Source organism: Nothoprocta perdicaria, unplaced genomic scaffold (genome assembly GCF_003342845.1).
Source record: "Nothoprocta perdicaria isolate Ctin4 unplaced genomic scaffold, notPer1 scaffold_343, whole genome shotgun sequence".
NCBI classification, from domain to species: domain Eukaryota; kingdom Metazoa; phylum Chordata; class Aves; order Tinamiformes; family Tinamidae; genus Nothoprocta; species Nothoprocta perdicaria.
This window is the reverse complement of record NW_020455581.1, coordinates 1-54,928: the sequence shown is the minus strand read 5'-3', so window position 1 is coordinate 54,928 and position 54,928 is coordinate 1. Positions and strand designations below refer to the sequence as shown.

Sequence of the window (54,928 nt, the reverse complement as noted above, 5' to 3'; positions counted from 1 at the left end):
GGGGCCGGGGAAGGGCGGGGGGGGCACCGTGCGGCCCGGCCCGGGCGGTTCGCGGACGCGGTAGCGGCCCCGCGGCGCCCCGTTGTTGCTGGCGGGAGTTGCCGCGAGCCCGGCCCGGCACCGGCTGCGCGGGCTCGTTTGGGGGCTCTGAGAAGTAGGGAGAGGTCCGGTTCTGGTTTGGTTACTCCCTGGTTTGCAGCAGGGAGTATCAGTGCAGTGTCAGGCCGCATGTTATGGTCCYGAAACGTTCCTTGCTTCATGTCCAATAGGTGGATCCAGTGCTTTATTGTCCCTGGCAAATACATATGTATTGTCGCAGCTGGCTGTGTTTGCCTGTGCATGCTGATGCACTCCTTAAGTGTGTGTTTTATTCCCACTCGAAGTCCAGAAGTGTGTAGCTTCCTGGCTGGCGGCCTCTGGCAGGCTCTCTTGGGTAAACTCCAAAAAGATTCTGAACTAAAGTCTGTATTATTTTTTTTTTTTTAACATACATAATAAGTGTTCTGGGTGCTCTTTGCCTTTCTAAGGCTGCTGCAACAAGTCTCCTCTTTCCTTCGCTCTACACATGCTCATGCAGTTATTTGGTGATTGTCATCTGGAAACTGATGTGGATGAAAACAAAAATCTCTTCAGTGGTTCTCCTCTGGTCAGATCCTCCACCTGGTCCGTGATGTACCTGATAAATGTTTACATCCCSTTCAGAGCTGCTCTCTGAGCTGTGCCCTGGGCGGAGGTGTCCACCAGACCTCTAGGATGGTGTCTGTGGCTGGTGTGCTGCTAACTGAAATGTTTCATTGTCATCCTGGCTTTCATTTTCACCTGGAGTCAGAGCTGAGATGCAAATTACTGAAGAAATCAATGATGTTTAGCTAAGACTTGTTGAGTACACAGAGTACTGGAGCTTCGTCTAGCAGCACAGTCAGCTTTGAGGAGAAACCTGGTTTCTCAGGGGAGCAAAGCTGATGGGCAGCATGATCTCAGTGCCTTCCACATCTGAAACTGTGAGTGGCCCACCAAAAATACATGGAAACTTGCTGCTCGTGCCCTTAGGAATGTTCCTATTTCYTCTGAATTAGAATTTAGCCCTAACTGGAGGAACGTAAAAGAAATAAGGTTGTAAGGGTACACGGCAGGAATTCTGTCAGTGCTGCATTGGAAAAACAGCAAGCTGAGTGAGGGGGAAAGCAGAGCTACAGTTCATTAGTATCACATTCCACTAGTGAAACTGTCATTTTGACATGAGTAAGGATGGAGTACACCTRAACACATGGACATATATTACACGAGGGACCAAGAATGGAGGTAGGAGAGGAGGAGGTGCCCTCCTGTAAAAGAAAGGATGGAGATAAGAGAGCAGGTGGAGAGGGTTACTCATACAGCACGAGTAGCAGCCACATGCTTATTTGTGGCCTTTAGGCTGTTAAGATTGTAACTCTTGAGTAGTTCATACTTTGCCTTATGATTGTAATTATTTTGCCTGTTTTTGGTTAGTTAACAGTTTCAGTTTGCTTACTTGAAGCTTGGGGATACTTCAGGAGGAATAGGTAAGAGGAATAGGTTCTTAATGCTTATTAGCAAAGCTTAATTACTACCATGCTCACACACACAGCATTTGTTTTTTGGTGTTAAATGTACTCATCATATAGAGCCTTCAGATGCTATTCCAAGATGTAGRTTGTTATTTTGCAAAAATCAGATAAATTTTTGTCTCTAAATACGTTGTAAATGTAATTGAAAATTCTGCTAATGAGTTGTCACTCAACTGCTGGAAAAGTGTCAGCATCTTAAGGCAGACAGCGGAGGAAGAAGGTCCCCTCATCCTAAAAGGGATGCGTTATGACTGCAGAAGGTTCAGAGCAGGACAGCAGGGTTGATCAGAGGTACCAGGTCTGCTTGAGGAACTGCTGAGCAGGTCCAAATGGAAGAGAGATGACTGGCATGGAAAGTGTGATGGAGAGCCACAAAATCACTATGTGGCAGAGAAAGAGGGGGGGTTGAATAGTCCCTGCCTCTTGTAACCCAAAGAAATGTGGGCTAAGTCTTTAGGGGCTGGATTCAAAACAGAAGGATGAGGTTCTCCATGAAACAGGCATTCCTGTGCCAAGGAGAGCTGTATAGGCAAGAAGCTGACGTTGTTTTAAGAGTCTGGACAAATATTTGGAAAAGATCCATTGGAGGGAAGGGATTTCAGTAAATACACATTTCTTCAGGCTCAGGAAGTCCTCTGAACTGAAAATAGTTGGAGGTTGGGAAAGTGCAGAGGGAGAAGCATCCTCTGTGTTTATCTTGTTCTTATTCTCCCTTAGACATTGGGGAATCTTAAGGCTGCTCTTTTCTCTGAAGAGTGAATAGGTATCTGCCTGGTTAATCAAGTTATGCTCATCTGGGCTGAATTAGGTGCTCCTGTTTTTCTCCATAGGTCCTGGTTTTGGACCTTTGATTCCTCTTGGTTTTCCTCTTCTTCATCCTTTTCACTGGCTTACGTCTTACCTGGTATGTGGTGCCAGGATGGCCATTATATTTCAGCTGAGCTCTTAGCAATGCCAAGGAAAGCAGAGAGAAGACAGGTACCACTGAAAGTCACAGAGCAGTTTATTAGATCTTTCAAGAAGGTATTCCGTAAAGCATTGCCTTCTGAAACCTTTCTTCTTGTTATGTGGGGTTTATGTCTTCAAGTGTCCCCCCTAATAGAGCAACATGCCCCAAAGTGTGTTTGTGCTGTGCATTGCAGCAACCCAGCCTGCCTGTGCCAGGCCTACAGTACGGTCTTAATGGCATATGCCTCTAATGCTTCTGGTAGTGCCAGTCTCATAATGGTGTTCAAACCAACGTTTATCACGGGAGTTGGGCTGCATGCAGCTTGTTAGGGGATGGCAGAGCAAAGAGACGGGCTTGATGCGCCTGGATCCGACTGGTCCCTGTTCGCTGCCCAAATAATGGGACTTAACAAGGAGGAAAGAGGAGAACTGCAAAATTCTTGGCGTTTTTGCGAAATTACGTTATCTGCTCTTTTCAAAGGAGGGGAGGAAAAAAAAAAAAAAAGCCCTATCTCTTAATTTCAAGTAATCTGATGGCTGTTTAAATTTCACTGGCAATAGATCAGAKAAATGTTGCCATATCGTCATTGACACTCTCTTTTACTTTTCAAAGTGACAAGGCTGATAAGATGTGCAGCTTAGTCGGAAGAGCAGCCAGTGTGATACAACTGGAAAAAGTTGTCCGTGGAAAATACCCCTGGATCACTGAGCTGTGAGAGAAAATACAGGCGTTAGGTGGTGCGTGTTGGGAAACAGTTTGGATACAGCCTCTGTTCTAGCCAAGGCAGAGAGAGGGTCTGTTTGTGTTGCTAATCGGCTGGCTCAGGCCTGTTGTGCTGTTGTTCCCAAGTGAATCCACAGCCTAGGGAAGCTGGGGCCGTGCCGGAGCCGTTGTCATCCCAGCCTGGTGGCTTGGAAGGGTCGTGCAGCGAGGGAAACAAGGTCAGACTTGGGGCTGGAGCGGCAGGGGCTCCAGCGGCGGTGTTGGGACCTGCCTCTTGGGATAATTGTTACGCCGTGAGGATAAAGCTTTTTCTGGGGAACTTACGGTTCTGCTCAGTGTGCTGAAAATACATAGGATAGATAATGTCTTTTGCAGGAGAGAGATAAAAAAAACCTTTTTGGGAGGCAGTTTCAGCTGAGCATAGTTGGTTAATAAGCCAGAGGTACTGATGTTTTTGTTTCTTCCTGCATTCTAGAAAATCAGGTTTTAAAACCTTTTAAGCCTTGCATGCCTACACAAATTTGTTTATAATTGAACTGCTGTTGATTTAGTAGAAAGTTGCTCCTGGGCTTAAATGCCAGAGAATAGCCAACAATGTTAAATAAGTATACAGCTTATCATTTTGCTCTTTCAAGGTGCTACAATACAAAATGCAATTCAGTCTGAGGTAATTTTTAATTAAAGATGTGTCTGCTGCTTCTGCTGTGACACTTTCTTCTGTGAGCTGCAGTTGCATTTGGAAATTTCTCATTGTCTGTAAGCATTAAACTCTTTGGTGCTAGATGACAATTTCAGTCTAATTATTTGAAATTGCATCAATATATAGGCACGCTATAAATCCCCTTTGAAAAGGCACCTATTCTGGAATAAAAGTATAGGAAGAAACACCAGGGTAATTCAGCAAAATAACATCCTCCTTTGTGTAGCTGAGCCCTTAAAATAAAAATGTAATTTCAGTTTAGGCTCCATCTACGGGAGCTCTTTGCTCTGTGTGACTCTCACTGAGTCGCTTTAGGAGCTACTCTTGGTTAGTCCCTCTTGTTCCTTCAACTATCAAGTTAAATTTTTGTTGTGATAGACTTGAAAACGAGTTTAGAAAATGAAACTGAATTATATTATACCTTTTAGTAAAGACTTGGAGATAAGGGTTTTTAGGACTCTGTGAACCTCAGTGTGTCATATACATATACTTGCTTTTTAAAAACTCTATTTTTTTCCAAATATCCTCCAAACCAGTTATTTTAGCTTCTGCCTCCTACTTCTTATAGGAATCTGGCTTTCGTATTTGGATATTAAATTGGTGACCATTTTAACTGATTCTTGTTTAAAAGATAGGTTTTAAAATATCCTCCAATAAAAGCTTGCCTGTAATCTTGCTGTAATTTTTCAAGTGTGTGCGTGAATCTTTACTTAAATAAAAAATATGTGCAGTATTCCATAGGCAAATTAAAACTAGTTTTAAAATAAATGTTCAAATTATTATTAGGAGTATTTTTTTTCCAAGTTACTATTCTCCTTTTCAGCCCTAAAAATAACAATTTAAAGGAGAAAAAAAAATGGTCTGAAGTGGTGTTAGTATTTAAAAGGATACGTAAAATTCTTTTTGTTAACATGCCTGTTTTGTTTTTAGGAAGATGTGGAGACAGGAGTCCACCTTGATCCTGCTATCAAGGAAGTTCAGTACAATCCCACTTATGATACCATGTTTGCTCCTGAGGTAAGATAGAGGACCAGAAATGTATTTGGCTTAAAAGGAAGAGAATCCATTAATCTAATGTCAAATTCAAATAAGATGCATCTTCTTTTGAATGTTTGCTTTATTTGTGATCATAGCTTGGGTGAACTGAGAAAAGATAACCTAGGGGTGTGCTGGCAGTACTCTTACGTGCTCCAATTTTAATATTCTGTATAAAGTGGTTCTGACAGAAGCATCTTGACTTGTTTGTCAAAATTAGAACTAAACAAACTAAAAATCAAGCTTGGAAGATAGCATAAAAGTATTCACTAAAACAGATTAACTGTATGAAAATCGTCTGCTACTATTTTCACATCTTTTGCTGCGTACTCAGCATGCTACTTGGATCAAAATGAATGGTTGTAAGATGGTTGTAGATATATGGCTTACAGAATGAGAATTTAAAATCCAAGTACTATCAATAGAATTCTATTCATGTCAATGATATGTAAGAGTTTTAGCAAACGATGTCATTCTAAATGTACGTAGTGCAAGACCATTTGCACTGAGATTGGTCATTCTGGTGCAGTGTGAACCACTTTMTGTTTTAATTTGTCAGGCTAGCTGTAGGAATGAAAATAGCTGTTAAAGCATTTAACTTTCCTCAGTATTTGACTTCTTTATCTCATGTTAGATCAGAGGTTAGTGTTTCAGATGGACAAAGGCTGGTTAGTTCCATAAATTGTTCATGCTGTCTAGGGTGACCCTGTATCATTATGAAATTCTTGCATTGATTGTGCCTTAAGAACCACCTTTTGGTTCTTAAAGCAGATTCATAGACCACATGAACWGGCCTTTTCAAAGCAAACTTAGCTTTCTGCAACTTTGGAGAGAGCGAACACTGAAACCCATGAGATCATAGAATGCCGAAGGTTGGAAGGGACCTCAGAGATCATCGAGTCCAACCCCCCTGCTCACGCAGGGTCACCTAGAGCACGTGGCACAGGGCTGCATCCAAGCGGGTTTTAAAGATCTCCAAAGAAGGAGACTCAACAACCTCTCTGGGCAGCCTGTTCCAGTGCTTTGTCACCCTCACAGTGAAGAAATGCTTCCTTAAGTTCCTGTGGAACTTCCGATGCTTCAGTTTGAAGCCATTTCCTCTAGTCCTATCCCTGCCCACCACTGAAAAGAGGCCGCCCCCCTCCTCCTCACTGCCTCCCTTGAGGTATTTATACACRCTGATCRGGTCCCCCCTCAGCCTCCTCTTCTCCAGGCTGAACAGRCCCAGCTCYCTCAGCCTTTGCTCATAGGGCAGATGTTCCAGGCCCCTGATCATCCTGGTAGCCCTGCGCTGGACTCTCTCCAGCAGCTCCACATCCCTCCTGTACTGGGGAGCCCMGAACTSGACACAGTCTCCAGATGTGGCCTCACCAGGGCTGAGTAGAGGGGGATGATCACYTCCCTCGACCTGCTGGAGACGCTYTTCTTAATGCACCCCAGGATCCCGTTGGCCTTCTTGGCCACCAGGGCACACTGCTGCCTCATGGTCAACTTGTCGTCCACCATGACACCCAGGTCCCTCTCTGCGGGRCTGCTCTCCAGCAGGTCCACCCCTAATCTGTACTGGTGTCCAGGGTTATTCCTCCCCAAGTGCAGGACCCTGCACTTGCCCCTGTTGAACCTCATGAGGTTTCTCGCCGCCCAGTCCTCCAGTCTGTCCAGGTCCCTCTRGATGTATGAGCAAAAYGTTGATTACGGACTTAGGATATGATGAGTAAACTTAGCATTCCTGTTATAAATGTTTTGGTTAGGGGTACCTAATATGGGACAGTGAGGTGTCTGAACTTGACTGACAAGCACAGTTACTGTGATTAAATTTATTTTTATATTAATCTCAACATATTGACTTTTTAATATTCATCTCRGCATATTGGCTTTGTTTGCACTCACTGTTCAGGTACCTTCTGTCCTTTATCCATGGTAAGGTCAGGAAGACTTTGGTCACTTGCCCTCTTGCAAGAAGAAAGGCAAGGCAGGGTTTCATAACTGCTTTTTCTGCAGTAATGCAGTAAGACTCCTAAGAGCTTTTTACATGCACAAAACATGTTGGCTGTGAAATTCCTGTATGGGCTATGAGATTTTTTTTRTAGGACTTGATTTTTCCCTCTCCTGCTTACAAGGAATAATACACTGTTGTCTTGTCTTCTGAATGTGCTTGTATTGATCCCATACTGAACAGGAATCTTTTGTGTCAAGTAATTGCTATTGATTTGTCCTCTCTACCAGTAATTTAGGGCTTGAAAGTTCAAACATGAAACCAGCTGTTCAAAGCAATAACAGACTTAAGAAATTTATTCCRTAGTCATACAGAAAAAGAAATATACTTTGTGTTATCTTTTCTGAACACCATTTTGTCTCTCTCTAGTAAAATAATGTCCATATGTATAGATATAAAACTAGTAAATCTGATATACTTTCTTTTAACATTATTTCTGTAGTTTGGACCAGAAAACCCATTTAAGACTCAGCAAATGGCTGCACCTAGAAATATGCTTTCCGGATATGCAGAGCCAGCTCACATMAATGATTTCATGTTTGAACAACAAAGAAGAACATTCGTAACCTATGGTAAGTTCTTAACACTGAAATTCCCCTCTGTTTTTATTATGCCCAGGTTTGACAAAATAAGGTGTTCTTTATAGAATAGTTAATGGGACTTCAAGCTCTCTAAGTGGCTCTTTAGCAGGGTTGTTAAAATGGGCAAAAGCCTTTGAGAWTCTGCACACCTGTGGTTCATAGTATTTATTTTAGAAGTCTCATTTGGTAATTCCTTCTGAAGCTAATCAAAGAGATGAGCTCCTACCAGATCATTTTTAATTAAGGCTTCTTTTAGTTGTGTCAGTGTAGAAGACAAAAAAATAATCAATCTTACAYGCAATAACTATAGGTCTATTGTGCAAATTGATTCTTAAGGTAACTTGGAAAGCTGAAAGAAAGAAAGTGCCTTTCTGAGTGTGAGGTTCTTCACAGAAGTTCCYTCTTTAGATACATGATGCAGAATGAATTAATTTAGGTACTGAATGAATGGGAATCACAGGAAGTGGAATACCTCTGCTGAAAATACTGGATTTGCAAAGTCACTGAAGGATGCAACCTCAGCAGAAGCCTTGTGAGAAGCGTTAAATGTTTGGTAGAGCTTTTTCTTTCTCTAGCAGTGTGTTTCCATAGGGCTAGTTATTAGGGTAGCTTCTTTTTTAATCTTGAATAAACTTCACTTATAAGTAGGTTCATTTGAAAAATGAAACACTTGAGTTTGATGAACAAACAATATGGATTCTAAGAAACATGCATCTTCTAAGAAAAATGGGTTTTCGTATGAGGAAAATGCGGAAAGACCATAGTTTCTAAGAATTTTTGAGGATGTATTTGAAAGAATAAAATCACCATATATTGACACGTAACTGGTTAATTTTTTTCTCATGGGTTTCACTCTAAGTCTTGCTCTCGTGCTCTCAACTGCATTGTGCATGCTTTCTTGCTCACRTTCTCATACCTTTTATTATCTTCAAATTCAGTCTGCTTTGTAAATTCTGATACTACCTGTGTGAAATTAAATTACCTCTGCACAGCAGACTTTGAGCTTTCTTTTCTTTATCTGTATTTACACTGAAAAGACCACTCCCTCACACTGTCATGCCTCCAACTCACCTCCCCATACACAAYTGCATGAATTGCACTAGGGCTGTATACATGCATGAATTCACTTGATGTTTTCTGCAGTGGAGAAGGTTGGGGCATTAGTACCAACATCTTCAGAACTGACGTGTGGGAGGCAGCTGTTACAATGAAACTTGGCAGAAAAAGTGCCTAAAATCTGAGACTTTAACACCTCAGTTTCTCTTTGGCTTTGATTACGGGTTTTGTTGTAAATACTACATTTTGAAGAGAGTTTAAGATGGGGTTTTCTTTTGCATAGTTTTAGCTAATGAGTGCTTCTTACTGAGCTGCCAGGCCATGGAATATCAGTAGCAAAATGCAGAGTTTGAAAATGGATGTTTAGTTTTATAACTAACTTATTTTTCTGCGATTTTAATATTGGAACTTGACAGACAATGAAGGTCTCTGAGCATGCTCAGGATCTGAAGATGGGTTCATTTTGTTCAGTGAAACTACATATTGAACTGTATGTGGTACACAGGTTTTTTGCTTGCTTGTTTTTCCTCTGAGGACATTAGATTTATATTGGAAAGATGAGTCTGCAGGCACATAGTCTTTGTTTTTGTTTGCAAAACTTATTTTGAGGGAAGACAGAACTACTACCCAAAGCCTACTCAAACTTTCTGCTGCTGGTTTCTATCATCGATGTGCCACAGCTGCCTTAAATAAGGTATGACAAGCAAGTATGAAAATGGAGTTTCAAGACTGAGAATACTGGTGACTGCTATTATCACATTCAGCTTTCTGGAAATGTTCAGCAGATAATGATCTGGGTACCGTGAGAGTGGAGCTATGATAAGGCTGTACKAGCCAGTTTGAACTGCAAAACTGAGCTTGGAGAAGCTGAAATTCATGCTAGATAATGCACTAGATGAGCATGATATSTTGGCTTGCTGGAAAGCCTGTTGTGAGCTGTTAAAAACAGCATTTGTTTAAGTTGTCAAAAACTTGTCTGTTAAATTCAATATTCTGTTTTGCACTTTGGAAGGAGGTGATAAAAACCTTCCTGGAAAAGACCAGCAACTATAAAAGTACAAATGTAATTGCTGGGCATGAATCTAATGCTTCCTTACCTCCTATTTTTTTTTGGTAATGACTAATTACCTTTTAGCATATTGGAAGAACAGAAAGTCCATCTCTAAATTGAAAACAACAGATCTTGAGGCCTTTGGCAACACGTAGGCAGTTTAGCCGCATTATGCTAYGGTAGGAGCTCTCAAACAAATCTGCAACACGTAGCATTTTGAGAAGCAAAAAYTATAAGTGAAAATCAAGTGTGATGCAAGAAAGGAATATTGATAACAGGGACTGTATAACCAAAATAGCTCAACTGCTGCAGAGCCTCTGCACCTTCAAATGTTTCAAAAGGAAGAAATGTTTCAAAAGAAAGAAAAAAGTTTTACATGTCATCTTAAAAATTAGTTCATTTTTGATTAGAAATCTGTGTATTAATCACAAACACAACCCAGCCATTTTTGTGGTGCAGAGTCTTTCATCTGTTTCTGWTGCAGTCTGTGTTTTCTGTCGGAAGTCTCTGCCTGTCTGATGCTTGGAGAGCTCGGAACATCGTTCTGGAGCTGACCAAGGCCTGGGCAAGTGGGCAGCCGTGCCCAAGGCCATGCACCAAAGTGGCACACACAGTGATAGCTCACAGGGTTGCTCCAGTAGGCAGCCTCTTCGCCAAAGGCAATCACTCTGTATTTATTAACTTCCATTGAATCTATTTTTTCCTTGACAAATTTTCTAGTTGCTTCTTGAACCCCATACATTTTCTGCAGCTTGCCAGCACCCTGTGTGAAGAAATACCTCTGCTTTAAATKTATTGAACTTGCAGCCTTCTAATTTCACTTTAAATTCCCAAACCTATTGTGTTGGAAGAACAGCAAGAAATCATTTCGTACTCACCCTTTCTGGGCTATTTTTATTGTATAGGTCTCAGCCATAGGTTCATTTCTGAAGTCTTTTTTTCCCCGCCTGTAAAGCTCTTGGTCAGTTTTCTTGTTTCTTTATTAAAACCTTTCCAGGCCTCGGGATGTGCTYGTCTGTGCAAGTTCTGCTCTCACGTCCTCAAGAGGAAGAGCCCAGCTGTGCACAGTGTTCAACACGAACCTCTTTTGTGGCTTGATAAAGGGGGAGGTCAGGAATTAAGTTCCTGGGGATTCATAAGCCTAGATACATTTTTCTTTAGCACCTTGAATAACTCGATATCAGCTACGTGCTCCTCTTTTCCACATCTTTTAGTCATGCTGCACTGCATGGGCCTAAGCTTGGATCCACCAAAGAATTTCCTTCTCTATTGAAACCAAACATTGTTTTATGATGCTTTTATAAACTAACCGCATGGAGACCTGTGTGTTAAACTGGGCATCTTAAGTTCTTCTTTTTGTCTTGGAGGTACTCGGCATCATCATGTGGGTTTCCATCCTCAGTGTGATTCTTGGCTCACAAATATTCTGGATTTTTTTTTTGTCATTTTAAGTTTTCTGTAGAGAAAGCTGTATAGGCTGTTCTGCTGCAGTATATATATAATAGCCTCTGAGTTTTTTAATGTTTTCTACTGCATTACCTGTGCGAATGCTGAGCGGGTTGACCTGCAGGTGCCCCGATCTCCTCTGAAGCTTCTCTTAAAAGTTGGCAGCACGTTTGGTACGTTCCCTTTGTGCCCGACTGAGGGGATATGAGGCAAGAGTTTMTGCACTGTGGTTCGGCTTTAGTTCTCCTGGGTGAATACCATCTGGTCCTGATGATTTGCTGCCRTTCATCTGTCTCTTCGTTTAGCGTCCTAGCATGTCACTGTGAGACAGATACTTGGTCGCGTTACCGCTGAAGAAAGGCTCTAGCATGGGAGCCTCCGCAGGCTCCTCGGTGATGAGCATGTTAAAAAAAAATCCCACGTCAGTGTCTCTGAGGACTCTTCTCATTCCTTGATCATTTATTGGCCTTATCGTTTTTGCTGCTGAGGTTTCTGACCAAAGGTTAATGTGTTACTCTCTGCACGTTATGTGATTTTTGTGATTTGCTCCTTTTTTTTGGACTGCTTTATTACAGATTCAGCCTGCCCGAGTTTGATTCTTGGTATTTTCCATACTTGGATGCAACTTCAGCTCTGGGAAGAATACTTCCTTATTTCCAGTAGTGTCTCTTTACATGCTGTTCAGCTGTGCTCCCTTCCTTGTKGTCTCTTTAAAGTGCTCTTTTGATACTGATTCTGGCAGGCAGTAGCTCCTTTTCTCCAACATAGTGTCTTTATTTCAAGTGTCTCTGCGTTCGGAAAAAGGCTTTGCTCTTTGCTACTTACTTTCCACTTTTTAAAAAAATCTTCATCATTTTATGGAGCCCTTCTGTATTGATGCTATGAGGACTGTAGTGGATGTTTTTGACTATCTTTACTTCTTCAGTCACACAGAATCACACAGGGATTAAGGTTGGAAGGGACTTTTGGGGATCATCTAGTCTGCTCCCCTACACAGGCTGTGTATATCAGTCAACAAACATGTTGATTCATACTACCTTATAGCCACTGTTAATGTGKGACCTGAACAGAAATATCTTAAATCAGGTTTCCCTTAGTGTTCAATTATTTCTTTTCTTGTGAATCTCTAACTAAAACGTGGCTACTATGCTCCTTTCCTTAGCACCTGCCTCATCTCCTTTACCATTCCATGGTTTTTGCTTTCCTTCTGGCTGAGCAGGAGTAACAGAGAACTCGTAACTTTACTTTCCTCTGCTTAAATTTGGGATTTCARTCCAGAGGATTCTGTAATTCTTGCCAACACTATTAACCTGCTACTCTGATTTTTCTGTAAGCTTTCTGTAGCATATTTTTCTCCATTGGTTTCACCATTCACTTCCATATGCTTTCTACCTGCTGCAGGTCTTCTTATTTCCAATTATGTCAATGTTCCCTACAAATGATGGTTTCTTAATTTAAAGCTTGATATTCAGATGTCCCTGTGTAGTATTTTTAACCTTTACCATTTTCATATGCACTTCTGGGGKTTGTGTTTCTCAGACCTCAGTTTAAAGGGGCTCTGCTTGTTGTTCTCACTGTAATCTGAGTTTTCAATTTCTCTGCTATCTTTAGCTTGAGGACGAGGCATTCTTAGGAGGGAGTATCATTGCAAGTTGCTCCTCGTTTTGCCAAGGCGGCCTTTATGTTGGAAGTTGACACGAGCACTGCAGAGCTTTTCAAGACTCTGGTTAAAGATCTGAACTCCTGTTTGCAGCAGACAGACTCTTGAGAACAAGCTGCCCTTCCAGAATGTATTTTCTTTTTTACAAATTCAAAAATACCTTAGCCTTAATTAAGTCACTGTGACTCTGCCCAAGATGAGCCAGACTTCAGCATCCTTATCAGGAATATGTTTTGTTGTTAAATTTATAGTCCTTGGAGCATGACCTAAAAGACCAGGAAACCTGGTCTTTTTGCATTCATTCTTCCCCATCATTCTCAGCAGGAGCAGCCCCTTGGATTGGAAAAGCCTTTCTGAGCTCTGCTCTGAACAAGAGCAGGAGCTCTGCGAAATAACGTGTACAGACTTCCAGTGCAAAGGGAATTGGGGATTGTTTTTGACATGCTGCACRCAAACTGCTCATGAATATGGTAGAGAAATCATTTTATATCTATTTCAGCCTTAATACTTATGCTAGAAGTGGACTACTGCTCTGCAGATGGTTCATTCATGCACCATTTAGTATTTTAAACCCTCTCCTTCAGAAGATATTAATGTCTTATTAAATAGTAAACAGTTTTCCATCCATGAATCTCAGAGCTCCTTATGAATATTCAGAAACCTGGCTCTAACAAGATTTGTTCATCTCTGAAGCTGATATTTCAGGGCTTAACATGACACTGCTGAGTTAGAAATTACACTTCTGATATTTTTTTTTCCGCCACCTACTCATGTTACGTGTAACAGCTACAGTGACTATTGCTCCTCGTGGTTATAGACATTTTATTTTGAGATTGCTTTAGTTCTCTGGAGAGGCCAGCTCAGGCAGCCTCAGCTACTGCAGCTAAATCGTTTCCCAGGCCTTGAGCTGCCTCGAGTCCCCCTACGCTGCGTTGCACCGTTCGCTGTAAACCTGTTTTAATTAGCTGTCGTTCGGAAATGTGCATCAAAGTCCTGATGATTTAACTAAACCCTTTTCAGATGCATTGAGGCTGTGCACGTAGGTGGAATTGTACCTTTCATCGCTAAGCCGTGGCGTGAAATCTCTGCCTGCTAAATGGAACCGAAGGAGCCGTAGGAGTCGGGGCGCGCTGCGTGGCATCCCAGCTGAGCAGGATAAAAGCAAGCTGTCTTTTGCAGCTGCGTTTAGGAGCCTCAGCCAGAGAAGAAAAGCTTGGCTTTCACATACCACCAGAAAGTAGAAATTGTTCCGAGGCTTCCTATGAGAACGATGCTGGAGCAAATTCAACCCCGCTATGAGAAGTCTCGGCTTCCACGGGAAGCTGTGCTTGGCCCAGGGGCCCTATTCATGGGAATACTGTCCCCCTTGTGCAGGAACCAAGCAAATAGAGTCCTAGAGACTGTGTCAATACAGTTGGAGGACAAATGAACCACTGTATTGATCTTGACATCAATCCAAAGTAATATCTCTCTGTCGTTAATGGAAAGCTTGTAGTTTGGGGAAAAAAAGAGCTCGCTGAAATTCTGGCTTAATAAAAGCAGGCAGTTAAATTAGTGAAAGCCTAATTGCAATGTCTGTCTGTTTGGTTATCTATGGAAGTAAATCTTCATCTAGAATAAGTTTTGTTGTTGTTCTTTGGTTTAAATATGCTTGTATTTCTTATATAAGAAATTTGTATTTCTTATATAAGGTATTGTTATGTATTCTGTCCTTATATTCGTGGCTGGATGTTTTACTGCGAATGGGTCTCACTTGGATTAATGGTCCAAGCAAAGATTTTGGCTCTTGATCAGAGTCGCTGCAGGTGAAGTGATCCTTCCTATGGGAATGTAAATGTTCCCATGGCCTTGCTCTTGCCATGGCTTTTCTGGTAGTTTCCGTATTTCTTTTTCCCCAGTATCTAGTTAACTATAAATGAAGTGGACCACCTACCAGGAAAGCAGCCTTTTCCGAGAAATGTTTGGGAAAATGATGGTCTCTGGCGTCTGGGATCTTGACTTTAATGGGGCAGTGGTGTCCCAGGCAAGGTGGGGAATCTCCTAAGGTTCATGATTCCCTCTGGGAATCAACTCAAGTGCAGATGTTGGGTTGTAGGTGGCTGGGTTTATTTGACCGTGTGTGTGATTACTTGGACTGGCGTCAGGCCGTCTTTGGATCTGTTTTGTTTTGGTACGGAGAAGTTCTCCCTGGTATGGAGAAGTTCTCCCTGRGCCTTGAAGGGTATTTTGTCATTTGAATGTTATTTAATAAAAATTGTTGTGTCCACCAGGGTGCACTCTTGGCTAAAATAAAGCCGTGGTGGTCAGGAGCTGCTCCGTGCGCCTGCTGTGTGGCAACTTGGTGAAATTCTTGTGAGATGCTGCTGAGCCCTTCAGCAGGAAGGGAGAGTGTCTGTGAGCCATGAATATTAAAATAAGAACCTCTGTAGCAAATATCGCAAATATCACGAGTATCTATGAAAYGTTTTATAAATTATTTATAAGATTACTCAGCACTTTTTTTTAACAAGACTCAATAGCAGTAATCAGGAAATGACAGCACAACTGCTTAATTCTTTGAAAAATYAAAGGCTATTGCAGCTTCCTCGGGTACCTTCTTGGTGAGTTTAACTAACAGAGCAGCTGCTTTCAAGCTGAGGGAAGAGGCTTTGGCAGCCTTGTCGGGAGCAGTGTAGTTTCTGCAGCGGAGGCAGAAAGTGAGCGGAGCTCTAGGCAGCCCCTTTTGCTGCTTTTTGCTGCTTTTTGCTGCTTTTTGCTGCTTTTCCCCTCTCCGTCCTGGCCTGGAGGAGGTGGTGGGACTGGGCAGGGGTCTGCAGGGCCGGAGGCTGCTGCTGAAGCCAGGGCAGTCACAACGGTCTGGTTTATGCCGACTTACTGGCTTGGCAAGGCGGGACCCAACCAGGCTRAAACGGGGCCTGTCACACACTCATCTACCATCCCGAGCGAGGCTTTTCCTTAGGCCRTGCTAGGACGAGAGTAGGTTGCTCACAACGCTTCAAAAGGTAGTGTTTGCTTTACAGCAGGCTGTGTTGAGCCCCCTTCGAGCAGGGTGTTGGGCAGGAGGCCTCCCGAGGTCCCCTGCCCACCTGCAGGGTTGTGGGATCCTGTGACGAGGAGATGGATTTTCCCCTTCCTCATCCCTAGCTTCTTGGGAGCCAACAGGGAAAAAAATCATGAAGTGCAGAGGAGAGGGTAGTAAAATACATAGAAAAGGCTTTTGTGGATTCTTGGTTTCTTGTTTCTTTTTAAGTGAAATTAAGAGTRTTTTATTTCTCCTTTTGTTCTAGGCTATGCATTAGATCCCTCTATCGATAACCCTGAAGTTGCTACCAAATATATTGGCTCTGTCGAAGAGGCTGAAAAAAATCAAGGTAAGTAATCCAGCCTCATATATGTGATTTGCAACTGGCTGCTATTTCCCTTACTTCTTCATTTCGAAACTGAGCAGGTGTTAGCAAGGGAAGGAAATACTGAAACTTCTGGCAGTTGTGCGCTTCTGAAGAGACAAGAAATAAAAATATGTTTCAATTGTTTCAATTTCAATTGGCACCCCTTGGCGGGGGGGTTGCACGTTCCTGCTCCGGGGCAGAGCGGGACTCCTTGGAAAGGCAGGACCGCGGGAAGGCTGCCAAGCGGGCAGGGCATCAGCTGCTGCTGGGAGGCTTCGCTGCCAGAGGCACTGGCTTCTGTAATTAATACTTTGATAGAAGATACTTAACACTCAAGGTGGCTTTTTTACTTTGCAAAGTTGTGCCTGTGCAAGCTTTACAGCTAGTTATGCTTTCCATAGCACATACTGGGTTTTTTTTGTAGCAGATGTATATAAAGGTTTTTTTTCTGCGTTCTTCAACAATGAACACGTACAAGGTTATTTTACTTTTTTCTTTCCTAAGTAAAGTAGACTTCTTTTCCTAGAGCAACTACATTAGAAAAAAATGACTGCAGTTAAATTATTTAAATTATGAATGTAGACTTGATATTAGGATTTTATTAATTTATTTTTAGAAAATGTTGACTTCATAATTTACCAGCCTTCTGTATAATTATTGGAACTCTTTTTGGCTCCTTTCTACTAATCAAGTATTTCTGATGCTATAGGAAAGCAGTGTTTGAACATTGCACTGAATTGTACATACAGTCAGTGCTTTACCATGCCTTAACTTGTTGATTTTTTCCTCATCTATCTTTTTTCTGTAATATTTTTTGACAAATGAAATTCTGAGAGCAGACTTTGTAGTAAGGTAGCATTATATGAAATAACAAGAGAATGTTTGGATGCAAATGACTGTGATTTCTCACTAAATTAAAATCCATGAAAGTTGTCATTGAATGTTGTTTGAGGTGTTGTTTGGGTGCATATTTTACTGTTGCTTGTTTGTTTGTCTGTTGGTGCTGTGGTTTTTTTGTTGTTTTGAAATTTGGACCAGGGGAGGGATCAGAAGTCAGCTGAATGGGCCAATATTTTATTTAGCACCATTTAGTGAATGAAATCTGATTTATTCATACACTCTGCAGCCTTTCTGTTAAAAATGTATGGGCACGTGCATGGGTAAATACTCTGGCAAGTCATGACGCAGAGTTTAAGTGGTCCCTTTTGTTGCTGTAGTTAGCTGGCAGCGTTATAATTAGACAAACGAGCAACACTCTGGTSTCTAGATGGCTTTTTTCATTTTGGTGTGTGTGTCTTGGAGGGGAATAGTGGTGGTTGCTTTTGCTTTATGCTAAATATGCTGTGCCCTGCTCCGTTGTGATCTGCGTTGGCAGCTAGGCAATACATTGTTTTTTCTTTCCTCAGGTTTAACAGTGTTTGAGACAGGACAGAGGAAAATAGAAAAAAGGAAGAAATTCAAAGAGAATGATGCGTCTAACATTGATGGCTTCTTGGGACCATGGGCAAAATACGTTGATGAAAAAGAAGTGGCAAAACCCTCAGAAGTAAGTGCTGCTTTAATGCAATAGACAATACATTGCAGTGCAATGATATATTATGTGGTAGTGGTAGAGGGTCCAGCTGTGTAACTAGCTTCTCTCTATCAGGTCTTGGCTGTGCTTTAGGGTAGTAGAACCATTTCAAGAGATATGTTTGAGTAGAGYGTTACCAATATTTTCTGTTCAGTCGTTTGCAAGCCTGCTTCAAAACTGCATGGATTCTGTGAATGTATAGCTTGTAGGTTCCCATAAGTTGCTTGTGAACAGATATACCTTGAAGTGAAATGCAAATAAAGCTTTTTATTATTATTTTAAATTATTGTTAAAAAAGCCTCCAAGCAACACATGTCCTCTTTTTGCAGYCAGTCGTGTTTTGCTGTAGTCAATGAATAAGAAGACTATGACTGTTTTTTTTTTTTATTATTTTTGGTGTATGTAGCTCTTCAAACTGTTCTGGTTTTGATAAAAATACTTCTCTGCATTGATTTGTTTTTCTTCCTAAACAGAAATATTTCTAATCCTATTTAGCAAATAAGTAAACATATTCTTAATAGTAAGTAAATGTTGTTTGGGTTCTRGATTTTATTACGTGATTTTTAAAAGCCAAGCTCATCTTTTGCTTTTCCAGGAAGAACAGAAAGAGTTGGATGAAATAACAGCTAAGAGGCAGAAGAGAGGAAAGCTAGAGGATGATAAACCTGGGGAGGAGAAGACTATATTACACGGTAACACCATCTTCCTGCCTCTGCTCACCTTCTTGCTCTCTCTTTCCTTGCCTGCTGTGTTAATTAGTAAGGATGGCAAAACCCCTCAGGGGTTTTGCTGAGGCACCTCCATGCTTCTGTATTGGAGATAATGCAGCATTCACAGCCATAAGCACAAAGGATATGGGAAGAGATAATTGGACTAATTCCACTTTATACTGTGAAGAGCACTGTGGGAATGTCATCTTTAGAAGTACTGGTTTCATTTATTTATTTTTAMTGTCACTGGACATGCTCAAATAATCCTTTGCCATTTTGCAGAACTAAAGCTTTTTAGATTATAACTTCAGCCTAGTTTCAGCTCCAGAATTAATAGTAGTACTTTATATATATATTTATATACACACACACACATGTACTTATATATACATATATATAAAAATGTATATAATTCAGAAAATTGATTAGACTTTGTTTCTTCCATGCTTAATTTAACTTCTTGCTGTCATACCATGAAAAATAGCATAGTGAAATAATAACCTGATGGAGGCCTATACCATGTGGTCCCCTTAAGGAAAAACATTTCTTGGATCTTATTTAAATAAGTAAAATCAATTCATCGAGGGGAACTTAGAGCTCTGCATGCAAAACATTTCTGCCTTGTGTTGGATGGGACAAATAGGAAGACCTTCTCTCTTGGTTAACTGCTTTCCTACAGCCAGGTTCACACAAACAAGCTGGAGTATCCTTTCTTAAAGACATTAAATAGGAATGTGAGATATGCATTGGTGACATTGGTACTTGATTCACTTAATATATAGCAGGCTGTGACAGCATTTATTGAACGGCGATGAACACAGGTTGAAATTTTGCCCATTGAGTTTTCTTGATCTCAGTAACTTTCCTCAGGTCCTCAGTAATTTCGGTCTGTTTATTTTGTATCACTATTTTCCTGGTTCTTGTCTGAAATTTCACAGTAAAAGCACTTACTGGATAAACTTTAATCAAACACCGGAGTTAGAGCTGCACGTGTTGTGATCCCTATAAAGTCACAGTGTCCTTGTAAGCAAAACCTCATTGGCCCAAGGAACTTTCCTAGCTGTTGCATGATGAGTAAGACCAAGGGGGAGGAATATGCTGAAATGACACTTAATTTGAGCCCAGCTGATACCAAGAAAAAAAATCCACATTTGCATCCTCCTAAGTGAGTTTCTTTTCGTTTTGTTGCACATCAGAGCAGAGCACTGAGAAAAATCTTAATTGCRTTGGGCAGTTCAGACTTCTTATGACCCCATGAAATGCAGTCTCTTGGATTCTTACAATTTTATCTTTACCTTTTTAGTCAAGGAAATGTATGACTATCAGGGGAGATCTTATCTTCATGTCCCTCAAGACGTCGGAGTTAATCTCCGTTCTACCGTGCCACCGGAGAAATGCTATCTTCCGAAGAAACAAATCCACGTGTGGTCTGGACATACAAAGGTAGGAAGGCTTGTCTGTGAGTATCCATCATAAAAACATTTCTCTCTGAGGATAGTAACTTTGGTAAGACTGAAGTATCRGTAGAGGGAAGAGATACCTTCTTATTCCAACATTACACATATAGTTGGTTGTGTGTATGCCTGTACAAGGTATTTGTATACTCAGTTGCAATCTTGTTTCTTTAACTGTATATACTTTTGCATGAACATACTGACTTTTTGACATCCTTTAAGTATGGAATGAATACTCTCCATTRACTTCTATGGGGTTTGGAGTTCTTTTCTAAACTACTGCATGAATAAGCATAAKTCTAGAATTCTCTGAAAATCACATTGGTGTCATAAAAGCATCTAAGGGCTTTAATTTATATCAGACTTGTGAAAAAATTTTATAGGCTTTGTGATTATAATAGAGCAGTATATTTTACAATTCTCCAAATATAGCTGTCAMCTTCAGAGGTCTGCCTTGTTATATGTTCTCGGTGATGATATTACTTACTGTTTATGATAGCTGCTTGTGACAGAGCTTATAACTATATATGTATTTTTGGTATTAGAGAAGTGTTTCACTAATCAGGCTGGTGAAGTCCTGTACTTGARTTGCTGTTCCTTTGTCTCTAAATTTCGATATTGCTACAGAGAATATGGTGGTCTTCTACAAACAGCTCCATGATGGCAACCAAAAGTTGGCTGCCCAAGGTGGATAATACAGGGAGCACTTACATGATATTAGCTGAGTTTCAACTCYAAACACTTCTTTAGAGATTGCTGCATCAAAGAACTCGTAGCTTTCYAGAATAACAGCTCCCTTCACAATGCTCTAGTCAGTTCCGTGCTTATCAACCCATTAGAACAGATTGATACAAAAAATACCTTCTTCCTTCAAACAAGCAAGATAAATAAAAATACGCCTGGGAAAAGCAAAAGGAAGACAAGCTGACAAGCCAAGAAAAGCTGGAGGAATGTAAGGAGGCAACAGCGGGGTGGGAAAAGTACTCAACTCCAACCAGTGTGGGAGGAACTGGAGGAGTCTGAATAGAGTAATTGGCATAATAGGGAATGAGGACCGTGAATCTTGGTAGCTGTCTGGACTTCCTCCTCCAAGAGTACCTGAAATATAGACGGAAAGTCCGAGTTCAGCATCTGTAACTTACTACTAATATAGGTAGGAAGTGAAGCTGTCTAGAAATATTTATCTATAGGAAGACTTTCTGACCTAGCCCATCTGAAAAAGTTTGATATGCAGAAACTTCTGGCATAGATGTCGTTGAAGGAGTTTCTTGGGTCAGGTAGGAATAGTTTAAGAAGAAAAGGAAGACCAGTCCTAAAACAATCTGACAGAAACAGGGTCCTCCACCATTTAAAACATTTGTTTTGGATTAGTTTCATTTTTTGTTTCTCTTTTAACTGCAAGGATAATGCACTCATTGATTTCAGGAATATTGCAACTCTTCTGACTAAAAAGAGATATGCTGTCATATTTTTTGATTCAGAATCTGCAAAGTTTCTGGCACTGGGGAAGTCTGAATTGGATGTGACCCCTAGGACTATTTAGATGCCCTGTAGCACCGCTGCAACATTAGAATTTATATTTGAAAAACAAACCACAAGTTATTTAGAAAGAATAGATTTATTTAGAAAGAGAGAGATTTCTGTAATGTTGGCATTTGGTCAAAGTGTCACCCTAACCCACAATTTTATTTCTTGGTGTGGTTACCACAGTAATGGTGTGGGTAATGAAGGAGGGTATATTAGAGCTGTTGGGGGGAATCAGTTCAAATGCATCACTGATTTTAAAACAGAATGTGGGTGAATTGTTTGTTTTTCAGATATGCTATCTATGCATTTTGTGAAGATAAGCTGTAGGATTTCTTTATTTAAAAGAATAAAGGAAGAGGTGAAAGGAGGAAAATCAAAGATCTGGCTGTTCCTCTCACTGTTTAATTATATTCTTATCTGCAGGGTGTCAGTGCAGTTAGATTGTTTCCTCTCTCTGGGCACATAATGCTGTCTTGCTCTATGGACTGCAAAATTAAGGTGAGTTGTTTTTGTAATTTTATGTACATTTTTAATATGATTTAATACAGATGTTGCAGTTAAAACATTTAAGTATTTAGTACTTCCACCACGTAGCTTTCTGTTTGTGTTGGGATTTATTTTCTCACTTGATTTTCTTATCTTTAGATTGCAAGCTTTTTGGAACAAGGACAGAAATAATGTCCAAGACTGTGGGTGTTAGAACAACATTAATCATTTAGTAATAGCACTTGGAAGGTCACAAGTCTCTGAGGTTATTGCCTTTGCTAGCGTAGTAATTCATTTGTTATAAAACCTGGCTTTACAGTTCAGAAATGCTTCAGTAGATGTAGATTGCTTTTATGAAGTAATGTACGTTGAATTAAAATAAGATTGTGTTATGAATATATATATATATATGTATTTATATAGAACATGTTAATTTTATATTTATTTAAAAAACAACTGTGAAGGGTAAACAAGCAAAATAAATCCCTTATGAGCCTCAGAGTTGAAATTTGGCCTGATCTTTTTATTTTTATAGGGCTTTTTATTGATAAAGTGACAGAGCGCTCATGTGAATATGCACCTTCGTTGTAGTTAATGACTGTTTAAGTGATGTTGTCGTATATGTTTGCACTTAATTTCAGCATCGTTATTTAATAATTACTGCCTCTTCTTTCCCATCATTTTTTCTTTTCTTCCTAGCTATGGGAGGTATATGGCGATCGAAGGTGTCTACGAACATTCATTGGTAATAATTTTTTTTAATAGCTGAGCTGTTAATTTATATTTAARCAACTTATATTTAAACAATTTAGATTTAAAGCAATGTCATGGATGAATATGAATTAGATTAGTTTATGTTTTTTTATCATACAGAGGCATTTGAGGCAAATCTGAGGTGGGCATCCTACAAATTTTATCCAGTATGAGAATCAAAGAAGCTTCACGGTTTTAGGGAACCTTTGTCATTATTCCAAGTAACTTAATGGTGGTATAATAGCACTTTAAGACCCTTAAAATGTTAGTGTGCTGTATTAGTCATTGCTTTATACAARGCTCCTTTCCTTTTCCCAGGTCCTTAAGAAGTCACATGTGAAATTCAATGACCTCATCTCCTGTTGGAGATAACAACATTTGTGCAGTGAGGGCAGCTCATGGTCTGTTGATCTCACTGTTCAGCTAGGTGGTCTTCTCTGGGCTAGCTGAGTTTCTAGTGCAAAGGGGTATGTTTAGGTTTAGGTACATTCTTTGTTCATATAACAGATGCCTTTTGCAGATGGGTGGGAAACATGAATATGAACTTAGGAGCTGTCACTGCAGAGCAAAAGCATCTGATTCTCCTTTTCAAATGGCAGTATATCTAGAACAGTATTCAAGAGACTCTACGTTGAGTAAACAACAAAGTCTTTTTACCTAATATTTCTAATGACAACAGTATGGCAAAAAGGATGACTTAAAAAGACCCTCTCTCAGTAGACTTCTGTTTTTCTCAGAATGTCCTTCCACTTTTTTAGTATAAAAGCTCAAGAATTTGGGGTTTAGGGTGACAAAGCTGAAAGAACTCTTTAGTATTTTCCATATTTCATACCTAGTGTTTCATTTTTAAACACATCTTAGAAATCTCCTGCAACGTCTGTTTCTCTTTTTTTCTTGCTCTCAGATGTTAACATGTAGTACAGCGTTTTAAACTTCAGTTGCTGCTTTTAATAGTGGCAGGAGCCATCTTCAAATCCAACAATACCTTCAGTTTTGCTTGTGTATCTACTAGTGCCCAAGGCACTGGGTTCTGTGCAGCGCTGCTGTTTCTCTCCCCATGCTTCAAGGGGTGGGTTGCTGATTTACCTGCTGGGTAGAGCTGCTGGAAAAAGTTCTGTAAACTCATGAAAAATTTCTGTAAACATTTTTCTGGTTCTCCAGAAATTTGCTAGGGGCTCTGGTCTATCTCTTAACTCACATCATGTTTTTCAGAAACCTTAATTCTCCACGTAAATGGGTATCATCCTGATTTTTTGTCCTGTAGGGCACAGTAAAGCCGTTCGAGACATCTCCTTTAATAACGCTGGCACGCGGTTTCTCAGCGCAGCCTACGACCGCTACCTGAAGCTCTGGGACACCGAAACAGGTAGGCTTGGCTCTGGGCACGGGTTTAAAAACCTGTTGGCACCGATTAAAACTGAGGACCAACAGCTGCTATCCGCCTGTGGAGTTGTGTCCTTAACCTCTAGTCATTCAGTGTTCAGGCTTTCATTACAGGAATACTGTGGCAGTTTGGTTTTTTACTAAATATCTATCAGTGATGCCTCCTATGATGTAGTTTGCACAGTTAGCAGTACTTTGTATTCCTGCTTATCTGAAAAGTCTCTGTTAGCTTTTGCAAGCCTAAAACAATTTTGAGTGCTAAGTAAAACTTTATGAAATTATTTAATGGCATGTTTTCACTTAAATCAGACTTTTGACCTAATTATGCATACTCTGGAAGAATAATTATTAGTCTTAATAAATCTGTTATTAAATTACACAATCCTTAAAATGTTGCATTGTTAGGGAAAAGGAGCAGGTTTGGGGGGTGCTCAAGCACACCTCTTTCCTGCAGGGGACTTGTGTAAGTTTATTAGATGCTGAGTGACTGTCAAGTGCACAAGCAGAACTGTTGAAAGCATTTTAAAATAACCCATTGGTGATTGAAATGCATTTCCTTAGTGCTGCTGTTACACCAGCTATAATAATTCAAAAGTAGAGATCACTTCGGCCTTTTTTTTGGTGTATATTTGCCATGTCTATAAAATTAGAGTCCACATTAAATTATTTTTTTACCTTTAGAATTGTCAATAAGCAGCCCTTCGCCTCATAATTTTGAGCTGTATGTTCTCTGTTTAGAGATTTGCCCAAAATTTTTTCTTCACTTAAATTTTCTTCCATGGGAAGAAATGTCTGCTCAGGTCCAAGAAGAGTCTTTTCAAAATAGCCAATACTGTAATAAGTTTTTGCTTCCTGCAGCCTTACAGACACTCCTATTAGTGCATACATAGCACTTAGCAGCAGCAGTGTGCTCATTCTGTGCTAAATGGCTTTATAATGTTCTTCATCTAAACGTTTCCTGGCTTTATCACCTTTACACAACTACCAGGAATGCATTAAGCAAAGTTTACTCATAGTTGTTGTGCATCTGTTCTGTCCTCTCCTCCAAGAGCAGAGCAGCAGACAAGGAACTAGGGGATTTCTAATTAAATAGATTCAGTCTTTATCTTGGCAAATGGATGAATGTGGAAGTTTTTCTTTCACAACATAGAAACAGTCACAGAAGACTTCTCATTACCATAAGGAGCTCAAATTCTCCAGGGAAAATAAAATAGTGGCCAAAGCCTTTAGCCTGTTATTTCCATGATCTTTCAGTCAGCGTGAACTTTGAAGAGCGCTCTGAAAAAGAAGAGATGTGGAAATTGAACTGCTGGTAGAGGGAGCAGCAGATAGAGTTGGTGTTTTCACAGAGCTACCTAAGAACATTGTCTTCCGATTATTTTTTAATAATGAAAAATAAAAGAAAAAACGATTCAGGGTAAATGTTGTCAGTATTGGTTAAGATAGGTGCATTTGAARGAAGACAAGAAGCTCCCACGTTTGGAAAAGATGTTACCAGTGGTGCCACGCACAGAAATACATAGGTCAGATGCTCCAGCCTTGAGTCAGGACTCAGTTATCTAGGTACCCGTGAAATGTGCTGAGCTTTTGGGCTAAAAGAGGCTTCTGGAAGCTTGTACAGGTTACGGAAAATAGGTAATGAGGGTATTTATGGCAGAGGCCAGGAGAGGAGGTCAGTATTTTGTTTTGCAGCTGGGTTATTGCTCCCCGTGCCTAGGCTTAGCAGTGAGGAGTTTATCTCTTGTCAGGGAGAGCTCTGGTCCTAATGAGGCGGTGCTTTATAAAGACACTGCTCAAGCTGCGTGCAGGCACGTGGGCTAAGGAGCAGTTGGTTTGCAAGGATATATGGCATGGACAAGTTTGTGTCTGCACAGATACATATGCAAACACTTGGGAGATGGGCAATTTAAGCACATTGTAAGTTTTCTGCCTTTTATTTCCATTACTTTCTGCTCCAAGGGAGCTGAACAGAAATGAACGTGGTGTCTGCAGTAATTTCCCAGCTCACAGAGGGCAGGGCTGACCCGCTCTGCGTGACTTTCTCTCTTTCAGGGCAGTGTATTTCAAGATTCACCAAYAGGAAGGTTCCCTACTGTGTCAAATTCAATCCCGATGAAGATAAACAGAATCTCTTTGTTGCAGGAATGTCAGATAAGAAGATTGTGCAGGTATGCTTCTGCCTAATATCCCCTAGCCCCAGCTTCTGTTTTCAAGCAATAAATTGTCACTATGACTTGAATTTTCTCCGCAAGTTACAGAATCTTCTCCTCCATCATTTATTTATGTTTTTTTTTAAATTTATTTTAGTAGATTCACAAAGATTGTTGCATTCCCACCAGCAATCCTTTTAAAACTTGCAATAATATAATTCTGAGATTGAGGAAAAGCCAATGTCTTGCTCTGAACTGCTTTTCCCTTGTAGTGGGATATTCGGAGTGGTGAGATTGTGCAGGAATACGACAGGCATTTGGGAGCTGTCAACACCATTGTGTTCGTGGATGAAAATAGACGGTTTGTGAGCACATCCGATGACAAGAGTTTAAGAGTCTGGGAATGGTAAGTTTAAAATTTTGAATTTTGAGTTAAAGCGTATTATGAGAAAACTGAGAGGAAAATAGCAGTTTATATATAAAAGTGTATGTAGCACATAAGAAACTGAGGAGTACTGAGTTCTAGCTTGCTGAAGAAGAGCTGAATTTAAATTTTCCAAATCTACTGCATTCATTTGCAGTAGAATTATTCTTCCACAAATGAACAGTGAACAATCACAAGTGAGGAACTAAAACAATGTTTTTGTTGCTAAAGCTGGCCATATATTCAAAAAAAAAAAAAAAAAAAAGTTTTGATCTAGTATGGTTCCTAGTTTCTAGAAGTATTTTTGTCCAGTAAAATGAGATGCCCCTTGCAAAGTCTAATTAGAATAGTTCTTAATCACTTTGAAATAAGTCTTACTGTCTAACAAGGAATTATTTTCACTGGCTTATTTCCCCACTGTGTTGCAATATTTGAAAATTGCTCTTAAAGTCTGTAAAAACTTAATTCCACTGAATGCAAAGTAAAATGCCTTAAGTAGCCCCAGGTTTATTGGTGTAAATTTTTATGGGCATCAGGCTGCATTTATTATTAACCTTAATTATTAACAACTTATCGGTATCTCGCTGCTATCTCTTCCAGAATCATTCCTCAGGAGATTTTAATTTTAAAAACTAGTTGCTTCCTATCTTGTTGCTGAAGACTAACCAACCTTCTTTGGCTTTGCCCAAGAGACTCCATACATTTCCTTTTCCTCTATGGAAGATGTAAGAGACAGCCCTGTCAGCCTGAAGCACCCAGCAGCCTATTATTGAGCTCTGTTATCTCCCCTTTCCCCACAGGTCTGCTAGCCCTTAAATTCACCTTTCAGAGCCCCATCTGGGTTGTGTTATGCTGGCGTGTGTGCACTAGTAGTTTTCAATGCTCTCAACTAGGATACGTGTGGTGTTTTGTAGGATTAGACCAGTATTTCAGAGTAGCATCATTTTTCTTTTCTGGTAGGGTGGTTTTTTGTGTGTGTTTTGGAATTTTTGGGGTTGTTTTCTTTTGAGATATTGTTGATACCCACAGTAGAAACAATAGATGACAGAAAAGTGAGAGTCTACCCAAGAAGAACTCGCAAGAAACACCATTTTAAACAGCTTCCAATTTTAACAYATTTGGGGAGAAAACAAGAATCTTCTATTTCTGAAACTTTTKTTTTCCGTGAGTATCTGGGATTTAAGGTTTTTCTGCCCTTTTTTTTGAAAGAACAGCCCCATATCTTTTAAGCTTTCATTTAATTTTGCCCTTCACATATGAAAAGCTTTTGCGCGTTACGGATGTTAGTTTCACAGCTCCGTGACTAACGAGTCCCTTCCCAGGGATTTTTCCCCTCCTTAACCTAGACAAGAGYCTCCAATCTGGTATCTGTGGTGTCTGAGCGTTACCCAAGCAGCCAGCAAACCCTCCGTGTGCCTGAGAGCTGCTGCTGTCMCTGCCGAGGTAACGGTGCAGGACTGGGGACCTGCCCTGCTGGCCCCACACAGCACAGGATGGTTGAGGTTGGCAGGGACCTCYRGAGACCATCCAGTCCAACSCCCTGCTCCAGCAGGGACACCCAGAGCACGGGGCACAGGGCGGCATCCAGGCGGGTTGGGAAGATCTCCAGAGAAGGAGACTCCACAGCCTCCCTGGGCAGCCTGTGCCAGGGCTCTGGCACCCYCACAGGGAAGAAGTTCCTCCTCACATGGAGATGGAACTGCCTGGGTTTCAACTKACACCCACTGCCCCCTGTCCTATCAAGGGTCCCCAAGGGAGCCCTTGGCTGGGTGCTTCGTTCCCAGCCCCATGGATTGACATCCCCCTCGCARGCAGCAGGCGATGGCTCCTCCATGGCGAGCAGCAGGATCCTGCTCGCACGGTGCCCTCCTTTCCACCGTGTCCCATCGCCCCTGTTCTGTGAGCTTTGTGTTTGGGGCTGAAATACATAGCAAAATGAGTCCATTTACTCACTCTGTGAGGAGCAACGGGAAAGGCAGAAAGGCTCTGGGACRGGAACATCGCAACCTGGTTGTCCCAGGAGCAGTTTTCCTTCTGACCGAAAAAAATTACTTTCCGGGCTTGCTGGGCACTGAAGACAGAGCTCCCTTGTTCTGCCTTGAGTCTTTTTTAATCGTTATTTTTATAAGGAAAATAATTTGTTTGGAAATTCGTCACTTTGGTTATTGTACCTATTGACACGTTTAAATGTGCAATATTCTTCACTATCCTAGAGAAACAAAGCAGCCTTCRAAATAATTACAACCCCAGTACGGCCTTAAAAGCCAGTAATTAAAGCTGCTCTAATTGCTCAGCTCCAATTGTGCGGAGGAATTTAGGGGTGTGTTTTGCAAGCCAGCAAAAGATGTCGCAGACCAGTATTGAGTCAAGCCTAGTGAGCTCAGAGTTCAGCTTAGCCATGAGCTTTCAAAGTTGGTGACAGCCTGTTTGGGAGAGATCAGGAGGAAAAAGACCTTAAAGGAGAAAAGAAGGTGAGAATTATGGGGGGATTGTTTGATTTAGTTTTGTTGCCCTTAAAGAGAGAAGATGATGGGCAGACAAGTTGCCTAAGTAAAGCACAAGTCAATAAGACTGTATATGAGTTTAGTCCTGCTCCCTACACGGGAATGGTGTCAGCGCTGCGGACGGGCTGGAGGCACAGGAGCGTTTTCGTGCCCCAGTCCAACAGCTGGAATTAGGGCAGTGCTTTAGTCCATGGCCGCTGCTGTGGGGCAGGCCCACCTGTTGCAGGGGGGCGGCTGCCCTAGAGCTGGGGGTCTCCCCATGGCTCCCTGCGACATCCTGAGCTGCTCCGTGGGAGCCTCTGCTGCATCTCCGTGAGGAAACAAGCTGCCTCAGACAGCCCTCTGGACCCTCTCCATGCCTGCCTAAAGCTCCCGCTTCTCCCTTTTGCAGGGATATTCCCGTGGACTTCAAGTACATAGCTGAGCCGAGCATGCACTCGATGCCAGCCGTGACTTTGTCTCCCAACGGTAGGTTAAGACCTAGTTTCCACAGGCATCTCTTGCTGCCTCTGTGTCTGTAATGTTTCCCCGCTGCAGCTCCCGGCTGCCACCCCTCCATCCTGCTAATGAGCCTGTGTATTTATTCCAAGAGCGGAGAGGATCTGGTTTAAGWTTTAAGAAGAAGGAGTGTGTCAGATGAGGGGTTATATCAGGACAACTGACTGTGTCTGCTGGAATTTAGACCTTGGTGCGGGCAGGGAAAAATGACTCTTCCTTTCCACAGAGCTACCATGTACTCTTAGCTGCTTTTAAAAGCTTGAGAGGAGCAATGGTGGGAACTGCTGAGCTCAGTCCTGCCAAAGCTGCTGCTGAAGCAGAGCCTGACGTGGAACATGGCCCTGCCAAAGCTGCTGCTCCTTGTTGTGAACGCAGCCCGTGGGCCTGAGATAAACCCCGCGTTACCTCCGTGCTCCCTGCATGTTGATGCTTCTCTGGTGTTTGTTGCTTTCAGCAGAATCAAACTGCCTCCAATAATTAGTATAAATCCTTCCAATAGGACCAAATCTGTCTTATCAGTTTGGCCCAAATTAAATAGCTTTGGTGTCAATTAAATAGCTTCAGTGCTATTAAACTGTCACTTGCGGGGACTGAACAGCTGCCGCACAGCTAACAACTTCGTATCAAATTGTGTTTGCCTTCCAGTGTAAATATCTCACTTACAACAACAGAACTAGCTTCAATATTTAAAGAAAAAAATAAAATGATGATTCTGGAGCCTCTTTAAAACTTTACAGTGAGGCTTGTTTCTTCAGATGCAGCTTTCTGATGCCTGTCTTTGTTGCCCCTTCTAGGGAAGTGGCTGGCTTGTCAGTCGATGGACAACCAAATTCTGATTTTCGGCGCTCAGAACAGATTCAGATTAAACAAGAAGAAGATCTTCAAGGGCCACATGGTAGCTGGCTACGCCTGCCAAGTGGATTTTTCACCTGACATGAGGTGAGTCCCACGAGGCCAAGCTCTGCCTTCAACCCTGGGTTCACTTCTGAGACCTCTGCAGCGCCCACAGTCTCTCATGTGGGGCAGGGGGGGCCTCAGGGCTGTGTCCAGCAGCCCCCAGAGGGCCTGTGGGCCAGACCTGCCCCCTCTCCTGGGCACCCTCGTTGGTCGCAAGCGCCGGGTCCTGCCCCTGCTGCCCGCTCCGTAGCGGTTTCCGTACAGCTTTCCCGCTGCGTGAGGCTTCCATTACTTGGAAAACGGGAGAATGAGCTCGGCAAAGCGGGAGGAAGGGGTGAGGTGTGTGTAGGGGTGAGAGGGGCTTCTGGCAGCCCTCTTTCCCTGACTCCCATGACTTTCTCCCATGCAGTTCCAGTTAAACTGCGCTCGGAGCAGCCACATTGCTTAGCTTGGGCGGTCCCTGAACCGCTTTGTGTGGGGCTGGAGCTGCTCCGAGCACGGCACCGTGCTCATTCCCAGGCAGGAATGACCTCGGGCAGCCCCATGGGAATCTCCCTAGGGGAAGTGTTTTTCCCATGCCCGGGATACAGGGAGAACAAGAGCACTTGATACAGCCTTTCCTCCGATCCCTTTGAATACAGCTATGTGATATCCGGAGATGCGGACGGAAAACTGAACATCTGGGACTGGAAGACCACCAAGCTCTACAGCAGGGTGAAGGCCCACGATAAAGTCTGCATTGGTGCCGTGTGGCACCCGCACGAAACGTCCAAAGTCATCACGTGTGGCTGGGATGGCCTGATTAAACTGTGGGACTGAGGAGGAGGAGGATGCAGAGGGCTCAAGTTGTAAGTCTTGCTGGCATCTGAGWTTGGAGTGACTCCTGCCATGAGGATGGCTAGACATTGGGCATGCAGCTGGTCTCAGCTAGCTGGGTATGTCCTCCCCAAAACGGGAGATCTCCGTGGCAGGAAAAGGGACTGGAAAAAATAATAGATCTAAACCTGACCTCTGGGTGTGAGAGGTCAGTGGCGCATGCAGCACCAAGTGTTAGTTTGTCATGTGTCTCTTTTTTTTTTTTTTTTTTGTGCAAAATACTTTTGTAAAATAAAGTAATTTTAAGGAAAAAGATATTTTTGTGCTTTTGGGTGTCAGATGTTGTGTAGAGTTCAAGGAGAAAACCAGCAGCCGTAAAATTACTTGCTGTAATTCAAAGGACAAATCTTTGACAGCTAGCAACGGAGCTGGAAAAGATGCATTTGTTYACGTGCTTTTTTGGCAGTATTTTGTGGTTCCCCCAAATTCCTCTAACTTTAGAGAACAGAAAGCCACTAAGATCTGCTAATCCAGTGTAGAAATGAAGAAGTCACGAGAAGCTTGCGTAGCCTTCCGTGAAGCTGTGTGCGCTGCAGGCTGCGCTCCCAACGTCGGCTTTTGTCTGTATTTAGATTTAATTCTTGCTCATCACCAGCGCTCCTCTTTGCAGCTGCATGGAGGGTGCATGCAGCACATGGAGGGTGCTCTTGGCCTGGGTGGTGACATTCTGCTCTTCCCACATCCTGGCACGTTCTAATAAGCACAACGAGTATTTTGAAGGGAAAACAACAAAGGGAATCTCTCTTGTTCAGTCTGGAATACACTGTGTTATAAGCCCCATAGACTTCAACAAGTTATGTATATAGATGTCACTTTTTCTCCTTAAAGAACTTATTTTTAATAAATCTTTTTATAAAAAGACTACTTATCTTTACTGAATTCTTCCCTCTGGCACTGTCCACATAAAACATTTCGTATCATTTGGCCTTCTAATTTCCAGTTGTACCAGAGTTCAGATAAACTCATTTTCTTGCACTGTTCCAATGCACTGTTCCAATGCAAGTTGGAAGCAGGAAAAAGTCTTTTAAACTTAGTAGCTGTTCTTATTCTGAGCCCATGCTGGAAATAAAGAAGAAATGCAACAACTTCAGTCTTTAATCAGAGTTCTGAATTGCACTATATTGYTGTTTACTAAAAATCCAGTCACTGTTTCTTAGTTAAAATTGATGGCAAAGGAGTAATGGCCAAAATGAGCACTAGGGTGGAAGACAGGGCACTTTGATAGTAAAATTGTGGTAACAGATAGACATAACCCCTCTTTAAAATATCTATATACATATAGATATAAAATATATATATACACTTATATTTATTATATTTATATATATATATTATATACACACCTTTTGGAGGTCTGATTAACAAGTTAATTTATTCTTTCATGAGCGCATGCATGCGTTAGGCATGTATAAGTGACCCAGAAATTTATGCACTTTAAACCAATAGCTCACATTCTTTCGATCCATCGCTCATTCCATCACCTACCTACACCAAATTTCCATTTATTTCCCTTTACTTTCCCGTCTAGGTAATGTTGTCTGTCTGCGTGCTGTGTAAGGAGGTAGTGGGCTGAAAAAATTTGGAATGTTTTTCTCTTCAAATGCATTTCCTAATTAGATAGGATTAACAGCGTTTCAGTATAGGGAATTGGGGAGGAGAAGGGGAATTAGAGCAGATTCAAAAATTAAAAAAAAATTATAGGGATCTTCTATATTAGTTTCTATATCTTGAAGCATCTCTTTTTTTCTTTCTAAATGTTTAAAAGCATTTAAATTGTAGTGGCACAGACTGTTTGGCACCATAAATGGAACTATGTCCTATATGTCTTTAATTAAGTGGAACTTATTTCCCCCATATATTAATGCAGCARTAGACTAACAGTCTAATGCTGAGAGGAAGAGAAATAAGAAATGTTGACTCAAAAACGTCTGCTGGAGCTCATGAATTCAGCTTAAATGTTTGCAGAGAGCCCCGACTCAGCATTCCCCTGGAAACTTGCAGGCAGCTCCTTGCCCCCCCGCTGCTGCCTTAATCCCTTCTGGAATTCCTCACATCTGCACAGGAGCCGGCGGGGGGAATTGCTGAGAGCCGAATTCCCCTTTGCCAGCTTTGAAGTCGGGCCTCCAAAGCCCTGGCTCTCAAGGAGGATGGACGGGGTGAGTGTGGCGGGGCCTGGGGCCGGACTTGCCTTTCGAGCAACCCCCTGGGCACAGATTTCTTTGGGGGCTCATTAGCTCTCGTTAGCCCTCGGCACCTCCTTCCCTCACCGTCCCAGTTTTGGGCTTCACTAGAAATTGGTCCCTGGCAAACGCTGCTCCGAGCAATCTAGACGGAGGCCTCTGGGCCCGGCTCGGAGAGGGAGCGGAGCGAGCCAGGGAAAAGCTGCTCTGGGGAGCGGGCAGCAGCTTGGCCTGAGTTAGCCCAGCTCCTCCAGCCCGAGGGGGAAAACGCGAGGCCGGAGCTGCGGATGGAGAGAGGCTGGGGCCGGCGGCAAGCGTGGCGCGAGGGACACAGGGAATGCATGGTAATTCCCTTGGATCCCGTGTCTGYGGCTCTCCTGGATGAGGTGGCAGCTTGCTGACGCTTCCATTCGCTCCCGTTACGTTTGCAGCAGGGATTTTAAGTGAGCCACCTCTGTCAGTCTTGGGAGTCCTTCCTTGGAAACCGGATRGCTCTTCTGGCCTTGTGCCCTCTTTTCCCTGGACTTTTTCTCATGGGGGAGGGAGAGCGGGAGGGGGATATCCCACATATCCTCATGCAGCTGCCTGGTGAGAAACCCTTTCCTGAAGCAGATGCTCTTGGTGGCTGTTCTGTGCAGAGCTTACAAGGGTCCCTGGAAAGGTGGGGTGGCTCAGGCTTTGCCTTCATTAGGAGGAACCTAAATTACAATATGTCCAGAAATTGGAGCTCGGCTTGTAGAAAGCTGGAGTTTAACAGCAGGCAGCTGCTCGCGCGGCACCGCGGCCCTTCCCAGGGGCCGATCCCAAGGGAAAGCTCCGCGGGCTGGYGGCGACCGGCCGGCCATCCCTCCCGCCCAGCACTTCCATTGCATGGTAGGGGTCCCTCAGCAGGCTCAAGCTCTCGTAGGAGCTTGAGTGAAACCAATGAGCTGTCCGAGGAGACACTCAGCTTCATGCCTCAGCTTACACCTCTGTGATTTCCTTATGCTTAAATTTCCTACCACAGGCCAGTTAGCTTTCGAGAACTTTCCATGGGGCTTCTGCATCCTTATCCAGTATTTTTCCTTTGGCTCCTCCAGCTATACTCTGTAAAACATGATCCTTTCCAAATGCTGTTTGCTCAGGGCATGAAGAAGGAAGTTGCTCTCTGAATGAAGTCACTTGCCAGGCAAACCATCTCCAGTAAAAATAAGCACATTCCATTCCCCAAGTTTTCCAGTTCATACTGGGTTTTGCTGGGACAATTTCTCTGTAGCAAACTCCTCTCTTTCTCCCCCTTGATCCTTACTGAGTACTAGTGAGCTTGGGTTGCAGACACTGTTTTTGTCATATTCCTTCCAATTTTGAAAAAGAAATTGGGTAATATTACGGGGTAACATTTTCTAAGGTTCACAACTCTTTGTTCCAGCCTTCCCAGGGTCATTTTAACTATTTTTGAAGGCTCGTACAGTGTGTAGCATGTACCTTTATTTCAGGAAACTGCTGAAAAATAAGTGTGTGTGCTGCTAATCCCCCGAAAAGAGCAGGTTTGATTGCTCCTATCAACAGGAACTGTCTAAGGAAGGAAATAGGTTTATGAACCTGGGTTGMGCTCGGGAGTTATTTTTCCCATGCTTTCCATGGAAGTGAGTGGACAGCGAGAGCCACAAGAATGTCTCCAAATGTAGGAGAGCGTTGAATGTTCACCATCCCCAGAAGAGGCTTATACTGACTGCAATTAAAAGTCACATCGTCCTAACAAGCGGGAATAACTCAGGAGTGGTTTCCCACTAAGAAACTCCGAGGATCCTTTCAAGGGCACGGGAGTATCTAATSAAGCTCACGAAATCAAAGCTTTAGAACAAACCAGAGGGTCTCAGCTGTTGAATAAATCACCAGCGAGAGCGAGTGCTTTCTCTCCAGGTGTGCTACTAGGTGTTACGTCTTGTTGGCACCCGCCAAGAAAAGCCAGGCATGTGCCTTTTTCTTTTCCTTTCTTTTTTTTTTTTTTTTTTTTTTTTTTTTTTTTTTTTCACACATTGAGGGTTCCTCGCCTGCTAAGTGAGGAACAACCTGCCACCATTCACAGATGTGATCAAAGACCAGGCCCGTAATTAGAATCACAGAATCCTTAAGGCTGGAAGGGGCCTTTAGAGATCATCCAGTCCAACCCCTGCTCYAGCAGGGACRTCTGCAGGGACACGGGGCACAGGGCGGCATCCAAGCGGGTTTTAAAGATCTCCAGAGAAGGAGACTCCACAGCCTCCCTGGGCAGCCTGTTCCGGGGCTCTGGCACCCTCACTGTCAAGAAGTGTTTCCTTAAGTTCCTGTGGAACTTTTGGTGCCTCAGCTTGTGGCCGTTTCCTCTAGTCCTGTCGCTGTCCACCACTGAAAAGAGGCCGCCCCCTCCTCCTCACTGCCTCCCTTGAGGTATTTATAGACACTGATCAGGTCCCCCCTCAGCCTCCTCTTCTCCAGGCTGAACAGGCCCAGCTCTCTCAGCCTTTGCTCACAGGGCAGATGTTCCAGGCCCCTGATCATCCTGGTAGCCCTGCGCTGGACTCTCTCCAGCAGCTCCACATCCCTCCTGTACTGGGGAGCCCAGGTGCCCGCAATAAACTTGAGGTTTGGGAGCGGCACAAGAAGTCAGAAAGGCACRAGCCTTTTCTGGCTCTTGTTTGGTCAATTTTTGAGACCTCCAAAGAAGCCAACCTGGCGCTCAGAGAAGAGCTCGCCTTCTCTGGAGAACGGCGTTAGCCTCCTGAGTTAGGACACGTCCCCCTGGGTGCTGCAGTGGGTGCCTGGGGGGAGGCCGGTGTTGCAGTGCCAGGTCTTAGCAGCCTTGGTTTGGGGGATCAAACCGTGCCTCTGTGCCCCATTTTTACCCCACTGCTGGCCAAGAGCACCTGGGTTGTGCAGCCCCCAGCAGYGGCAGCTCCCTGAGGCGCTCGGAGGAGCCGCCGGCGCTCGGCACCCCCCGAACRCGCCGTGGGGCAGGGCCGAGGCCAAGCTGCAGGTCGGCCCATGGACACCCGGCCCGACCGGCTGCCCCGTCGCTGCTCGCCGGGCTGCGGCTTAGGGGGCGCCTAGGGGGCAGSGAGACACGAGGGCCTTGGGGCAGCGCCCGCCCCACAGGCCGCCTGGCGGCAAACACAGTGCTGCTAAATACAGCCCGGGCATCGAGGGGTGGGAAGGATGGGGCCTGGCTGCACTGAAGATTGGCTCTGTTAAGTGAAAGAGGGCAAGTCAAGGCAACCGGTGGAGGGCAACCAAGATGAYTAAGGGACTGGAGCATCTCTTGTTTGAGGAGAGACTGAGTGAGCTGGGCCTGTTTAGTCTGGAGAAGAGAAAACTGTGAGGAGATCTGAAAAATATGTACAAATACCTGAGGGAAGAATGTAGGGAGGAAGGGGCCAAGCTCTTCTCAGTGGTGGCCAGTGRCAGGACAAGGGGCAATGGRTGTAAGYTGAAACCCAGGCAGTTCCMTCTCCATGTGAGGAGGAACTTCTTCCCTGTGAGGGTGCCAGAGCCCTGGCACAGGCTGCCCAGGGAGGCTGTGGAGTCTCCTTCYCTGGAGATCTTCCCAACCCRCCTGGATGCCGCCCTGTGCCCCGTGCTCTGGGTGTCCCTGCTGGAGCAGGGGGTTGGACTGGATGATCTCTAGAGGTCCCTGCCAACCTCAGCCATCCTGTGACTCTGTGAAGTTGGCAGGCTGAAGTTGGGACACAAAGGCAGGTTCTTGGAGAGGAAGGTTATAGCTCCCCTTTAATACGCTTGAGATAGGRAGGAGCAGCGAGTGCACAGAGTAAGAAGAGCTGCTCATTTTCTCCCATAAGATCACGTAACTGCCTCCAAAATGACAAATGGCTTTTATCTAGGCTGTATCCTAGATAAGGTTTCTTTAAAAATTACCATATTTATTGRAATCTTCCCTTGCAGCAGCCGTATCCACCGTGGCCTAAATTGCTGCTGACGCTACTTGGCCGATGTGAGCGAGAGATGAGCTCAGCGCCAGCCCAGACCCAAGTCTCAGGCAAGGAAGAGACAGGCCAGAGCTTCAGCCCACTGCTGTGGTTAGCACAGACTCCGCTGCTTTCTTCCTGAGGGCAATGAATGCCGAGACACCCGCCTCCCTTTGGAATTTCAGCCCCCAAAAGGGAGCACGTCATTTGCTTTTCAACCTCCAACTACTTCATAAAGTACCAGCGTGAAGCGAATGACAGTAAGTTACAGCAGTTATTAGAAGGCTACTGAAGAGCAAAAGCCCATGCAGCGCTAAAGACTCTTAATTTTTATGCTCTATTAATAAATCAAGGCTTGCACATGGGTTTTGCCCTCCTTTTTATTTTTTGTTTTTTGGCAAAATCCCGTGGCTGTTCCCAGGGCCTGCGGGAGCAGCCACTGCCACCAGCCCTTGGCAGGCCCAGCCTGGCCGGCCGGCCCCTTCCCCCTCACCCGGACAGTTAAAAGGCAGCAAGTGCCCTTAGAGGTAGATCCCCCTTCAGCACAGGCTGCGGAACTGGAGTAGGTCCTTGTTCCCAAAGGAGATGACCAGCGGCCAGTGACAGAGCAAGGGGCAATGGGTGCAAGCTGAAACCCAGGCAGTTCCATCTCCATGTGAGGAGGCTCCTCTTCCCTGTGAGGGTGCCAGAGCCCTGGCACAGGCTGCCCAGGGAGGCTGTGGAGTCTCCTTCTCTGGAGACCTTCCCAACCCGCCTGGATGCCGCCCTGTGCCCCGTGCTCTGGGTGTCCCTGCTGGAGCAGGGGGTTGGACTGGATGGTCTCTAGAGGTCCCTGCCAACCTCAACCATCCTGTGATTCTATGAGATAAAAATGGGATCAGAGGGGCAGTAAATCAGGCTTTAGGCAGCAGGACAAGGCACTGTCAGCGTCACTGGAAGGCAGCGGGCTGGAAACCAGAGAGCACAAACAAGGAAGCGCTGAACATCTCACAGACTCGCAGGACGCGAGGGGTTGGCAGCGGCCTCTGGAGATGCCCCAGTGCAGCCCCAGCTCCGCAGGGACACGGGGCATCACCACGAGCTGAACTTGCCAGCGGATTCGGGGGCTGACGGGACCCGAGGGCGAGAGGACGGGGGGTCTTGCTCCGAGGTCKGGGCCTGTGTGGCCGGTGGGGCAGCTCCCGCTCTGCCCCGCTGGAGCGGCCCGGGCTCCGCAGAGCTGCGCGGCTCCCAGCGGGAAGCGGGGCCGGGGCGGCTCCTCCCGGTGCCCTCGGAGCAGGGGAGGGAGCGGAGGGACTGTGGCCTCAGCAGGAGCATCCGCYGGGAGGGAGAGGGGAGGCCCGGGGCTGGAGCAGCTCCGGCTGCGCRGAGAGCTCTCTGCCTGCCCGGGTGCCACACGGAAACCAAGGGCAGAAACCAAGCGCAGGCATCGTGGGAACGGTGTGACCTGGTTTAATGCAAAACTCTATAAAAAACATCAAAAAGATCCTGCTATGTGCTTTTCATCCCCCCYTTCCCCAGCTGCTCCGGCCCGGTAAGCCCCTGGGTTTGTGTCCTCCCTTGCAGCACCCACGGAGGGGCCGGCAGCCCAGGGACAGCGGGATGTGGCTTCCCGGCGTTCCCAAGGGCAGCCTGGCCCAGGGCAGCTGTTCCCAGGGCAGCCCTGCAAGACTCCCCATCACTGCAAGCCCGGCCTCCCCGCTCCCTGGCCTAACAGACCGTTCCTACCCYATAGGATTTGTTCTTACAAAGGAAGCAAGGAAATTGGTTCTTCCCTTGTAAGGAAGCGGAGTCTACGGAAAGATAGTGCAACCAAAGCGTGATCACTTTACGGAAAGGCATCTCTTGACCATTCCCGAAAAAGGAGCTTATTCCTGAGCATTTCTAAAGCCAGATGCCCGCACATGCTGCCCGGGGGCAGGTGTGGGTGGCAGGGCAGAGCTCTGGGGCAGAGCGAGGGGATCTCTGCTCGGGGCGACGCGAGGGAACGCGCGGGCACAGGGCAGCCCCACGCAGACCTTTGCCCAACCTCCAGCGCACGCRTTGCTTGGCAAAGCCATTTGCAGCGTGTGTCCTTTCCCAACGCCTGCTCCTTTGAGAACGCTTGAGAATAAAAGCCAGTCCGTTTTGCTCCCAATCTCTGCGTCTTTAGCAACGTTAGCCAGTGAATCCCAAGCGCTCTTCAGTAACGCTGCGGGGCCCGACGGCGCACAGCCACACGCCATATCCTATAAAATCCATACCAAATCCTTTCTGCTACTTCCAAGCGGTATTTACCCAGCTCAGTGTGTAGCTGCTGCTGGCATTGAAGGCCTCCTTCTTCAGGAACATCTGTGGTTTTGCTAGGTCTTTGTAGGTGTGGAACAGCCTGAAGTCCTTCAGCTCCAGCTCCCGGAGCAGGCTGTACCAGTAGCGCACCACGGCRCTGTCGTTGCCGCTCACCTCGAAGCCGGGCCAGTGCACGTGCACCTCGACCACCAGCTGGCCTATCTGCCCAACGACGTCTTCCAGAATGAGGTTTTCCAAAATCTTCCACTCGGCGCTCTCCACATCTGCCTTGAGGACGTCAATCTGTAACAAAGAAAGAATCACTGTGTGAAAACACAGGGCTTTGCCATTGCTAACRGTGCCATCCGAGGTCAGACTTTTCCATATTATCATATATGAYACAGATGATAGAGTGACAAAGATGGTTAAGGGACTGGAGCATCTCTCATATGAGGAGAGACTGAGTTGGGCCTGTTCAGCTTGGAGAAGAGAAGGCTGAGAGGGGATCTGATCAACAGGTATAAGTACCTGAAGGGGGAATGTAGGGAGGAAGGGGCCAAGCTCTTCTCATTGGTGGCCAGTGATAGGACAAGGGGCACTGGGTATAAGTTGAAACCCAGGCAGTTCCATCTCCATGTGAGGAGGAACTTCTTTCCTGTGAGGGTGCCAGAGCCCTGGCACAGGCTGCCCAGGGAGGCTGTGGAGTCTCCTTCTCTGGAGACCTTCCCAACCCGCCTGGATGCCGCCCTGTGCCCYGTGCTCTGGGTGTCCCTGCTGGAGCAGGGGGTTGGACTGGATGGTCTCTAGARGTCCCTKCCAACCTCAGCCATTCTGTGATTCTGTGATATACATAATTGTACAGTTGCTTCTGCTTAAAAAGCAAGAAGGCTCCCAGAAGATGCTAGGGCTGACACAGACAGCATGTGAAGCCTCACGCYGGCCTGCTCACAGCCCTTCTCCTGTGGCCTCCAACGCTTGGGCTGAAAGGCTTTGAACGCTGAGGTTTCTGATGTGGCTGATCCTGCAGGCAACGAGTTGTAAAGGCAAGTCACAATCCTGTCCCCAGGATCACCCAGACGAGAGGAAGCCCCATTTATAGGGAACAAGGAGCAGCTCTCACGCATCAGGACAGTCCCTAGGGATGCCAAGGACCTGCCTTTTTGAAACTACCTGTCGGAACTGACTTAAGAGCTGGAAAGAAGTGACAAGAAGGGCTGGAAAAGAAAGAACAGTGCCACAGGCAGATGACAAATTTCAGGCTTGGGAAATACGCTTCATCCATCTTCTCAGAAGCTGCATGGTTTATACTGCAATGTAAATAATCATTAAAGCTCTTATAGGGATACACCAACTTATGAACCATACGAGCAATGACAAAATATTTCCTCTATTTCTGTTCCTAAAGAAAAAAAAAAGACTGCAAAACCTGAGCAATCCAAATTAAGCAGGTTACCACGGAGAAGTCAAAAAGGTGGACTGTTCATTTTCTCAGCATTTAGCTCCCCTGAAAAAACACTGCAGCGACTGCAGCACCGGCTGCACTACAGAAACAAGGAGCCCTCCCCATGTGCAGAGCACACAGAACTGCTGAGGAGGAGGAGGGTTTGGTCGGTGGAGGTGACCACGCACCGCATGGGTGCTCCTTGCTTCTTTTTAGGGTAACAACTCAACTTACTCCAGCAGAGAGTGGAGCTGTGTTTGCCTTGATGCTTCCTGCGATACCAAGGTGAACAGGGATTTTTCAGGCTATGTGGGGTCCTGTGGGCACCATTTAGAGCTCCCCGTGGAGATGAGTCAATGGAGAGCAAGGAGCTGCAGTTGAGTTGAGTTGAGTTGAGTTGAGTTGAGTTGAGTTGAGAGGAAGCAGTTTAGCTCAATGACTTCCAGCAGCAGCGCAGCGTGTGGAAGCAGCGGCCAGGAGAGGCAGGATGGCCTCCGTGCTGCAGGCTGGGCAGGCTGCAGCCCTTCCCATGTCACTGCTACCCCAGGGACAGCGACACGAGATGCGGTCATGGCTCCAAAGCGGAGGAGGAGAGCTCAGAGTCACAGCGCCCTCCTGAACCCAGGGCTGGGCGGTGGATTTTAGGAGAAAACAGGCTGCAAGACATAAAAGCTCTGCTCTGCTTCCGTGCGACCCAGTTGCTGTATTTACATGAGCTRCAGAGCAAAATGATCTCTGCCTTTTGACCTGGCTGCTTGATTTTCCCCTCCCCACTCCACTAAGTACCAGTCTATATTTTCACCACATAAAGCTCTGGGGGAAAAAACAAAAGTTTATTTCATATTGTGGTAGCAAACAACTTTGCAAGTACGAAGCTGGTTATAAGCTGGCTCTTGAGTGTTTTTGCAGCCTTTCAGCATGATGCTCCTCTCCCTTTTTTCCTGGCCCTTCCTTCCAAGGGCAGCTCCTGTCCCTGCTTGCCAGCACGCAACTGGTTGGCTTTCCAGTCACCTTTCATCCTGTGCTGAGGCTGTGATCGACAGCAGGCAGGAGAGCACGTAGCCTGGAAGCAAACTGTGCTCCCAAGGGCTCGCAAAAGCCCCTCTCCCCAAAGCCCTGTGGGACTGGGAAGCACCTCAGCTCTCCCTGAGCCATCCCCCTGGGAGATGGGAACGGCTGTGGTTGTGGTCGGAGCCATCTGGATACTGAGATCTGGAGGATCACCAGTCATCCCAACCTATGGTATCCAGCCTGCGGCTCTCACCCTGCTCCAAAAGACTTCCCTTAAGCTTCTCTTAACTTACCTCCTTCCTTCCCACATACATTTGCACCCCCTCTCCGTGCTGGTCTTCAGAAGAACTGGGACAAACATGTCATTTGGGATTATCAGCTCCTAAAGCGTCAGCACAGGCACATTTTCAGTTTCTGTAGCTTGGTGTTTACACAGTCTTTGGTCTTTCTTTTCCACAGTAAGGGCCAAACTGTCCCATCAAAGTCACTAATACATACCACTGAACTGCAAATCTGTAGCGAGTGAGCACAAGCTTTGCTGCCCTGCTCTTACTATGGATCCTCCAGTCTTGGCAGTGATGGAGAAGTCTTTTTTCCTTCCAGCCTCAGTGATGGGCTGCCCTCAAAGTGTTAGAAAGCAGGGACAGACTATAAACAGTCTTCTGACACTGCGTAAACTAAAATCCACCTGGTCAAAGCTGCTCAAAACTCAATGAAGAGAGCTCATTCAACCTCCCGTGATGGCCAGCTGTGAGCAGAGCAAGAGCCTGCTCTTGCAGCAAGAGCCCAAAGCAGGAACGCTCCCAGAGAGACCAAAGTAAGTGGGACCCCGCCTCGGTGAAAGCAGAGGCCGTGAATCACATTGGGGAGGGCCAGTGTGCAGGATGCCTGGGGCACCCGACCTGCCTCCTGCTTTGGGACACCAACATAGCCTTATTTTTTTTTCTCTTTTCCTGCATTAGGTCAGGCCACATTTCTGATGACCAAGCTTCTGGCTAAGCTGCCAGGTTTCACCTGTTGCCTTCCAGTCATCATGCACGTTCTTCCTCACCGTGAGATCAGCTCTTGGCACACTCTCACCTTAGCTCGCACTGGGCACTGAACCAGAAGGCAGCTCTTGCTAATCATCCCCTGGACATAAATCACACACATCCCAAACCTGAATTGGTTTTTGGATAGGTTTCATGGGTTTAGCTTGAGCTTGAGCTAAATGCCTTAAGCTTAAGCTACCTTAAAGCTAAATGCCTTAAAGCTTGAGCTACCTGTGCTTAACATCTTGCTTAACCTGGCTAAGAAGACCAAGGAAGACCTTGGAAGATCAAGGTTCCTACAGAGTGACTCAGAGCAGGATCTACAAGCCCTCAACGTGGACAGGCAGTCCCTACAAGCAGACAGTGCCGAGGGCCACGACCTGCTCCTCCCCAAAGTCCTGATCATTTGGGTCTTGGCCCCCAGCCTCCCTAAACTGAGAGCAGCCTCCAGAGCAGCCCACACGCCACTCACCTCGAGCAGCAGCAGGGCTCAAACGAGCCCTTTCCCGAAGGAAACGGGGTGAAGAACCACTGTGGTGGGAGATGATGATGTCTTAATCATTTATCAGCCTGGTCACCAGCAAGAGCCTCACCCAAGGAAGCTAAACAAGCCCCAAACCCCAGGCAGGAGCCTGGATGAGCACCGCCCCGGCCGGGCACACAAGCCCTTGTGCAGAGCGCGCACTCGGCCACCGAATCCCACGGGAGAACGTTCCAGCGGCTCCTCTCCGAGAGGGGGAAAAATCCTTTCATTTCGCTTCTTTTGATGTTTTAGGCCAGACTCTGCTGGATGCCGGTGGGAACGGATGTTTACTCAAAAGAGTAAGTGCTGTAATGAAGTGCAAGGCCCTTCATTAAAGAGGAACAAACACTTGTAGTTTGTTTATGCTGCTCTGGCGTTAAGCACGGGCACAAAAACCTGGCTCTGGGCTAACAAAATGTAATGTTATCTGTTTCTCACTGGAGGTGGAAGCCAGCAGCAGGCAAACGTGCGAGAAACGCGGCGACGGGACGAGACAAAAGCAGTCAGCATGGGAGGTTTTCAATAGAGAGCAAAGAGCTGAGCAGTAATTCATCCTAAAAAAAAAAAAAAAGGAGAAAGGATCCAGACTGCTGTAAAATGGTGGTAATATGCAGCCTTTCAGCTGCAAGATCCTCTGCTGTCCTGTATTAATATAGTGCCCACAGGTGGCTGCAAAATATAAGTAACTGAAGTCCCCATGGCTCAAAGTCCCATCTGCAGAAAATGTTCAGCACGCCTGAATAACTTGTTATTGAATGGTATCATATATAACTATATGTACCAATTTCTCTTAAGAAAGAAGAGAGAAACTAAGAAATTTCTCTTAAGAATTTGCAAATGTCAGTTAGTCCCTATAAACTGAGAGAAAGATGGGAGGTGCTGATCAAACACTTCCTTATGGAAAGGAGATTGCCAAAGTTGATGTAATGTCACACACAACCTTTCTGAGAAGATACTCAGCACCTGGGCTAGATTGAAAATATACATGCTCACGTTACTGCACTTAAGGTGCACAASAGGCTCACCACTTACACAGCAGGCTGCCCAGGGAGGTTGTGGAGTCTCCTTCTCTGGAGATCTTCCCAACCCGCCTGGATGCCGCCCTGTGYCCCGTGCTCTGGGTGTCCCTGCTGGAGCAGGGCGTTGGACTGSATGATCTCTGGTCTCCTCCAACCTCAAYCATTCTGTGATTCTGTGATTAAGGCAGTGGTAATGGAGCAAAGGAAGCTCYCTGGGCAGCGTGCACACAGGCTTGAACTCGGCAGGTGCCCTGCGTCCTGTGTCCACTATCATCTTGTCCGCATGAGGAAAGAGGGTTCCCGAGACTCCTGCTGAATCCCAGCTTCAGTGAGAGGCAGGGACCGGCAGCAAGGGACTTTTTCCAGAAGCAGTGCTCCCGTGCTGACCTGGCCATGTGGCAGGGAGTGCAGCACCTCCTCTCAACACCATGTTTTACGCCGAGATCCTGGCGCGCAGGTGCCAAAAACACGGTGGAAGGGCTTATTGGGGCCCTGAGTCGTGCCAGGAACTGAATGCAGCTTGTGCAGTCTGCTAGTAGAGCCAGAGAGAAAAAAGACTTTGAATACCTCAAGTTTCCTTAATAACAATAAAAAGGGAACGAAAAAATCATTTTTCCTCATTTTTTAACCAAATATAAATATGTTTTGATACTTTTTCCCCCCAACAGTGAAATATTTTCATTACAATTCAGGCCCTGAATTAGCCCTTTTCCTAGAGGAAGCAGAGGCTATGATCTGCACTATACCCAGTCAACGTCATCATTAAAAGGGCTTCCCTCAGGTCTGATGCTTGCATACTGAACAGCACCTTCAGGTTGCTCCCTATATAAGACCACTGTTCTTAACAGTATTTCTGCTCTTAACATTATCTTGAGAACTGCTCCCGGTGAAGGAGGAGGGAGGAATTTAAAGAAGGCAAAAGGGAATGGAAGGGACCAAGAGAAAACCTTGCAGAAAAGTGCATGATGCAATTCCTGCCTGCAACCCAGGCAACGGGACAGGTGGTGAGCAGTAAATCAACGTCAAAAAGGTTTCAGCTTCCAGAACCTGGGGACCGTCAAGCCCACTTCTGCTGGCGGCCCAAATCTTTGGCCTAGTTCTGATTAAAATCCTGGATGCAGCTATAGTCTGACTAAGCACAAACTGGGCAACTGCCCCTTAGATTTCATTCTCATCATCACCAAAATGAACAAACAAAAATCAACCTTAGCTCTCGTCCCTGCTGCAGGAGGAAGGCTCACACACAGCAACCACCCGTGCTCCTTTTCCAGCCCTGGTGGACTCCAAGGAACCGCTCGGGTTACACAGAGGTTGAATTTAGCCCAGCGTGCACGAACAGCACCTCAAAGGGACTCACTGTGTGCTATGGGCAGTAAGCCCTGCCTGAGCTCATAAATCACATTACCGGGCCAGGGGCAGGTGTGTGCTGTTGTGTAACACACTCTCCTGTGTTTCTGAGTTTTCACTYTAATGGGATAACTTTAAAAGAAATTGGATTTATGTTTTTTAGCTTGCTCGCCTGCTGTTCTCCCTGGCGCGCTCCCTTTCAGCCTGGGAATTGGCCTGGGAATCAGGCCCATGAGCCAAGGTCGCCCCCCATCTCACCCCGTCTCAGCACCTCCCACAAGCACAAACCACCCGTGCGCCTCAGGCCCCATGTACTGGTGTCTCCCCGGTCCCTGCTGACAAACCGAGGGCCAAACACACCCACTATCTATATGGCGCTTTCTTAAATAACAAAGGGACTCCAAGCGTCCCATCTGAGCTGCTGAAACACTTGGCTGCCAGGAAACGGAGCGAGAAAAGTGGGAATCGAGTGACAGTTCCAATTCCAATAATTTCACTTGGCTCTGCTGAGAGAAGAAGTGCTTCTTGGAGGCCCGGGGCATTTGTTTCCCATTGCATGCTCCAAACCTGGAATTCTATCAGATCTCAGCAGTACTGCATTTGATGACATTGTGAAATATTTGTAATTTAATTTTGAAAATCTGAAATATTATTTATTTGAAATAACTATTGAAATAGCTAATATTTTTAAGAGAAATCTCATTTGTAAGATTTGTGAGGGTTTTTTTTTTTCCTAGAATTTAGATTCTGGAAAAGCCCCAAATTAAAAAAAAAAAAAAAATTAAAGATCTTTTCAAGATAGGACTCTGAACACTTGTGGATTTGTACAACGCAGGGATCCATGAGATGCAGTCTCATACTGAGAGTTAAGCTGAGCTTAAGCCAAATGCACAGGGTACAGATCCCACCTTGCGCCTTCCACGCTGCYGGCCTGAACCGGGCTGCGAAAACACGTGGGCTCTGCCTCCTGAGCCCAGACCCCAGCATCATGATACAGACCCAAACTGACCCAATTTTTTAGTTTTGCTAATCAAATCTTCATATACAACTCATGTTTTACACATTTCCTATCAGAATTTTAATTCATGATTACTTATTGTCAACTGAGCTGTTTTAAACCAGAACGGTAAGTCAGTTTTCTTTAATCTTTGCTCTTTTGCACTGATCTTCAAAAGACTAAAGTACAGCATGAAATAGACTTTACAGCATCTGCTTTAGGAGATGAAGGCAAGTGATAAATCACTTGCCTGGGAGGAGATAACGTTATTAATCAGTGTGGCTGGGGGGTGCAATGTTTTGAAGTTGCACTGGGTATTAAATAACAGGTGAAAGGAAAGAGACCTTTGCTTTTTTAAAACTTAAATCTAAGCTTGTTCTGTAAAATGAAGCTGCCACCCTATTAGTTGCACAAACCATTTTTCATGCAGAAACTAGTGTAAATTGTGGCCTTCAAATCAAAACCAGGACATGAAGACAGCTTTGCTTTTTTTTTTTAAAAAAAAAAAAGAAGTCTTTTAATAATAAAAAAATGGAATTTGGTCTTTTATGCAATTTGTGAAAGATTATTTGAAGGGGAAGAGCTGAATGCAACTCTGCCATTCTCTGAAACTCATGCCCAGTGGCACTTGCTGGTTAAATGCTCATTTTACTTTATATTCTTACATTCTCCTGTTCAGTTTAATTTGTTTCCCAGGGAAGCACCCCAGCACCCACACAGTTCCACACTGCAGTCGTTCATCACTAAGGCAGACAGGTCCCAGACTCAGGGCACTTACTGATGGCCCCACAAGGGGTTCGACCTGCAGAGCTCCTGAGCAGGAAAACTACAACTGAAGCAAGAGTTTGCATGTGTAAGATGCATGATTTATTTGTGAGCACACACTCAAGACAGAATGAACTCTGTCTTGCCCCTGCCACCCAGGGCCTCTGTCAAAAGCTTTTAATTTTGCTTTGTAGCACAACCTTTAGAACACAGGTAGGAGCCAGGTTTGAATTTCAGGGTAAGTGCTACAGCTTTTCGGAGAGAGGAGTTATGTTGGAGCCTGGGGAGGGAGCTTGCATTTCAACACAGACTTTCCCTTGTATTTTACTGTATGTTAAAACCTGGGCCGCATGGAAGACAGCAACCTTTGGAAGAGGACATCAGTAGTGCACGCAAAGCAAATCTCTACTGGGACTAGAAAAAGGGGGTCTTTAGACAGCTGAATCAGCTCTGCTGTAACAACTGTGGTTCAGACTAAGGTCCCTTTGCATGGAGGTGGAACCAGCTGCTTCCCATAAGCAGACTAGAAGAGCATGGGAACACGGATCCGACACCGCATCCCGCAACTATTCCTGCGGCTGGGCTGGTCCATGGTGCATGGGTTGTATTCTACCTGCAGGCCAGTTACAAGAGGAGTGTCACAGGGGTCCATAGGCACTTTAAAAGGACAAATGCAAAGTCTTGCACCAGAGGAGGAGGAACTCCATGCAATGTAGTGGGCTGGGGACCATCTGGGTGGAGAGCTGCTGTGCCCTGGGATCATGCTGCAAAGTCCCAACAGGACTTGAGGCTGTATAAGCAGAAAAACAGCCTGCACATAAAAGAAGTGACCATCTCCCCATACCGAACACTTCTGTGAGCACATCTAGACACCGTGACCAGTTTTGGTCTCCCTGAGACAACACATGCAATGTTAAATGGAGGTGTGATCAGAAAAGAAACCACCAAGATGGTCACGAAAGGCTGGGAGAAGAGAGCTGGTCCAGCCTGGGAAAGGTGAGGCTTTGGGGAGACCTAACAGCAGCCCCCAGGTCCTCCAAAGAGGTTATCAGGGAGACACAGCGAGGCTCCTCAGCAGCAGGAGGGCAGGAGAGAGCGGAAGGAGAGGCACAGACTGGAAAGGAGGAATCTTTTTTCCCCCACAATGACGACAGTCAAGCAGTGTAATAGATGCCTGGAGAGACTGTACAGTCTCCACTTTGGAGAAAATTCAGGGGGTTCTAAGGCCCAACCAGATAAAGCTCTGAGCAACCTCATCTGAGCTCGCTGCTGCCCTGCCTTTGAGCAGGAGCCTGGACTGCAGACCTCTCGTGGCCCCTCACCAACTTGGGCTATCCTGTGAGCCCGAATGAAGGAAGTTCCCAGCTACCACCAATCCACAGGGAATGCCCCTACTGTAGCACCCTCACCCCAGGAGTCAGCAGGAGAACATGAAGTTGAGCTGGGCTGCAATGAGAAAGAAAATCCGAAGCATTCAGTGGTTTCCTCCTCTCTTTTTTCCCCCCACTATCCATCAGCAACGAGTTACAGACTGCACACATTCCAGGATGAGCAGTCCCTGAATGAGAAAAACAAACAAATAAACATGAAAAAGATCTATTTTGACATCTTTATCCTTTCCTGTGGACAATATTATCCTCCTCACAACATATAACAGTAAATTTTAATCTAGAATTTTCTACCAGAAAACAGGACTCTGACTATACCCTTTCAAGATTATTCCAGCGTTTATACAATTTCACTGTCTAGCAACTTCCCAAAATACGGGCTGCTTGCTTCTGTTCTCAGTGTCATCCTAATGCAGTGCAATTGGGATTTGTCTCCATCCTATTCACACTGCTCAGAGAAACGGAGCACTTAGGGCATGTAGGCAATTAGATCATGGACTTTTAATGTTTCCTCAAATCCACTCTAACATCCTTTTTTGGATGCTTCGAGTTTGTGTTTCTTGTCATAATATCAAGCTGGATCTCCATTCCCAGGGAGGCACTGACTGCAGAAAAGCAGCTGCAGTCTGGTCGAATGTCTCTGCATACAAAACCCCCAAACTGCGTGTTTTCTTCTCAAGGTTACAGTGACAAGAACTACAGGATGTCTCGCCTGCCCTCTCTTCACCAGCCTGATCCCAAGTCTCTGACGTCAGTGGAAATAGTCCCATTTACTTGGAGGGCCTTGGATTTAGTCCCAAGTCTTAAAGAATAAAAGCAAGGAAAAATGAGACATTAGCTTCAAATGAAGTCGCTTGGAATTCCTGCCTTGAAGTGGGAAGAGAACAACTGTGAGAGTAGGCGGGATGGATTTTTAAATTAAAAAAAAAAAAAAAAGACAAGAAAAGAGTGTTTTAAATTTCTAAATGAAAAAAATGCTTTGGAAAATAGTCTGAGAAAATGTTTTACATTATTTACGCAGTCAGGGGAACATTCTACTCATTCAATGGAAAAAAACAAAAACCTGAATGTCACAGTATTTGCTTTGATGTTCTCTTCACAGACTGGAGTTTATTGCACCTTTGTGCAACACGCAACTTCTCAGCCTGCCTTCCAGTTAAAGAAAAACTAAACAGCATCATGTAAGTAAAATTGGTCCATTTGGATATTTCACAAATAGGAAGTGACAGGACACTGCAAAGCGTGGCTTTATTCTCATGGGCTGAAATGCAGCTCCTGACTCAATGCAACAGTTGTGCATAACTGAGCTACCTGAATGCTCCATGGGGGCAGTAAGAGGCTCTATGGGGGTCACGGTGCATGAACACACTCCAACAAGCCCCATGCAGCATGTAGGCAACCACAGAAAAGCCCCATTCCATGTGTTACCCCAACACTGTGTTCCTTGGCTGCTCTCCAGCTGGGTGCTTTCCTGTTAGTTAACTCACAGCCAGAAAGTTGCATGCTTAGAATTCACAGGTACAGTCCTCCAGGGCACAGGAGGTCTTATAACCACCCCACAGCACCCTCATAACCAAATGACTATTCTCAGGTCTGCTGGATCATGGAATCCACAGTTTTTTTCAGGATCAAGTTGTGGTTCATTTGCTCCGTGACTAACTTTTCTAAAATCAAAACAAATGTCCTAAAACCGACGTCGAGGGAAGGCCCTTTCCCCCTTTCCCCAGATGTTTCACTAATAGTGAAACATAGTCTAACACAGTTACACTATGACTAAGTGATAGGAAAAAGCTCCTTTTTCTGCTTTAATCTTCAAAATGGTTCAATTGGGAATGCTGAACCAAAAGAAAGTACTAAAGAACAGAAAGAAACGAAGTGAAGAGCACATCTTGCATTCCGTAACAACAAACTTAGGCTGCACGGCTTGCTCTGCAAATCCTACAGCAGCACTTCTCCTTAGCTCAGCCTGCCTAGCTCTTAAAAAACAACAACATGCAGAATGTGCTTCAGGCAGTGAAGGATATTAGCATTGTAATTCATGCCAGGATGTCCTCGGAGGGAAAAAGCTGTCTTGAAAGCTACCTAAGCCTTTGGGTCAGAAACTTCCTCAAATGTGTTTTGGCAACAACTGAGACATGAAGATTTCTGATGATTTTACAGTTCCCTGAAAAGAAATTGGGCAACTTAAAAAAAAAAATCGTATTGCTGCCAATTTCAAAACAGGATGTTTTTGTTATTGATGACTGTAATAGGGATTAATGACCTTGCAAATGTAAACAACCCTCCATTACCGCTTCTTGTCTAATTATTGCTGCAATTTTTCCCCTCTTCACAAACGATGCTGTATGAATAGTTTAGCACTCATCGTCAGGCAACGAGCAGACCAACCACAGAAATGGCAATATCACCAGCTGGCTGAGCCAACGTCACCAGATAGTTGAAAGAAAAATGCAAAGGAGGAAAATATTTAGAATGTGGCTAGTGCTTTAAAGTCAAGCTGTCTGTTTTCAGCACATAGGAAAAAAAAAAAAACAAGGGAGAAAGGACACCCCCTAGAAGAAGATACACTGCAGGTATATCTGATAATGAACCACAGCCAGGAGATAACCTTGTAAAGTGCCTCTACCCCAAAACAGAAAGAAGGAAAGCTCTGCAGTTTCCCAGCAGTTCACCTTGCAGTTAGAAACGCGCAGCCTGAAACCTCACCTTCTGATGCCCAAATTCACTCATTATCGTGCCCAGCTTCTTGGTGTTGCTGTGAAGCTTATGGGCAGCAATGGCCGGGTTGGGATCCCTCCAGTCGACGGAGAGGCGGTGATGCCAGAGGCGCGGGCCCTCCTGCACGTGCGCTGCCTTGATGCTGGGGTCGAAGCGGTGCACCTCGCAGCCCCCGTGCGCCAGGCTCGCCTCCAGCTGGCTGTCCTCGCTGCCCAGCCTGCAAAACAAAACAAACAAACAAACAAACGAGAACTCCTGGAGCTGCACAAAGTGCGGTAGGAGAAGCCGACTATCCCGAGGACTCACGGGGACAAGAGGGGGCAATTCGACCCGCTCGCTTGGGAAGCAAAGCGGAGGAATGCTGGGCTGCTTTTGAAACCATGCTATACTAGGATACACCATTAAGCCAGTGCTAAATGATTTCCATGGAGACATGCTGCTAAAGTAAAACAAATCTGCATGCTGAAAAAAAAAGAAGGTTTAGAAAAACATACAGTTTGGAAGCTAGGACAGTGCTATATTGTATCACCTATGAGAATAGCTTCCACTCAACAGCTTTCCTCTTCAGGCATCTTGGGAAAGGAAAAGGACACGGGGTATGCAAAAACAACGTGCCTACAAGAATGAATTCATTTCACAGGATTTCGGCCTGTGAAGTTGCACAGGATGAAAAGAGAGTGGTTTTTCTTTTCCTACACTCAGTGTGTACTAGGAAAGAAGTTCAGAAGCTAACGAAGTGAATGGAAACGTTTGCTTACATTTGCCATTCTATAGATGGGACACAGATGAATGAAGAGCAATACAATCCCTTTGGAATGGGAAGCTGGCTAAAAATGAACAAAATGCGGATTGTTTGGAACAATTAAGGCATTAGAGAGTGACATGTGGATACGTGCATGTGTGATTCCCTCTTAGCAGCTCTGGCCGATTTGTTCCAGAGGGCCAGGTGCTTTTGGCACAAACAAAACTCCCGCTGCCTGCAAGCAGATTTGTGCCCAAATCTGGCTGCAAAGAGACGCTCACAGTGGTGCAGAACAGGAAAGGATCCTTGAGGACAAGGAAGGTGCCGGTGTATCTGCTGCCTCCCTGGCCTACAGCTCACATTTACAATGGAAGAGAGAGTTAATCAACAACAGGTATCAATGAGAGAAAATAACATTCAAAAGCCCTGCAGGCCCATGTGTGACCATGCTAAGTGCTACACAGCATGAAAAACAAAAAAAAAAGTGAACAAATTTCTTCCCCGAGAAAGATTTTGCACTGCTTTAGAAGGACTGTGGTCTTAGCAGAAGCACGTTGAGGTCAGCAGAGACTAGGAAGGCCCTTCCCCACCAGTGGGGGAAAACAGCGGCTGTCCAGTAAGTGAAACACGAAGCAAGCAGGATGCTGACCTGTTTTTACGGCCGAGAAGATGCCCGACCGTGGCCACGCAGTGAAGAGCAGCGATGAGACGACGTGCAGCGAGGGGCCCTGCTGCCAGGCAAGGGCCCAGGACACAGGGCAGCAGTGCAGGGTGCCCCGACCCCGGGCTCTCCTCTGCTCGTGGCATGAGCTGAGCTGACCCGGGCATTGCGTCTGCCGAGCCCAGGCAAGTTCCATCTCCATGTGAGCAGGAACTTCTTCCCTGTGAGGGTGCCAGAGCCCTGGCACAGGCTGCCCAGGGAGGCTGTGGAGTCTCCTTCTCTGGAGATCTTCCCAACCCGCCTGGATGCCGCCCTGTGCCCCGCGCTCTGGGTGTCCCTGCTGGAGCAGGGGGTTGGACTGGATGGTCTCTAGAGGTCCCTGCCAACCTCAACCCTCCTGTGACTCGGTCTGTGAAGGTGCCCACTGCGTGGGGGCAGCTGCTGGACAGAGGGGCAGAACCGCCGGCACCCTGGAGCTGCTCGCTCTGTCTTGTGGTGTCTCTGCTTCCCTCCTGAAGGAAGGTAACGGAGCTCTGCAGCTGGGCAAAGGAAGCCTTCCCTGCCTGGACCCTAGGTCCTCCCAGAAGGTCTCTTATACACTCTTGCAGCAAACACTTAAAACCCCAGCCGCCAAGTTCCTGAAATCCTATTCATTTATATTATCCCAGCTTGGGCGCCTGCCCGTTGTGTTTGTTACAGACTTAGTTTAATCCGAGCAGATTTAGCCGTAATAACTGGAGCTCACTACAGCATGTTGCAAGTACGTGTCACGCTGGGAAGTCCTGTCCCCCCAGCAAAAACACCGCTCCCGCGCAGCAGGGGAAGCAACTAAAACTCATCTAAAAAACCCTCCAGAAAGCAGCAGTTTCAGGCACTGCTCACTCCCACTCCCTCGTGAGCTCTTCTGCAGCCCTCACGAAGGCAGAGCACAAGCGGTAGGTCTTGCTCAATTTTTAATGATGCATGGATTGAATTCAGGGTCCGCAGTGGCACTCGCGCTGAACTTTCACATTTGTCCTCCCTCCATCCTCCCCATGGAGGATGTTCCTCCCTGAAAGCAGCTGCTCTCCCTTTGCTCTTTATGAAGGGCACAGGATAACAGGAACATTTAAAGGGGATTTTTGTCTTAGTCGGAACAAAATTACTTTTCTGCCTGCTGTAAACTAAAGGAAGTCAGTCTGACAGAAGAATGAAGCAGTAATGAGCTCCAAAGGCAGCAAAAGGCATCTGAAGTCTTTAGAGGCTACTCTTCCTTAACCCCAAATATGTCTTTTCATTTTTTTTTTTTTTAGCTGTTTCATGAGCCACATCATTCCTGGATATTTAATGCACATGTGTGCGTGATCAGTGACTTTCCCATCAATTTCAATCTCTGCCAAGAACAGAAAATCTGGCATTTGGGCTCCCTGTACCATATGAAAAACAGCAGCACACACGAAGTACTGATGTGGTGTACAGTGACCAGCTGTGAGCAGCTCAAAAAGCA

General features: G+C 45.0%; 2 protein-coding genes across 2 annotated transcripts; one reads left to right on the top strand and one right to left on the bottom strand.

Annotated features, from left to right (window-relative positions):
• Window positions 1-1,296: 1,296 nt before the first annotated feature.
• CDC40 (cell division cycle 40) lies at window positions 1,297-31,611 on the top strand. Its single transcript, XM_026043964.1, has 15 exons — window positions 1,297-1,302; window positions 4,892-4,978; window positions 7,435-7,564; window positions 16,074-16,157; window positions 17,582-17,721; window positions 18,344-18,440; window positions 19,762-19,901; window positions 21,863-21,937; window positions 22,625-22,670; window positions 23,943-24,044; window positions 26,114-26,229; window positions 26,484-26,617; window positions 29,531-29,607; window positions 30,432-30,576; window positions 31,176-31,611. Exons 1-15 carry the CDS (start codon window positions 1,297-1,299, stop codon window positions 31,351-31,353), a joined length of 1,557 nt encoding a protein of 518 aa, XP_025899749.1. The 3' UTR covers window positions 31,354-31,611.
• Window positions 31,612-39,281: 7,670 nt separating this feature from the next.
• On the bottom strand, window positions 39,282-53,609 carry LOC112951317 (methyltransferase-like protein 24). The gene is made up of 3 exons (XM_026043972.1): window positions 53,431-53,609; window positions 52,028-52,256; window positions 39,282-40,102 (listed from the first exon to the last, which is right to left on the bottom strand). Exons 1-3 carry the CDS (start codon window positions 53,607-53,609, stop codon window positions 39,788-39,790), a joined length of 723 nt encoding a protein of 240 aa, XP_025899757.1. The 3' UTR covers window positions 39,282-39,787.
• Window positions 53,610-54,928: the final 1,319 nt, after the last annotated feature.